General features: G+C 40.6%; 1 protein-coding gene across 3 annotated transcripts; it reads left to right on the top strand.

The window, feature by feature from the left end:
- The first annotated feature begins 3,787 nt into the window (after positions 1–3,787).
- pxylp1 (2-phosphoxylose phosphatase 1) lies at positions 3,788–24,419 on the top strand. 3 transcript variants are annotated; one of them, XM_036149757.1, is made up of 6 exons: positions 3,788–3,923; positions 7,638–7,779; positions 12,959–13,147; positions 14,239–14,365; positions 22,348–22,487; positions 22,653–24,419. In XM_036149757.1, the coding sequence occupies exons 2-6, from the start codon at positions 7,698–7,700 to the stop codon at positions 23,684–23,686; spliced, it is 1,572 nt and encodes a 523-aa protein (XP_036005650.1). In that variant the 5' UTR covers positions 3,788–3,923; positions 7,638–7,697; the 3' UTR covers positions 23,687–24,419. The 3 variants fall into 3 exon arrangements, with proteins under 3 accessions (XP_036005650.1, XP_036005652.1, XP_036005651.1); XM_036149759.1 differs by lacking the exon at positions 7,638–7,779 and having other exon boundaries at positions 3,817–3,923; XM_036149758.1 differs by lacking the exons at positions 3,788–3,923; positions 7,638–7,779 and adding an exon at positions 9,832–10,011.
- The last annotated feature ends 39,445 nt before the right edge of the window (positions 24,420–63,864 follow it).

Genomic DNA, 63,864 nt, shown 5'->3' with positions numbered 1-63,864 from the left:
GGTGAGAGCAGCGGAGCTACAATGAACGGCTAACACTGAAGCTAACCGCAAAGCTAACCGGATACATAAACACTAGAAGTGCGCAACCAGCAGGCAGAAACTAACTAACTAACTAACTAACTAACTAACTAACTAACTAACTAACTAACTAACTAACTAACTAACTAACTAACTAACTAACTAACTAACTAACATGCACACTACCGCTATGTGAGTGCATCAGAATGATTGGTATGTGGGACAACCAATAGATAAGGTAATACCACTGAAACTTGAGGAAAATTTGGGTAGGACCAAAACATTGACCAATCACCTTTCGGGATTGGTTAGAATATTTACAGGCCTGCAGCTCCCACAGAAATATATTTTCTTAACATCCTTTATTCTGGATACATAATGTATTGACTACTTTCAGGATTGATGGACCATTTTACCCAGTATAACAAAACAGTTTTTCAACGGGATTACTAACGATAACTTTAAGTACACTAGTTTCTTTTATGAGTCCAAAGGTGTGTGTTAAAAATGGATGAAAGCTCGTCTGACATTCTTCTTGTGACTCTGGGTCTATGTAAGACTCCATGAATGACCTCTGATGACAACAAAGTCAGCAATGTAAAAAGGGTTTGAAGTCAACAGACATTTAATTGCATTTAGTTTAATTTAATTGGAGAGTTGGCTGGTAATCAAGGATAGACTGCTGCCTTGTAGCAGGTTGAGGGTTTGAGAGAAGATTTGGTACATGGCTTCTGTCCAACCCTCTTAAAAAAATTGGAAGCAATAAAAATAACCGGTATAAACATCTTGAAATTATTTCAAGCGTCAAATATGTACAAATGACAGGCGCCTGCACAGATAAACCCCCAATGGAGCTCGAGCACTTGCCCTGTTGTCCTTCATTCTTCAAATCATCCTTTAAAAATAATAATTAACATTTCTACCCCCCAAAAAGTTTTTGATATTTGACACGCCTTTTATTGAGTTCTTGAAAGAATTCTGCACAGGCTTGATCCATGCGCCAGCAGCCTCCCATCTTGCCCCTCCCTTCTTCTCCTCCTCCTCCTCCTCCTCTACATAGCCCTTATACAGTGCAGAGCACCAGGCATGATAGCGGACTTTTAACTTTTAAAGTGTTTGTGGAATCCCAAACATTGTTTGGTGCAAAATAACCACAATAGTATAGTTCCACTGTAAAGATTATGTGGCATCTGGCCTGATGTTTCCTTTATTAAACAAAGAGCACCCATCCATAGCCTACTAGTTTTGTACTCATGGCATCTGTGATTTCAAAGCCTTCTCCAGCTGTCTACTCACGTTTGTCAGGTTTAATGAAGAGAGAGGGGGGTGGGGGGAGATACAGAGACCTGTAGCAGTCAGAAAGGCAGAGAATTTAAAGACAGTTTTACTGTTTTAGAAATGAAACCTGTTCACTAGTTTTGTATATTAATGATTATTTTAATATGAAAGCCCAAAGGTAGAAGAAAGTATTGCCACATACATTTAGCAGGATAATGTCAAGCAGCTTTCAAAATAAAGTGTTGAAAATACAAACAAGCATACAATATTTTGTAATTACCGCATCCTGGTCAAATCTCTGGTTGGTGTAGGAAAGGTCCCCTTTGGTCAAGTAGTTCTTTTCATTTATACTTCTACAGCTGAGGAGTCATTTTGCTCGGTAACTAACATTACAAACTGCTCTATGATATAGAGCAGCTTACAACAAATTATGAATAAATGGGGAAAATGTTTCTGTATACTTGATTTTATTGGCATGATGATAGGACCATTGTCAACATTAACTGCTGATCCATCTCTTTGGTAAATAGTTGTATTTTATTCAGAGTAATGTGTGCTTTATTTATTTATTTCATTCATACAGAGCAGAGTTTTAATCAGTTTTTAGTTATAATGTTTTTGTTGATCAGTTAATATATTAATTTTGTTCAACTTAAGTCCTTTAGTTCCCATCCATCCCCTGCAACAACCAGCGTGCCCCAGGGCCTTTTTCCTAGGCCCCCTACTTTTCATTATTTACATTCTTTCTATCGGCAATATCTTCCGGAATTTCAACATTCATTTTCACTGTTATGCGGATGACACCCAGCTCTTTCTTTCATGTAAGCAAAGTTCTACACTCCCACCCTCTTCCCTTACCTCCTGCATAGCCAAAATAAAATACTTGTTCACTTCCAGCTTTCTTATTCCTCATAAGAACCAAATTTATGTTATCCAAAGCTGCCGGTTTCTCCTTTTCACTTGAAGGTTCATTAGTCTCACCCTTAGAACAAGCTTCAAATAATATGAAATGTATAAATATTTTGTTAGAAAATATATTATGTTAATGTATGTGCAGCATTAATACTAAAAGTATATAGTTATTCACTTCAATTTATACTTAAAATCCCATTTGAATTGTTCTGATAGAAAAAAAAAATACTCTACTGCGACCTAGAAGAACACATGTGTATCGCTGTAGAAGGTCCACCAGGGGGGGCAGTCAGGTTGAGTTTCTGCCTCAGCCAAGAGTCCACTACCTAAATCAAGAGAGGTCCTTGACTCTGTTGTCAAGTTAGAAAGAAAACGCTTAAACATTTCTGGTAAACACAAGATGTTCTAAAAATAAAAGCACACGTTGAACATTCATTTATAACTACTAAGATAAAACATCAAGACAGGATTTTTACGTGCACACTGATCACACTGATACTAATTTAACATTTAAACTACAATTACAAATATTTGTTAGGAGCAGTTTAATATCAAAAGTCAATGGCATTCTATCGTACAATTAAAGGGATCAGATGTTAAAAGACAAACTCACATCCGCGTGTTCTTATTGTTTTGAGAAGAACACTGTTATGGTTCATTCTATAGTAGATAGCCTACTTTAAAGTAAGCTTTGGCCATACGGTTTTCTGAAGATTAGAAGCAACGGACAGCGAATGAGTCAAAAGTCCCTCCTAATGGATTTCCGAACGGGACCCATTTCACTATTGATTATTTCTTCAAAACCAAAATTGCCGTCTCATAATTATACAGTAAAACGAACATAAAATGAATAAATTGAAGCCCATAAAATCGTCACCAAAGCGCTCGTATTTTATAACATTTTTTAGATTGAAAAATATTGTAAACTCCTTGTACAGAGCATTTGATTGTTTTACCTGCAAATTTGCCTCAGTACAGCTGAATGGACTTTTGAGTGGGATTTCTGAGTTTAGGAAGTTGAAATTCAAGATCAAGCGGATGTTTTTATCGCGGTATGCATTCACAATCACACGAGAATGTGTAGAACTAAACCTAGAGTGCTACCCATTATCAATCTGGTTTGCCAGGTTAATACGCTTAATCTCAGGTGAAGATGGTCTATAGAAACATAAAAAAGAAGAAAAAATTAATGTAAAAAAACACCAAAAGGTATATTGTTTCTGGGACTTTGAATTTAAACTTTAGAACCAGATCTGTCAGAAACAGATGGGGGAGTTAAGCACCATGAAAAAAACTGAAATCTTCATCTACTTTTCAAAACATTCTGTCAAGAAATACACTTGTTTTGATGGACCAAATTGTATTTTCATAAAATGTGTGTTTTTTTCTGTGAAAAAAATTAAATCACCAAAGTTTCCAAAGGCCCTTCAAGAAATTTCAGCCAGATCAGGTCTGATTTTTAAATCAAAATTCCACAAAACGCATCAAAACCACCACTTCATCACCGAGCCAGCGGTGGACGTGGCATGGTGAAAGCGCGCCGCTCTTTTACTTTGAAAGGGCGCCACAGGAAGTGTGGTTTTGCAACAGCTCCAGTCTGCAGCGCTCCGCCGCTCTCTGCTCTGCAGGTGAGAGAGAACCCGGAGCGCTGGATTTGAGCCGCCGCCGTGTTGTCTGTGCGACTGACTGCGAGGATCCCTAACTGCGATGTGCAGGTAAAGAAACGCGGCCCTGACAGTAGCTCGTGTTTGAAAATAATTGTTTTCGGGCTTTAATATTTCCTGTTTTTGTTGGCGGGGGGGACCTATTCTGCATGCAGCAGCGTAGCAGGTTGCTGGTTCCGTTCCTCCACAACACAAAGGCTTTTGTCGGCGTACTCTCTGCCTATAATGTGCACGAGGAAGCAACAGGTAGCGATGAGCGAAGTTATCAGAAATGTTCATGTGCGATAAAATTACGCAAGTCATTAAATTAAATATTCGGGGTATAGAAGAGAGTAATACTAATAATAAACACGAAAGCTTCAGTGAAAATTGGTTAGATGTTTTTCCCTTTAATGTAGGCTCAACATGAGAGGAAGTGTGTGATGTCCCGATAATCCCGTTCATTATGGTTAACGTAGCTAACTATGGTGAACGACAGCTAGCTAACCAGCTAGCTGACTAGTTAAACCAGCTGGCTCTCCTCCGGGGAGCTGCCCACGTCACGACTCAGTTAACACGCTGTCGATGTGCAGCTTTTCTCTTAGTGAAAAAAAAGCTCCGCGTAGTCTGAAGGGCTGCTTCAATTTTCCCAGTAGTGTTGGTAAATATGTCTACATTTTATACCAGATAAGATTCAGCGCTTTCTCTGCGATAGCCAGTGATTACAGTATTTGCATAAAAAATGGCTCCGACTTCTCTGCAGAATATATGGGTAGCTTTTTTTTCTTCTTCTTCTCTGCTCATGCGCAGACTTTTCACAGCGTTCCGTAAATTTCTGCTGGGTTAACTTCACATATTAATTAGGTGTCAAAAACAGACTCTTGTTTTCACTTATCAAATTCATATTCCTCCTGGCGTTTTCATGGGTTTGTGCCATTCATCCTCAACCTGAAGTGTACAGAGAACCAATCAAGAGGTCAGACTTATCTGCAGCAGTTTTGTATGGTGGTATATTAATATCAAAAACCGCACAAACGTAAATGAAATCACAGCAAGTATTTACCAGTATCTCTGCTCTCTGGGGCATCATCTTTTTGGCAGTAGGTGGCCAGATCCAGCCAGCAACATATCACTACACGTGATTGGTTACGGTCCCTGTCACATAATGAAGAGCTGCATTGCCAACCACCAGGAAGTACAGTACGTATGTCTTACAATGCACAGTATTCTGTGCATGTTGGGTGCAACACAGTTTATCAATTCCTTAGCTCGACATTCAGGTAAAAATATTTTAGCAGATTGCCACCGCTACCTGCTGGAAGTATGGAGTGGTAAACTTGTCAGCAGAGAAATTCTCGGCGCAGATCTCATTTACGCACATGTGATTCTTGGCATTTTTAGGCCACCATGGTTTTTGCTGCTGGCATAACTTCACTACTCGGACCTAGCCTGGTCAGCCATGTGCATTCAATGCACATGTTGTGCAGTTATGCACTGTTTAAAGTTATTTAATGTTTAATAAATAACTCTGTTTATTAATTATTGTCTGGTGATGATGAATTAACCCGTAGTTATCTGATTTATTCTAACCTGTCTCTGCTGACACTAGTTGCGTTTCTATTGACCAGCAAACTGCGCAAATTGTAACTACAAAAATACATTTTGTTTAACGGAAACACAGTAATTTCGAAAAGACTTTTATTTATTGATAAAACGTTTTTGTGCTAGGATGAGGTGGTTTTTCAGCTGTATCAAAATTAGTATATTTCGTCAAACTGCAATGGAAACAGTTCTATTAGGCCCACCTTTGAAATCGGCTCTACCCCCTGCTTTCCATACTGACATGCCGTGTTTACGACGTGAGTAAGTCTGCCTGGCTAGGCTAACTCGGGGGTGGGCATATTTTTTACACAACTTAGTGTTAGTGTTTAAAGCCCTAGTGTGTAAGATTTTCACATTGGTACACCATCAAGTGGTGTGCTAAATGAATTACAACCAACCTTACTACTACAGAAGCCATGGGTATCATAAATTTGACAATGTAAACATTTCCTCCATGTATTTGTAACTGCTAATAGCTACAGTCATCATGTGAAATGGTTTCTGGCACTGTTACCTAGTCCGTTTATTTTTCTAAAGTCGCTTGTAAATTCTGTTCATCAGTTTTTTTGGCACTTATTTGGGCTCTAAAAAAGCGACTATAAACACAAGTAAAGAGACCCAGTCTTGCTGCTGCACTACAGACAGTGAACAGCTGATATCCCTACGCCGCTCCTTGTACACACATAGAGGGAGAGGGAGACAAACAACCGAGCCATCACTGCACTGTTTCTAACATAACACCAAAAATAAACGTCACTGTTATGTTGAAATAACTGACATGCGGGCCAGCAGAAAGCCTTCAACCTCCGCATCTGTTTTAAATCCCAGCTTCCTCATGAATCATCTCCACCTGGTGGTGATAGCTACACCGATATAGACTAATTTCTCCCAGACATTACTACTTTTTCCTTTCTTGGTTACTTTCTCTTCCCTCTCGCTGGACAAAGAGTATGGATGGTCCTCCATTTCAACAGAAAACTGCAAATTGAATGAGCTACGGTCGTCTTTGCTTGTTTTCTCCTCCTCCTCCACTGACAGCTCATCTGCGGCTCCAAACTGACCCGCAAGCGCAACAGAATTGTGATGATGACTTATCAAAGCACGTTTTGGTCAAGCAAGCATGAAATAAACATGTTTTATGGTTTAAAGTGTTTAACATATGGCATTTATTGTGGTAATACACGAATAAAAAGAGTGAAACTCTGTATTCTGGCATTTTCTGGAGCTCTGGCTGCGTAAAAGTCGGTCTGCATTCAGAGCGTGAATGCTTCAGGATGCATTTGCGTAGCAAAGCGTAGAGTCACGCAGCTCAAAACAGAGCCTTGACTGACAGAACCCCGTCTGTCAAGCTAATAACAGATAGCATTAGCTTATGTTGTCCAGAAGGTTTACAGTGTTGATTAGCTTTATTGACCTTTATATGTTGCTCTTAAACTTCGGTGTCATACTGTTAGCATGTAGTCCCGTTTTACTTGTCGGTCTGCCTGGCAAAGTGTATTTGAACAACGCTTTTGTATTTATCTTGTCTATAAAGACGGTCACATGTTTTCTTCTGTGTGTTCTCCACGCGTTAGTAGACCTTAACATTTCCAGTAACAGCTGTGCGCTGCTGCCAGAAGAAGTGTGCCAGTATTGGCAGATGTTAATGGATCAGTGGGGGAAACGTTGCATAAAGGCAGCTCAGATGTCAGCCAATGAGCCGTAAATTTCAGTATCATTTTGACAACCAAATCCGCTATTAACTGCATATAGAAAGCTGAAGTATCCTTTATCATTCGCTAATTTAGCGTTCTTGCCAGCACAAGAATGCTGAATTAGCGAATGATAAAGGATACTTCAACTTTCTATATGCAGTTAATAGCGGATTTGGTTAGGCTTTCTCTCATTTTGCACACGCTGAAAGCTTTTAAGTTTTGTCTCGCACGGGCGCTGATAGAATCACCGAGACAACGCAAGGTCTCTTTTCCTGCAGCAACAGGATTGGAGGAAAAGCCAAAACGGCGCTGCGTGAATATCCGATATCCAACCTTTAAAAATAATTTGGCTGTGGTCAAAAGTCGGCACTTTTGCGCTTCTTGTCGTTCTTGCCATGGCTGAGGCAAAAACGTCCGTATAAAGCCCTACATTTAGACTTTGGAGCAGCTCAGACAGTCTTGTTAATGTGTTTTACTTATGTGTGTCTAGGTTACAGGGATGACTTGTGGTCTGGATGGCTGATGGACAGAAACGGCGACCGGTTACAAGATGCTGGCTCGAAACCGCTTCCTCCTCCTGGTGGTGGTGGGCGGGTCGGTGCTGGCCGTCCTCAGTTTCAGCCTGCAGTTCTGTAAGTCCACCCGTGTACATTTATGTAGCTATCCGTCCTCTCTGTAGAGCAGTGGGCCGATATTTAATTGGGGTTTGGAAAAACCATTCATGTATTTCCTCTCATTGCTTTCTATTTTAGAGATTCCTTTCATGCAGAAACAAAGCAGAATTCCCTGTAGAATTCCTATAAATATCCAGCAGCAGCAGTGGGCCCCTCTGGATGCTTTGTTTGTTTCCCTCCCACCATCTCCTCTATGTGCACCTTGTGGTGCACAGAATTGTGTGCATAAATGTAGAGCTCACTGAATGCTGGGAACTCTCCCAGCACTAAGGAGAACTTCATGATCTGGTAGGCGCCGGAGGAAATTTGCAAGTCTGAGAAGAGTGGGTGGTGACGCAGATTGTTGTGGAGAAAATATTATTATTTGAATTCATAACGTGTTGAAAGTTAACAATTTTTCTACTCAACCCCTACACGCTTCCTAATAGAGCGACTTTTTAAAGTAATAGTACAGTTCCTCCAGGGCAGACATGCTATTAAGCCCCTGCTTCTTCTGTTTATTTGAAGTACTGAAATAGAATCTAGTGACCCAGAGCTGCTGTTTATACTTTAGCATCTGACTTTGTGTTCTTCCTCTTTCTTTATATCCAGGAAAGATCAATTAGCAAAGTTTTCTGTGAACTACTTTGCTTTTGCTCCTCGTTTGCTGTGCCGTGTAAGGTAAAAGTACATACTATGTTGTACTTCTTTACTTTCTACTTTGCAAGATGCCCAAGTAGGATTTGTCCACTACATCCTATCCAGTGTTACACCAGAAATGGTTCTTCACCAATTTAAAAAAAATAAATAAATAAAAATAAAGACACCCTAAACAAAAGCACAGCGAGGAACAGAAATGTCTGTCTGAGCCTTCCTCTGCTTTACGTCTATAAAGGACTGCAGTGCCATGCAACGGTTTAGCCACACAAATCAAGTTGGTCTTAGTCACTTTATCCCACGCAAACAGACTTTTTAATATAGAACCAGTCTAATTTATAATTGTTGACAAGTTGGTGTTATTGAGTGATGCCAGCCAACATTTACAACCCCTGATTTGTATTTAGAAACGGTGATGTTTTAAGCTGGCTTTATAAACGGCAGCTACTCATATGGAAAGACCTCCCAGCAGGGTGCCCAGTGGCATTTCTGAATTGAACTTAAAGCAGCCCACTGCAGTGCATTGGCCATATGCGAAACATGCCTGTTATTTATTTCCTATCAGTACTTTAGAAGAAGAAAAGTTGTCATGATTTATTTATATTGTGATGGAGTAGAGCTGTTATCCAGGAATAGCCCAGAAGGGAACCATAAGGGATTTTCTTTTCTTCATGTTTAATAGATGACAATGGGAGCCGACAATATTAAGACCACATCATAGCAAGATGTTGTAAAGAAAGCAGGACAGCTATTAACAATGGTCTTCTATGGAGCGCTAACTGCTACTGCTGTGTGTGGAATTGTAGTGACAGGAGTGATGTGAATGTATATGTGTGTGTGTGTGTGTGTGTGTGTGTGTGTGTGTGTGTGTGTGTGTATGTATATAAGTATCTGTATTTGCACTCACAACTTCTGTAGTTTTAGTTTTGGCTTTTTTAGGTCTGTCCTTGCATAACTGACAGCCTAGCCTTTCCATCTAAGGGCTTTCCTACCTTCAAATTACAGCTGTAGAAAGCATATGCTAAGTCACAACTGTTCTCTGTTGGTGTTTTTTGCAAAACCCTTAGTTTTCAAAAGTAATTTCCAAGCTTTTCACCATGTTTCATGTGAAAGTACTCTCATGTTAATGTCTTCCCTCAACACCCAAATTGAGTTTTTCTTTAGGATAAAACCTTCTAATTAAGGCCTTTTTAATTCTAATTTGATGAAAGGAGACTTTCTAAAGATTCTTTTACCCAGCCAAACTTCGCGCACGCCCATGAATGTGTGTGCGTTCCAGTTGGCCCTGTCCAACTTTCCTGGGCAGTCATTCAAACTGAGGATGAGGTCACAAAAGCCCCATTGAGTAGGGGACTGTGGCAGAGCTAGTGTGCAGAAGTTTGGTCAGTCTGTGGAGGCCCGTGTTTGGATGGGCGGTTGGGAGGTGCCTGCGTAAGGAGAACAGGTTATGCTAGAATAAGAGCTCCAGTGTATTTGTCTGCACTGCAGCAGTCTTCAGGATGGTCTCGAGTGTTTCTGGCCATTTTCTTTTCTTCTACTTCTTTGTCATCTCTGGTGAGTTTATGCAATTGTGCTTTTTATGCATGCTTTTTTTATATTCTGTGATTTATTTGCTGAAATCGACAGCTGTATGGTAACATTCCTCAAGCCGTAGCTCAGAAGCAAAGCCCGGCTTTGTAGGAGACACACACTCTCTAGATCCAGAACTCAAGATATAAATTCTCCATTCATTCAGTGTGAAACCAGGTTACAAAATTGATAATTTGGATTTTAGACTTGTGAAACCTTTGTTATTGTTTTAATTCAGGTTTGGTTGTGATGAGGCAAATGTCCTCTATGGTACAGTAGAAGTATCTGAGTTCAGGCATCTCTTTTTCTACAAGATCTATTTAAAATAAACAGACCTGTCCAACTTTGTAATTGTTTTGAGAGAAAACGCTCAGTTTGACTGTGTTTTGCTAAATATGTCTTTATTAAACCATTAATTTAATTTATTGTATCTATACACAAGCCTTTCTGGGGTAAATGGTCATTATTCAAAATAGTAATTAAGACAAGTGTGGGACCTACTATGGAGGAGTGTCTGGGACGCAGTGAAATGGGCTATTAGTTATTTTGAAGTAAAAACAATGATTGAAGTTGACATTTTCAACTTTTTAAATGTTAAAGTACCAGTACTGCAGCCTTTGACACCATCTGTCACACCACCCTCCTCAGTCGGCTTTCTTCCATTGGCACCACTAACACTCCGTTGGACTGGTTTATTTCCTACTTTTCTGGCTGCACTCAGTTCATTTAACTGAAGATCCCCAAATCCACCCCTTCCCCCATCACCTCAGGTGTGCCCCAGGGCTCAGTCCTGGGGCCCCTCCTCTTCATCATCTACCTCCTTCCCCTTGGCGATATCGTCCGCAAATTTAACATCCACTTCCACTGCTATGCCGATGGCACCCAGCTCTACCTCACCACGCAACCATCGTCTTCTCTTCCTCCCACATCCCTCACAGATTGCATCTCTGAAGTAAAAGCCTGGTTCATCAAAAAACTTCCTACAATTAAACAGTAGTAAAACTGTGGTTCTCCTCATTGGCACTTAATCAACTCTTTCCAAAACCAACAGTTTTCCACTTATTATTAACAGCTCCTTCATTTCCCCCTCCCCCCAGGTTAAGAGTCTGGGTGTCATCCTCGATGGGATCTTTTCAATCCCATCAATCAATAACATTACCCGGTTTGCCTACTTCCACTTAAGAAACATCAACCGCCTCCGTCCCTCCCTTACCACACACACTGCTGCCATACTTGTCCACAGCCTTGTCACCTCCCGACTGGATTACTGCAACTCTGTCCTCTTTGGCCTTCCTCAAAAATCACTCCATAAACTACAACTAGTCCAGAACTCAGCTGCTCGCATTATAACAAGAACTCCCTCTATCCACCACATCACCCCAGTCTTCCGACAGCTCCACTGGCTCCCCGTGCAGTTCCGCATTCAATATAAAAATCTCATGATGACATTTAAGGCCCTTCACCACCTTGCCCACCCCCTCCCATGCTCTTAGATCCTCATCTGCTTTACACCCGTCTGTCCCTACCGCCCGTCTCACCACCATGGGGAGCAGAGCATTCAGCCGCTCTGCCCCCCGCCTCTGGAACTCTCTACCACCCCTACTGAGAAACACAGACTCACTTCCCCATTTCAAATCACAACTCAAAACTCATCTATTTAAGACTGCCTATTCTCTTTAAATATCTATTTCCCTGTCCCAGCCTATGTATTTTTTAAAATGCTTTTTGTTTTGACTTTGTTTCTGACATTGTTTTTTTAATCCTTTTGTACGGTGACCTTGAATGTCCAGAAAGGTGCCTTTTAAATAAAATGTATTATTATTATTATTATTATTATTATTATTATTATTACTGACTGCCTTTGAGATTCTTTAACCTCGGCCCCCTGCCTGCTGAACATGCATAATTTTCAAAGCAGATGGCGATGAACAACTGCCCTTTGATGGACACTTTGATTAAGGATGACGGGTTGATGAAGGACTGATCTGTGGCAACCGGTTGTACCAGAGGAGACGCTGCCATTTATTACAAAGATAGTGTCTGTTTAAAAAAAAAAAAAAAAACATTGTAAACGACGGTAACTCAGACATTTTTGAAACTAGTTGAACCTCATACTCGACCTTTGGCATTATCAAGGAATACACACTGAGACTGCAGTTAGATAGCCATGCTAACTGCGCTAATTGCACTAAACTCTAATACAAGAAGCTTGAATGGGAATTGGCTAAAATTGGCATCAACAGGTCAAATCTTGACAGAGAATGACCATCAGCCACAAAACCTGATTGGTGCATCTCTAACAAAAGCATGACCCTTGGTATACTGTTACTTTTTCCGTTTGGCTCATTTCCACATCAGAACAAGTCAGTTTTTAATGCAAAAATCACGAGGTCTGATAAAACGGCACCTGTCTAGGGTTCCTGATACATGGCATACCTGGTTAGATATGAGAGCATCCATAAATTAATGCTGGCACAGAATCGCTGAGCTCTATTCGCTGGTGAGAGGACAGAAGAATTTTCTTTATGCCAGTGTACACCAAGTGCTTGTGCTTTCAGAGTCTGATTCGTGTCTAAATAATGTAATAACTAGAACTACGCAAGCTGTTTGGATCACCATCAAACCAATGATGTTCCTTTTTGCAGCCAAGGCGAACAATTACAATCTACTTTGAAACTTCAATATCTAAAGTGTGTGTGTGTGTGTGTGTGTGTGTGTGAGTGATGTAAGCCGGATTTGGACGTCCTGCTCTCCCAGAGGGACACAGGGACTTTGCTTCTGTTGCTTTTTTTTTTTCTTGGCACCACAGCGGCTCTGTCTTTAGTACACCATGGTAACACTGAGTTGTTTTTTTTATGCCACTCATCCATGCTGGCATAATTTAGCGTTTTACTTCCTCTTTAACATTGTTACATCCTTTTGTCCTTCACAGTGAACCTGCTGCCCACCAGTCCCATGCTGGACGAGCAGCCTGTCCAGGCTGCAGATGGGGGGTTTAGGGCTATTCAGGGGAAGAGCAGAAAGCGAGTATTTCCTGTGCATCACACCCAAGAGCCCGATCCTGTGTCCGAGGCCTACAGCTACTGCAATACCCCCAACCACACCGAACAAGCCTGGGAAGGTAAAATGTAAAATAAAAAGTACATTTATAGTAAATGTACTATAAAATGTCAGGGGACATAAACTCACTTTCATGTGCAGTCTTTAAACCAGTTCTTTTTTAAAAAGCCATAATCAGAACCAGATCCGATAGATGCTGTATATAATTCAGCTACAGTATAATGCCACCACTATTGTGTCAGGACTCAAGAGATGTGTTAAATTTGGTAATTTCCTTTTAATTGCGTCATCTATATTTATAAATGGAGAATTTTTTTCCCCCTACATTATGATGACTAAAAGTGAAACTGGATTTCCGGCGTCAAGTTGCCAAAGTGCTAAAAAGAAAAAGCTCCTGACATTAAGTTTTCAATAAGACGTTGCTGTTGTTCAGACCATCTCCTTTTCAAGTTTTCTTTTCCGTAAACATACACACACACTCGGAAACAAATGTTTGAATGTATCCCAGGGTGCTGCTTAAATATTTATCAGAAGCAAGACATACAAGCCAACTACGTTTGCTTTTGTGAGACGGGATATTGACACAATCTGGATGGCTGACATCAGCACAGTCTTCCTTTTCAGCAGTATGCAGTGGGTTAAAATAAATGATACAGAGCAGGTCAGTTTTTTTCGTGGTATGAATATTTCTATTGGTGATATTGATATAAAAGTAATACTAGATGTTGGCAGCGACTCAAGTAATCCACACATACAAAGAAATCAACGTACATCAGTTCAGATATGCCGTTATATTAAAAGTAATGAAATTAAATAGGGAATAAGTGGTAAACACAGATTTTAAAAATAAATACTTAGTAGGAACGGCTTTATTTGCAAGGAGAACTTCAAGTGCCATAACTTCATTTCCATACTTATTTGTTCTGATTTCTTCTTGTGTGTGGATGGCTGTCGGTGATCAGCAGGCCCGGAGGTGCAGATTGCCTGAGACTTCTGTCAGTATGTTACAGGGCAGCTGTGGCTACAATGTGGCTCACCACCGACAGGGTGTGAATGTGGAAAATGATAATAACCAAGTAAAAATACCTGTAGAACCTTTGTTGTAAGATAAATGACAACAAAAATAAGCTCATTGTAGTTGTGACCTGACAGGTCACAGTCCGGCAGACTACAGGCTGCTGTCTGTTCACGTGATGATTCGCCACGGGGACCGCTACCCTCTCTACTCCATCCCAAAGACCAAACGCCCCAGCATCGACTGTACCCTGTCTGCCAGCAGGTACGCAATACCAGTAAATACAATCCCAGTATGTATGTGATGTCTGGGAGGTAATGATTCTACAGTACAACTTTTCAGAACACTTTCACATATTGACATATTACAACCAAAAGCAATGTAATGGTCCAAAGTCTGATAGTCTGATAGACAAACTTTTCAAATGATTTTACAAATAAAAATCAAAACTGTTGGTTACCTTTGTGTTCTACTTTGTAGAAAAACCTTTCACTTAGTCTTTTAGGGAATGCCTCTACCAGTTTTGAACAGACTGGTAGGGGCATTGGCAAACATGTTTCTTTTTTGCAAAGTAGCTCAAATTAAGTTCAGTTTGGAAGGGAAGTTATAGCAGACAGCAAATTTCTCGTCTTGTCACAGATTCTCAGATGGATTTAAGTACTTTCTCATTTCCACATTTGCTGTGCCCCTTACACGATCTGTTGATGATGGATTAAAGTACTTCTTGATTCTGAGATCATACAAGTTGCTAAATGTTAGAAAGTTCACATATCATTATGACCTGAGGAAAAAAATTAAAAAATTCGATGAAAAAGTGGATTTTTAAGGCTTTTTAGCTCAAGGCTCATAAAAACATTTTGCATGACCAATGATGCAATTCGTGGATAGGCGTTGATCTGTTGACATGGTAACAAGATACTTCCTGGTTGCAAACTCGCTTTCTCAAAGACAAATAGACAGATTAAACATGGCTAAAAAGTGTGTGGCTTATGGTTGGTCAAATACCAACAAGGATAATGTCTCTTTACACACATTTCCGAACCCAAAAATTCCCGATGTGCGAAATTCAGTTCCCCTGTGAAAATCTGTTCCCCTCTGTGTCGGGAGCTGCCGCCAGAGAGGCGGGGTTTCACGGCACTTCTGATCGGTTTCTCTGTAAAACAACTCATATAATCATGTCAAGATTGTAACATTCAGTTTAATCGGCAGCTGTTTACAAAATTGTAAAATAAAAATAAACGCTGTCTTCAGGCAGCTGAAATGTCCATATTCTCTCCTCTCCTCCTCACTTATCGCACAGTGAAGCGGAGAAATCTCGCCGTCATCACAGCAGCCTGCTGAGAAGCGACATGCTCTCTACACTACCTCTCTGCACGGCGCTGCTGTGCTGAGAGGTAGAGAACGATGCCAGACAATTGAGTTTCAACGAGTTGTTTCCGTGTTTGCATCCGAACTGTCAGCCATGACCGCGATTATGAGCACCAATTATACATTAGCAAACCATTCCGTTTATTCTCCTAAAATGTTTTTCTCAGACTTACCCGAGTCGTAACAGACGCTTGCGCTGTCTTTCGTGTCAAAATCATCACTTTGTGAATCGCCATCTGAACTTCTCGTGATGTACTCCATTGAACTCTCTGTAGCGTAGCCTGGGCAACGCCCACAAACTACATCATCGACCCAAGTTGTGGATTTTCAACCTAGCGGTCGCCGAGGGACTATTTTAAGTCCTTAAAAAAACTTTTAACGGCGCAATCACGATCTTAATGCTACATTTTTTTTCAAAATATGGTCACTAATGCATGTATTTCCGAGCTGGTCGATCTCAGAATGAAGAAGTACTTTAAACTCTGCGAGATATTCAGTGTTCTATTAACTAACCCTGGATTAAACTCCTCCTCATCTTTATCCCTGCTATGTTACTCATGGGTAAACTCTGCTCAATAACCGGCTGACTTCTGATAGCAAATGGTTGCACATGATCTTGTTACAGAGTTATTTGGCGGCATTTAATTAAATGGGTGCTGAATACAACTGTGTGCCGAACTTTCAGATTTTTAGTTATAAAACAATTGCCGATTTTCTTACACTTCACTGCGCACTACTTGGTGTTGATCAACTCTATAAAATCTAAATAAAATACTTTGATGTTTGAAATCTTAGCATGACACTGTTAAAAATTTTAAAGGCTATGAAGTAATTTTCGAGGCATTGTATCACATATTACACTATTTTATACTTTCTACATTATGGCAGGCATGTTTAGATTGCTGTCATTTCTTTTTAACCAAAGAATATCCGTGTTATGCCAGTAATGCATAAAATTCACAAGCAGGCCCTTGTGAATTTTAGTTTAGTTTGCTGAGAAGGATCCCAACAAAGCGATAGATCTCATTTCTGTAAGTGTAAGATCAGCTCTCAGATACAGATTGTTTTAGATTTTATTTAGGTGGGAATATTTACAGACACAAATATTCTCTGAAAGCTGCTGATGAGGAAGAATAAGAACATTGTGCCTTTAAAAGCTCCTGGTGATTTTAGGTGAAACCAGGACCCGAATGAGCTACATACTGAATTTCACACTTTTGACAGTTGCTTGGCTTCGTTGCGTTATTGCGTGTGTCAGCAGTAACGGGTGGCGACGGTTTGCCACATCTGTGCTGTGGTGCAGATGGTCAAACAAACAAATGTTCACAAACACGTCGGCATCATCGTGTGGCGTCGGAGGCAGACTTTCTGCCTCCCAGAGAGGGAGAGCGACTGGAGCAGCAAAAGAGCTCAAATAAAATACTGTTATCTTCTTCCACTCATTGAACTCTGCTCTGATTTATATCTGTAGCTCTTTGTGTCTGCATACCACACTCTGCGCGCAACAGGGTCAGATAAGACTTCATGATGAGCAGTTATTAATAGCTTGCCTTGCTTCGTATTTGAGTTTTAGATATCTGTAATCGGCTGGCTTTTGAGCGAATACTTTCCCTTGAAATAACACAAACTCTGCATGAGGCCACCCAAATTAAAGTCAGAAAAATAAAATAGGCGAGAGAAACCAAATCCAGAAAATAGGACCATATGGTCATCAGATTGTGTGGGACAAATCCTCTTTGTGCCATGTACCTCAGATTTAACCGACTTAATTTTGCACAAAGCTACCACTGCAGCACATCTGGACAAAGCACAAGGACACTTTAAATCTGTGGAGACTGCTACATTGCAATCTGCATTCACTTGATCTAAATGTCTAATAACTTCCACTGTGTAGTGAAGAGTGTCATAAAACAATTAAAAAGTGGTTTTGTGCGTGCGTCAATCAAATCAGATAAATAGGCATCAGTCTTTGATTCTGCGGCTGAGAATATTGTTGAAATCAGATAGGGAGTGAACACATTTTATCTGTGTATCCGTTGTCTCATAGCACAGACTGGGTGTCTGACAGAAGCAGTTCCAGCCAGAGGAAATCAAAAACAAGAGAGAGAGCATCGTGATCTCACTTCAATGTTTTACAAAGACATCTTTGAATCGAAAATACCACATTAGCTCTTAAGTCCAATCATGAGGCATGCAGAGCACTGGCCTCTAACGGTTAGGCTTGCTTTAGTGTTTGACAAGCGAAAAGGAGCTAACGCTACAGAGTACTGTTGTAGCTACTGGTAAAACCACGAGGGTTTCCTGATATGAGGAACTCTACTGGCTGCTCTAACTGCTACACGTGGGTTTCAGGTTTGGATCTGTTGGGACTAGTGACCTCCAGTGTCCAAACAGCAACTTCAGTTTAGGTGACACTGATTGTTTTTGCACATTTTATATTTAATGTTCTAGTGTGTTGAGGGTCAAATGCCACATTAGTCATGAGTTTGCTTGTAATCGTTTCAATAATTGCACAGAAACCTTCTATTCATAACTGTTTCAGTTGTAAGAGTCATCTCACTTGGAGAAAACCTCCAACAAAAATCCTTCTTTAAAACATCATGGTTAATTTGTATTTGTCTAAAAGACATAAAACCACCCGTTTCAAACTCATCACAGACGAGTTACATGTTTTGTGACTACAGCTGTCAAAATATACTGAGACCTACGCCTCGCAGACAGGCTCTATTTTCAACGAGTGGCTGCTTTGCACTAGAAAATGTTCCCCTCCCAACGTGAGTCACAAGGTTACGCAAAAGGTTTGGCGTTACAAGCACTAACTGAGTTGTTGTTTCTAACCCCTGCTGGAAGTTGAGCTAACTCCGTGGAGAAAAGGGAGAGTAATGAGAGAGGCTTACAGCACTGTCCACATGTGGTTCAGGCTGATGTAAGAAGGAATGTAAGCGCCTTCATATTAACCATGCATGACTTACCCAATAATAATATAGGAAGTTAGGAGCAGCCGGCCCCCGCCTAAGCCTAGATTCCTCCAATGCCATATACAATTAGACAAGCATTATTACATTTCAGAGACTCTTCTGTTGATTTTATGAGGGAATATTTGTGTCTTTTCTTTTTTTAATCTGTCTCTCTGTTTATCTCTTAACCATCTTTCTGTCTCCCTCCCTCTGGTGCTTGAGTTTTGGGCAGGTTATAATCAATACCAGGACCAATTAAAGTCGCTGCCTATCAGTACATGGGTAGGGTTTATTGAGAAGACTTCTGCCAAAATTTCGAATACAACACCGTCATATGTATGAAGAGTTTGGTCACCATGAAGAAGTCCAGTGATTACAACAAATCCATCCATCCACGCCCTTTATAATTTTGTCCACAGTGAAAGCTACATTCTTTAGGAATTTATATTGCTGCTTCCATATCTTTGGAGTCAAAGAAGAGTAATAAATATGCCCTATCCAGTCCCCTTTCAGCTTTGAATGTTCAAGATTAGAAAGGTGGGTTTCCTGCAACAAGGCGACATGGACATTGTCATTTTTATAAGCATGGAGAGTACGTCTCTCAATAAGAGGATTAATTTGTGTCACTCATTTAGCAAGCTCACAGTGACCGTATACAGAATGTGGACCCAGGGTAAGTCAAAGGACCTAAACCCAAAAGTAAAATTAATAACCAACAAACCAATAAAAACCAGGTGTAGTCACAGACTGTCTCCAGTCCACTAGGAAAAAAAAATCTCTAATCCCAGCCAACTCCCCCCAAATTAGAGTTTAACCTGTCTCCGGTCCGTTTCAGAGTCATTCCACAAGAAGTGTTTTCAATAGCGACGCTGTTTTTAGTGGCAGAGAGGTCTGTCGTCTTCACTGCTTTTTGTTCTAGAATCCCACCAGCTTTTCCTCCATGGCTAGGTCTTTAGGAAATTAAAGGTGCTCACTCCGTCCTAATTTTTTGTGTTACCAAGAAACAGCCACATTTGTGAAGACAGTTTTCTGTTTAAAACAACTCATTGACTGTCGTCATCAATAGAGGAAGTTGTTCCATTTTGAACGTGTGGCTCCAAAAGATGTATTTCTGTACTTCTATACTTTTTAAAACGTATCCGCTTTAAAATATGATGGAAGGGTAATTTTTTTATAGGACATAATGATTTGTGAGTTGTTGTTCCTCTTATGGTCATCTGAAGACCAGAGCCTAGGGCTGTGGAAGTCTGGACCCCTTCAAACTACTCCTGTGAGCTTTTAGCCCTAAGCTTCACCACAAGCCCAGATGTAGAGAGGTGGAGCTGCGAAAGGGTGAAATTAGTGAACCCGGCTTGTTCTTACGCAGAGCTGTGTGTGTGTGTGTGTGTGTGTGTGTGTGTGTGTGTGTCCCAGAACTGGTGATGTAGGTAGTGCCTTCTGTTTTCTTTGACCAGACTGTGATTACAGGGATCCAAACTGGCATATGCTCTTAGAGAGACTCACACAGGGAGCGCAGATGAGTGTATGTGTGCGCGTGTGTGTGTTTTGTGTGTTTGAATGCTCTGGCACCAGCTTGCCGACCCACTGTCTCCGTCTGCGGTTAACTGAGCTCTTTCCAGCTGCAGGGAGCTTCTCTCTCGTTCCCTCTCTTCTTATCCAACAGTATTTTATTTATATATATATATATATATATATATATATATATATATATATATATATATATATATATATATATATATATATATATATATATATATATATATATATATATCCTATTTCATTAGTCGCTTTTCTTTTTCAGCACAACCTTTCTCTGTTAATCCCACCGTTCAGATTACTGCTATTTTTCCATCGCCTCCTTCCTTCCTCTTCACTAATCTATCCCCGTCCTAACCAGTGATAATAATCCCTGCTTAATGTAATTGGGCTCTCTAATCTTTATCTGGCCACAATGAACCTAATAGAGGCTCTTTGTCCACACTGCTGTCTCCATCCGGTCTCCCAGCGCAGCCAATTAAATCTAAATTGTTCGATTCTCCTCGAACCAGTCTGGTCTGCTGCTGACTGAGCAGAATGCTGCACTGGCGGGTTTGCTTTCTGTTCGGCACATTGCCTGGGCTCGGCGGCGTGTGTATTATAGCGCAAATGAATAAGAGTGTGATGATGCAAACGCCGCAGAGTGGTTACATGACGAGCGGTGTGACCTGGTGGCAGAAAAAGGCTTTGATCGTCGTTTTGGATGTAGCAGGTGGCTGCAGAGGCCAGATTAGGCTTTACTGTGCGAGCTCAGATGATGGAAGGGTTTTATTTGCTCTTTTTTATGGCTTATTCCTGCATCTCTCTGTGATCACTATGGAAACGGTGCATGAGCGTGCACCCATCCTTAATCTGGTCGAGCTGAGCTGCAGCTCCCACAGATTCTTTTATATTAAACTGTAATCTTCAATCCCGTTTAATCTACTGGATCGTCGGCTGCTCTTCTCGCAGGCCTCATTCCTGGATGATGGTGTGTGTATGTTGGGATTTGTGTGTGTTTATCATGTGCCCAAACCTGACACATTTGTTGATTTTAAAAAAAAAAAATATATATATATCTCCATCTTTAGTTTTGTTCGTCCACACAGCCAACTGTTTTGTCACCGTTTCCATTCTTGTGTTGAAGAGACCTCTGCTGGCAGGAATAGGAAGTGGCCGTGGTTTCCACCCACTGAACATTTCAACAGTTTTTATTTGGGAGGTTTGAATGGGAAAAAGTAACACACGTTATCAGATTTTATTATCATTGATAACCTCAGTAAATGCGGCACAGTTTTTAAATGAAGACATTTGAGGGGAAAAAGCTATCCAAAACCAACCGGGCCCATCTGTGGAAAAGGGAATGGCCCCCTAAAGCAAGTGAATGCTTTTGGTACCCTGGATAGCAACAGTTTATGAGTGATGGCTGGCCACGAGTCTTTAACATCACTGTAAAGGAATTCTGGTCCACTGTACCTAGTACAATTTTATTTAAATTCATGTTTTTGAGCTTGTTTAAGGTAATGCCACAGCATCTTAATTGGATCTGAGTCTGGAGGGTGACCAGGCATCAACCAAAAATTGATCTTTTTACATTTTTTGAGCCATTTAGAGGTGGGCTTGTTGATGTGCCTTTGTTCATTATCCTGCTGCATAATTCAAATGTAATTGAGTTGTTCTTCACAAACTAAACGTCCGACGTTCTCCTTTTAGATTTCCTGAATATATGATTTCATTAGTTGCGACAAGTCTTCCAGGTCCAGAAACTGCCAAGCAGACTCAGACGATCACACTATTACTACCTCGTTAAAAAGGAAATCACATCTCACAATATTTTCCCAAGAGTTTTTGGATCTGTTAAGATGTTTTTGACAAATGTAAGACGGTCTTATGTGTTCCTTTAGGCCAGCTGGGGTTTCATCTTGGAACTCTCCCATGAATGCCATCTCCCCCCCCCCGTGTCTTTCTTATTGTTGACTCTTGAACACTGACCTTAGCTGAGACAAGTGAGGCTGCTCCTGGAGATCTTCACCACTGTTCCATGTTTTCTCCACCTGGAGATAACAGCATCCCAGTGTGGCTTGCTAAGTTCCTAAAGCCTTTGAAATAGCTTTGGAGCTCTTTCCAGGCTGATAGATGTCGCTGACCACCTCAGTTATTTGCAGCAAAGCCGTCTTTGAACCTAATTATATAGTCTGACAAAGAGTAATGCAGAGTGAAATAATTTGACCTTGTATGTCTGTCTCAACACAGTCATGATTTTAATACAACTCTACTGCTGTAAAATACCCAGGAGAGCCCCTATATTGAGTGCAATAACTGTCACCATAGATGTTATTGATAGTTAATAATCACAGTGACGGTAGTGATCCTGTTTGATCCCATTTTTCTCTTTTCTCTTCTCAGGCAGCCTTCCCATCCTCTGCTAAGCCCCTTTATTAATCACATGGGCCAAGGGACCAGTGGCCACTGGGAGGCACCGCTGGGCTCCATTTCCCGTCTCCCCAACCACAGTGTCTGTGAGATGGGGGAACTCACACAGACAGGTGTTGAAACCGGACACTTTTAAATCTCAACCAAACGTATTGGCTTCTTTTACGCTGCTTATCAGATAAAAGTCTTTGGTTCTGCTGTAGAAATCTTATTTTTCCTGGTATACATTTAATGGACCCAATCAGTAGATCAAGTCTTTCTGTCCTTTGTCTTAACAGGCGTCGTGCAGCACCTTCGCAACGGACAGCTCCTCCATCACGCCTACAAGCGCCAAAGCCTGCTCCCCTCCGATTGGTCGCCTCGGCAGGTTTGGGTGGAGACGACGGGGAAAAGCCGAACCCTCCAAAGCGGGATGGCCTTTCTCTACGGCTTCCTCCCAGATTTCGACTGGACCAAGTTGACGGTGCGTCATCAGTGGAGCACGTTGTTCTGCGGCTCGGCGTGCGAGTGCCCCGCCAGGAACAGGTACCTGGAGGAAGAGCAGAGGAGGCAGTACCGCCTCAGGGTGGCCAATTCCAACCTGGAGAGGACTTATGTCGACATGGCACGCACTTTAGGCGTTCTCACTCGTCAGCTCCGAGCAGCAAACCCCGTAGACTCGCTGCTTTGCCACCTGTGCCATGGCCTTTCCTTCCCGTGCGTTCCCAGTGGAGACGGTGGTGCCAGCAGCTGCCTGACGATGGCGCAGTTTGCGGTAATTCGTCAACAACAGAAGGAAGACGAGGTGGATCGGAAAAGATTCGGGGTTTACCGTAAATACGCCATCCTGGCCATGTACCCGTACCTCAACAGAACTGCCAACAAGATGGAAAGGGTCGCTAAGGCCTACAAGGGGGACCAGCAGCCTCTCCGGGGAGGGGAGGAGGTCTTCACCCTCTCATCAGGTCACGACGTCACCATGTCCCCTTTGCTTAGCGCCCTGGGACTAGACGAGGCCAAGTTTCCTCGCTTTGCCGCAAGGATAGTCTTTGAAATGTGGAAAAGCACGCCTGCAACACGAGGCCGGGCAAAAAACCGAGGCGGGAAAGGCGAGAGGTCGAAGTCCAATCTGAGAGACGAGGACGTGTTCATCAGAGTGCTGTACAACGGCGAGGACGTGACATTTCACACTGCTTTCTGTCATTCCAAAGACCGTCACATCAGCCAGCCGCTCTGCCCTCTGAAAAACTTCCTCACCTTTGTCAGGAAGGACATGTTCAGCGTCGTCAACGCTACTTCCTACAAGGAGGCATGCTTCAAGCACCCAGGCTGACAGCCGGAGAGCAAGGTCGCAGACTACGGACGGCCAGTCGGCGGGTCGTTGGGATTCCCTAGGTTCTTAAGTTCAGCAGAAGGTGCTTTTTCATGCTGCTCATCATGACTGGCGTGTTTTGGATAAAGGTCCTCCACATTCCCACAGGCAAGAGAGTGATGAATACGCACACTCGTCTACTTGAGATAGTTTGGAGACGTACGTTTCTGATTATGTTCTGACCTTTGTCTAATCAGCTCTGGTGTAGATTTTGTTTATCGAGACCTGATAGATAAATACCTCAAGGAAAATTGAACGGCACTTTATTCTTTTATTCTGTAACTAAAGGGAATTGTACATTTTCTTCGTGGCCAAATAAAGGCTTGTGAGAAGGAGATGATGAAAATACAGATTGTGTGTTGGAACAATAGTTACTTGGAAATATTTTGTATGATTAATCTTTTAATAGAAAATTCACATACATTAGACAAAGGCTTGAGTCACTTTCTGTTTTCCTGTGAGTTTGTTACTTATAGCTGTAGGTTTGTTAAAAATCAATTTATAACTCAACTTTGATGTTGGTCTTATTATATTCTTTCTAAAAAAATTGATGGCATTCCTTTTTCAGTGTATTTTTTATTTTTATAACCTGATTAAATTCCAGATCAAAGTCTTATTTTCTCTTGTTTGTGAATCTAATCTTGGTTAATTTTGATCAGAGATTTACACCCATTAAAAAGTTGTTTTAATGTGGCGTCTTGTTTTTGAGCTGTTTATTTTAGAGCACGTTTTCTTAACGAGTGGAAGTTTAAGGGATTTTACTTTTGTAGGAGCTGGTAAGCAATATATGAAAAAATAAAACATGTAAAAGGGAAAAAAACAACAAGAATTTCCAGCATATGTCACTAGTCAGGTTAGGAAAAAGGTCCTGAAAATGTGTTTGTGAAACTGAAGCCTTTCTATACATGACATAATTCAATGCGTATTAGAAAAAGGTTTAATATGTTCAATTGCTGCCTGATTAAAATTTACTTTATGAATGTAAATGTTTAAGTGAAAGCAAATAAATCTAGGTACAAAATGTGTATTTTACAGAAAGGTAAAAGTGTATTTCAGTCAACAACTAAGCAGTATTCTAAGTCTTTTGGGTTAGTGAGTGCCTGTAAATGTACGAACAGGAAGGCTACTGAACGCTGTCTAGCTTTGAATCCTGTTGGTGACCAGTGTGGTCAGCAAATGTGGTTGTGTTGACTCTGTTAGCACTCCAAAGCTAAGCCCACGTGTTTAAGACGGTTTGAAGTTGTGACTTCAGAAAGACTGCATGAGCATCTCTGGAGAGACCTGAAAATAGCTGCCCACCAACATTCACCATCCAACCTGACGGAACTGGAGAGGATCCCCAACTCCAGGGGTGAAAAACTTGTTGCATCATACCCAAGAAGACTCATGGCTGTACTAGCTCAAAAGAGTGATTCTACTCAATACTGAGCAAAGGGTCTGAATACTTATGACCATGTGATATTTCAGTTTTTCTTTTTTTTTAATAAATTTGCAAAAATGTCTACAGTTCATCGGTCACCGACTGGAGGCTGGCCATTCAGAGTTCTGTATCCAAGCATATTAATGTAAAGTAGATGAGTGGAAGGAAAGAGGTAGGAAAGGGAGGCAAGCAACAGAGATGACAGCTGTATGAGGGTTAGGTAAAGCCCATTCAAGAATTTGGAGTGGATTCATAAGATATGGACTGCAGCTGGAGTCAGAGCTTCAAGAGCCTCTAAACACAGATGTATTGGCTGAAACGCTTGCATTCACTGTTTTTAGGCAACTCCTGGACCAGATACATCAAAGGAATTCTACCCGGGCTGCAGAAAAAAGGGACTGCACTATTGCTTAGTGCGCCTAAGGCCTTTTTTTAGTTGAGAGTAAATTCTGTATTTCATTTAGAAATCAAGGTCCCAGAGTCTGGAGCAAGGTTGGCGAGAGTCTTGAGTCCTGTGTGAATTTTCCACAGCCAGCGATGATTTGGCCAGTCGTGTCGTCTGCTGGTGGTGGTCCACAGACATTTTTGTCAAGTCCAGAGTCGGTGCAGCTGTAGAAATTCTTGAGTGGCCCATGTTTTCATACGCTGACGAGCTTTATGGAGATGCAGCTTTCATTTCCCAGCAGGGTTTGACAGTGTGTCCAGATGCCAAAGGTACCAAAGCCTGCTTTAGTGACCCTGGTATCGCTCCTTGATCAGCCAGCAGACCTACCTGACCTCCATCCAGAACCTGTAGGGCATTGTTAAAAGCAAGGTGAAAGAAACCAGACTTAACACTGCAGATGAGGAGAATCAACCTCAGCTTCCTTAAGACATCAGCCCCGATCCACAGGCTGATGCGTTCCATGCCATGTTGCTGTAATGCAACGAGACAATATCTTGGTCAGGGCTCCTGATAAGATATTGTCTAGAAAATGGACATACTGTCTAGAAGATTTAACGTTTCTGGTTCGATTAATTTTTTTTATCTCATATCCAAATTTAATTAGAAATAAAATAAAAATAAAAAAAACATTAGAAATAAAAAATATATATATTTATAAAAATAGAAAAATAACCTAAAATAAATGCTTGTAAATATGTCAGTGTGTGACACGAATGTATATATTTGATCAGTTTGAGTTATTGAGTTGTATTTATGAAGTAAATAAGATTTAGTTTACCGGGTGCGTGAATCTCGTCAGGAAGAGTTGGGAACTGTTAATTACAGTTTAAGGCCACTAGATGGCGCCCCAGCTCCACAGTGCTTTGGCTAGTCTGGTCCCTCTAATTAAATCAGTTACCCACTTTGTCAACATTGCTGCAGGGGCACAGCACTCTGTACATTTATATAAATGTAAAAAGCCCGAGTGCCTTTTCCCCACCAACAGACGAGTCATGTGTCATCATCATTAGGGGCATAATACAATGCTGACAAGATATCCATTGTACAGCTCATTTTCAAAAGTGCTTCAGCCTGCTCAGCCTCCTTTTTTTCTGTTTCAGTGTCCTCCAAATCAGGAGGGTATTGACTGAAATAATGCAATAACAAGAGCAGCTCAATAAATTACATTTGCAGTGTATGGATGTTATATTTGTCCCGGCAGCGCAGGAGCACGGTGGGACTTGCTGGTGAATGAAAGGATCTTCAGCTGCAGCAGATTTCCCCAAATGGGATCTGCAGGGTGACAACGTTTCCTTTTGCTTTGCCTCATCTGGGGACAGACGCCTGCCACTTTCAGAACTCGTGAAACTCGCTTTTTGCGACTACCAAATCTGACGGCGGCGCGAGAGTGGCCTTTAAAATAAACACCACGACAACTTTTTTTTTTTTTTTTTTTCCCTTTAGCTGCTTGTCGCACACTAAGACTTCCAAAAATCCAAAGTTAGAGCAACCCACATAAGTCTATGCAAATGTATTCCCCAATCTTGCTCTGTGACATCCAAATGTACTCCCAAATACATTTACAATTCTATGCCATGATGTCGAGGTAGTTGATGCTTAGAGCGAAACCTCCCTGGCCGGCCTGGTTCCTTCATTCCTCCCCCGCTCGTCCTGTCGCCTCTCACCGACGCCTCTCCTTGCAGTCACTGACGCCCTTTTAACGCTAACAGCTCTGATGTCATCCTGGCCGCAGCGAGACGGAGCTGTAATTTCCTCCTGCTCCAACTTGCTTTAACTTTGATGTCGTTTCGCCGCCTCAAGCTTTGGCGTATTTAGCGGAGCCTCTTGCTTTGGATGCGTACGTGCGAGAGCAGGAGAATGGCCAGTTCGAGGGGGATGTGAGGGGCAGAGTATCAAGCTTGTGTTGATGTTCTTCGAATCCTGAAAGCAATGTCCGCTTGACCCACGTTGGCTTTAAAATCTCAGGTAAACACTCCACCCATCTAAGATGTTTGGCATCGGTAGAGAAAGGGCAACCACAGAAAGCAGTGCGGTTGATGTTTGGACAAATTATGGCGAGAGGGATGACTGACGACCGACGCAGCAGGAGGGAGCGGTTGCGGTCAGTGCCAAGAAGACAGGAAAATGGAACCTGTGGTTAGAGTTGGACAACCTAGAATCAGCCGTAGAATCTCCTTACTCCCAAAACCACAACTCATGGCCACCAGTCATAAGTTGTTTGGCAACACTCAATATCTTGAGATATCTTGGGAGCTGGAGCAGCGCAATATTGACACTGAGGTTACTTTACCTTTCCTGAGTTCAGCAAGGGCCAGATGATAAGAGCTTGTCTGAAACTGGCACTATGAGAGAGTATGTTGCAATTGGAAGCTGGGTTACCTCAGCACAACGGCTGAGGTAACAAATCAGATTTCCATAAAATGACTTAATTAAATCAAATTTAATTAGAAACCCACTCCCCAACATCTCACCTGAGATGTCAGCATACAAAGATCTGCTGGAGTCCAAGAAATGTCTAAGATGGCTGTGAATGGAAGACCTCCCTTTGATATTTTTTAAATCTGCAGAAACAGAACTCTGTAACTCCCGCTACTTAAAGAGAATTGACTTAGGTGTCACTCAGATGTCATCGAGGAGTAGGAGAGACTCTTCCACTGTGGCTGTGGTGAAAAAATAAGATAAAAAAACAAACTATATATATATATATATATATATATATATATTCTGAGAGAATCAACTGAAGAACACATTTCCATTTGTTTTCCAAAGTCGGTATTTCTTAATTCATAAAATTATTGACTGGAATGTCTCCTGAAGTCAGAATTCTGGCTTAGAAACGCTGAAGTCCCTGAGCTACCCTGAGTTTAAATTCAATGTGTCTGCTGTGACTATAAAACAATGCAAACGCAGCATAGATAAAATGTCTATTAAAAGTTACACATAGTGCCATACAATTTCTACTTGTTACCATTTTTTCTTTAGTATTTGAAAACTTAAAATGCAGAGAAATATGGTGCTAGCAGCTTGTATTGCTAATAGTGATTCAAGCCGCCCCAGTTTTCCTATACTGTAAACTGGAATATGTGTCTTCCAAGGCAAGTAGTACATAGCATTAAACGTGCTTAGGATGTTCCTACTTAATTGCCGATAATATACTTTTTTTTTTTAAACTTTTTGTGTTCAAACAAAGATAATATGCTCACAAGCAGGTATTTTACTGCACTATTTGTGCCGCTGTCTAAACCAGTAACAAACCATTGGAAGTGCTAATAAGCAGTTAGAAAGGACAACTTTCACTACATTCTTTGTGTGTGCAGCCAAATTTCACATCAGACTCAGGTGACTTTGGGGACTTCAGTTTTTCCAGTCAGAATCTTTTAATTCAGGTGGGATTGTTGAAGTTTTCCTGAGTGTGAACTCTGAACATCTGACCTCCAAGTATAACAATGCTCTATATTAAAGATTTCTTGTCAGGCCAGCCTACAGTAATCAGTTGCTAGACACTGAAGAAGCTTCCACATACAGCATTTTAAAATGTTTTCATGCATAATTATGGATGCCTTAAAAAGAAACATGACGGAGTGCCAGGTAACACTAACACTTTGAGTGATTGGCTAACCCTTTGTTAGCTGATGCTAAAGTCAGCATCTTCTTCACACCTTCATTTTCAGTAATAAACGAAAGTGCTCCATCACTATTTTTTATGAGTCTAAACCGTATTTGGTCATTTTGTAATTTGGAATCTAAAAGGCTTCGGCTGGCCAAAAAAGGACCGGTCTGTTCTACACATAAAAGAGATGCTTGAAAATACTGATTGACATTCTTGAGACCTTCATTTTACTTTTATTAATAGAACACAACCAAAATGTTCAATGCTTTTGTGGCATTAGGACCAAGATAGAATGAGATAAACGCAAATCCCCATGTGGCGCAATTAAACCTGGAGTGAAATATTCTACATTCATTACAGATGATTTAAAACATGATAAATCATTTTTATTTATGAATAATAAATTCCTCCGTAAAATATAGCTAAAATCTTGCCTCCTGAACCCAATATTATGGATCTTCTCGTCTTGTGACACATTATTGCACCTCTACTATTCTTATTTTGTATTTTCAGGTCGTATATTGATGGATATTGTGTTAACAATGAAGACATATTTTTATGTATGTATGTGTGTGTGTGTTTGTGTATGTATGATGTATGTGTAAAAAGTAAGCTGAGGCCAACACATGGGCAAATTACTGCAGCAAGGTTTCAGCACTGTCAGCGTATTCTACGGCAGAAAAAGCTGTATTTTCTAAAATACAAAGAGGAGAAACAATATTCTTCAGGCATAGGGAGTGAGTGTGCGTCTCAAGAAAGCCGTTTGTGAGGAAAAATACAAGAAGATTGCCGTTGTTAAGCTTTAGGGTGAGTTAATTGGGGTTTGCTGCCTGTGTGTGTGTGTGTGTGTGTGTCCTGTCTAGACTGCTCCGCTGCCATGTTTTCTCAGATGTGAGGTAGCGTTAAACCCTTTGGGTAAGCAAAGCGCCCAGCTGTTGTGCACATACATCTTTTAGAAACTGCGCGTACCTTCTACGGCATATTTTAAATACGCCTGTTTGATGATCCTTGCATGTGCACTTAGTTGTCTATGATTTACTGAGATGGGCGAAGGTTCTTGTTAGCTGATATTATTAGGATTTATGAGTCTCTTTCTGCTGTTAAGCAACTTGCAAAAGGCTCTGCCCCACACTGGCGCACACGGCTGGACTAATTGAGTTTAGTCATTACTGCCTCATTCCTCCACCAAGGGCTCCTCTGGTTGGTCGTCAATCACATGCGTACTCCTTTAAGCTGGGCTTTTTACTTTTCTTTTCTCTGCACACACTAAACCTTTTCTCTTAAGGTGAGCCTGACTTCCGCTGTGGCACATTTTCTTTAAAGGGGGCATGGATCACCATGTAACACTGATGTACAGCCTGATGCATCCTACCTGTCTCCACTAATGTTTTTATTACCCTCACTCATCTCAGCTGCTCACTTAGCCTGTCTGCCTCTTCTATCTTTAGCAGTTAATACCTGTGTGTCCAGGAGGAAATGGGAGTTTGTGTGTACACAGTCATGTGAAAAAATTAGGCCTGTATGTTCTTCCAAAATATTTGGACGTGTTAATGTGTAAATATTAAGTAGAAATTAATTGCCCCCCCCCCCCCCCCCCACACACACACACACATTATTCCCCTCTTTATGAAATGGGTTAATTTTTTTGAAGACGATAAGGCAATATTGAAGGATAGGAAGAGGAGTACACCTTGTAATTTCAAAGCTACACGATGAAATTTCAGGTTTTTTACATGTCCTTTCTGGCTGTGTAGCATTGATAATGTTAGTCTTTTGTTTATGTTCACATATCATGCCAGGCCACTAGGGGGCTCTGGAGGATAGCCTATGGCTTCCTGGTTCGTTGTTGGTGTTTACATGGCGGCGTTGCCTGTACGTATGTTGGAGTAAAAAGAAAATAAAAGTTTTCCTGGACTCATCTATCTTTGGATTAACAGATAATTGCTGTCTTAATGCTAAAGAGAGCCCAACAGATTTACTTTCACAAGTGGAGCCTTACTGCATTAGCTATAGTGCTCTGCTTGATGTATATGCAGAAAACTTTATTAGGTATTGTTTTGGGAATTAGTTCAATGGATACTGAAACTGAAAGGTGAAAGAGAAGGAAAGGAAGAGAAAAGATGAGGCAAAACGTTAAAAGGGAGAAAAAGTGACAAAAATATAGTCGAGGAAAAAAAGAGTACAACATATATATATATCTTCGGAGTCTGCTTCTACACCTGCAGAGAAATATATAAAAAGATCACAGGTACAAACAACCAAAGCCTTAATAACATAAAGGAAAATACACAGTATTATTTAATACAAGATGTATAAAGTGACAGCCAAAGCTAATTATAGGATTTATCTGTATAGAAGTGAATCTGTAAGCACCTGAATCCAAGCACCTGTAGGTGATTGTGAGACTGCACTTGTGTATTTAAGGGTTATCCATAAGAGAAATGCTCAATAGTGGTTGTGAGGAGCCAAAAACCCACCCCCCAGAACACAGAGGCAGACACCGGGGAGACCAGAACCCCAGACGCCTGAAAGGACCCCCAGAGCAAAGGAGCCCAAGATGGACCAACACAGGGATAAATGCCGCCCCTATCCCAGGAAAGAGCAGAGGGGAGCCCTAGGAAACGGGCAACAACCACAGCACCAAAACCCTGCAACGAAAAGCTTGAGGGTCCCGCTGGGAGCCGACTACGCCAGAGCGAATCCAGTCATGGGCCCAGAAACCCTACCTGACAAAAAGACAAACACAAAACCAGGTTCAATTCACATTCACACCTTCCCACCCTAGTGCCCACACATATATACTCTCACAACCACACACGAGAAAAGACACGGTACACACACTTGCACTCACCACACACATCCTGTACTCCCAGGTCCAGGTGCCGGCACCCCAGAGGGGTGTCCAGCCTCCAGGCCCATGAGGTGATCCCCGTCATCAGAATGGGGGGTGGGGGGGCTATTCTCCTCTTAAATTGGGTAAAATAACAGATGGACGAATCACATCAGGTACACATGATGAGGACATGATTACTCGGCATTTTAAGGGAGGTTGAAACCTGTAGTTGGTGTGCCTGTGACTGGTGAAGGGAGACTGAACATCATGCTGAGATCCAAAGAGTTGCCTGAGGCCTTTAGGAAGAAAATTGTTGCTGCTTAAGTGTATGTTAAGAGATTTAAAGAGGTCTCAAAATATTCTGAAATTCACCATTCAACTGTATGGGAAAATAATAAAGTAGAGAAGATTCAGAACGATGAAACCCGATAACAAGATGCTAAAAGATGTCTCCAAACACCCTAAGATGGGTAGAATACACTCATTTTCTGTTGCTGTGTTCCATTATCTAGAATATTGTTCTTTGAATAGATGAGTCTAAAACTGAATATTTTGGACAGCAGAGCAGTTTGGCATAAACCAAGTACAACGTTCCAGGGAAACAGCTTCACACCAACTGTAAAGCATGGTGCTGGCGGTGGCAAAGTTTGGAGATGCTTTGCTGCAGCAGGACCTGGTTCAATTGAGTCTCCTCATTTTTGTCACATCACTGTTGTACATTTTGTCACGTTGCAAAAGGTGAAAAAATTTACAAATTGGATTGCATTCAACCTCCCCTTGAATACAATCTGCGTGGAATGTCATTCTCAAGAAAACCAAAAAAAAAAATGAGTACACGAGACAAACAGAACCAAGGATTCCGCAGCATGAAGTGCACAGAGACACGTTCAAATGTAAAGCAAACCAACACCAGAAGAGTAATAGATGGAGTGGCAAGGGAGGAGTAAAAGCTTTTGGTAAATAGGTCAGGCCTGTCTGTGATCCCGTGCTGAGGCAGTGTGCACCACCACTCTGTGAGAGACAGAGACTACATGGCATTCGGCAGAGAAGCGAGAGAAAAAAGGAATAAAGAGACGTGTGAAAATGACAAAAAATAAGGAATATAGGAATATAGATATGAGTATGTAGAAGTGACGGCCAGTTCACTCTGAGTTGCACACACACCTACCTATCTCCTTAGGCACGTCTAGAGGCTATACAAACTATGGATTTATTTGCCATATGATACTGAACACCTCCCTGAAAAGCCCAAAGAACAATTTTTTCTTTCAAACAATCAATACATGCAGTTGTCAGACATTTTGTGAAGTTCTGACCGGCCAATCCTGATTTTAACCCATTCCGCTTTCTCTTTATGATCTATAAATAACACATTTTTTCACTTTCTGGATAAATTGAAGATGGAAACTGTCCAACTGAATCAACTGACTGAAGTCAAATAAAAACTGTGAAGTTACACAGCTGACTCGCTCTACATCACTGAAAATCAACAAATCCAGGAAAATCCTCCATATGGCTCAGAAGTGTCAATAAATAAAACCCAACTATCAAGAGTTACAGTTGATGTTGGTTAGTCTCCTGCTAGACAGATTATAGCTCTTTTCTAACTTTTATAAGGGATTCTGGGTAATCTTCAGAATGACAGCTTTCATGCATTAAAGCAGAAAACAATGAAGTTGCATTTTTGAGCTATTTTGTTGAGATGGGGGAGCCAAAAAAAATTCCTTCCCCAAAGGGTGGCACAACAGAAAACATTTGAGAACCACTGACGTTGTGTGTTTTATGTTGTTTAAGGTTTTTGACTTTAGTGCAGGCAACAGATATGGACACAGACCATTTGACACATTTATTGAACACCAAAAACAGGAGTCCTCTGAGTTCTGGGTGATATTCAGGAGAAACATTGGGGGACAGAGGTAAGATGGTATTTTCTTGACTTTATACAGATGGTTGTGAGATGAAAGGAGTGAGATCAGTCCCTATTGATGTGACAGTGGAAAAGGTCCAGGGGAAGGTGGGCACTGGATCATGACATCTTGAATAAGACATGGATAAGCTTCCCAGAAAAGGAGTACAAAAACTCTGATTAAACTCAGAACTTACCAACTGTATTAACGCAGAGAAGGTAGGCCTGATTATGATGCAAACAATCTGGAGTCTTTCTCATTTACTACATTTACATGGACAAAAGTAATCGGAATAAAGAGCAGATCGGAAACAAAAAGCGTCCTGTAAAGTAGCCAACTGGAATATGATGATCGGGTCTAAATGAAATTGTAATCTGAATGAGAGGGGTGGTTTATGCCCATTGATAATCCGTGCGTATAAACGCTTATCAGGATCAAGTTATTCCGAATGTGGCAAACAGACCCAAGTATGCCGACGTAAGCGTGAAGTATTTCCGTGTGGTGAACGGTGGAAATACATCGGGAAACAAAACTCCCAGGGTTCCCGATACGATCTTTCTGTTCGGAAAAAATAAAAGAGCTCAAAATTCTTGCTTACTCAGTAACGTTTCAACCATAATTAAAACATTATGCAAGTCCAGCCTGGGTGGTTGGAAGACAAACAAAGTTGTATAATACTGCTTTGTTTACTATTTTTGTTTTTTTTGCAAAAATGGAAGATAGAGAATTTGATTGGTTCTATTCTGAATAAAGCCAGGTGCATATACACACGCATTATGATCAGATTAATTTATTGTGTCCATATAAACTGTACAATCCGATTATTTAATCCGATCATTACATTTTGTGCCTGTAAACATAGCTAGTGTGTCTGTTCCTCTGGAGCTGGGGAGCTACACCTGCCAGTCACACCCTGGGAGAAAAAGGCTAGTTGACACACACACACACACACACACACACACACACACACACACACACCAACCTGCACACAGCTCAGTGGATCTGATGGCCCCCCACACCTCCCTAACAGATCCCCCCAGCTGCCATCCAGAGGTGGAAGGAAGGAAGAAAAACAAAATCCAGGGATAGAAGGGAAAGGCGCTAAATAGTGAGGATCCCAGTAACGATCTTCAAGGTCGCAACCCTCCCAGTCAACAAGATACTGAAAACCATGGCTACTGTGCTGAGTCCACAATGCTCCAGACCATGAAGAGAGGATGACCATTAGTGAGCCGGGGTACGGAGGGGAGGGCACAAAATGACTATTTTGATCTAAGGCAGACAGTGGTAGGGTTGATGATAGATTTGATCCAATAGGGTCCTGGAAGTCTGGGGGCGAGTTTCTTAGTAAAAGATTTGAACGGAGAGTCCCTGGAAGAAAGCCAAACCTCTTTCCTGGGAGAGTAGGTGGGTGCTGAGATGTGGTTTGTTTTGGCCATTTTTCTTGTTTTGAGCTTAGGTTCTTTAAAGCGTGCCATGGATTTGAGTCAAAGATTGTACGGCAATGGAAAAGGTGAGTTTCGACGGAAAGTATGATGGAATCTGGAGAAGATGAAGGAAGAAGGGATGGCTGGTAACCAATGGATACTTCAAACGGAGATGAACCTGAGGCTGCTGAGACATGGGAGTTATGTGCATATTCAATCTAGATGAGGCGTTGGCTTCTCTTCGCACAGAGGACCCAGAAATGAAGCAACAACCCAGTAGTGTAAGGAGTGTTAAAGCAGAATCAATAAAGCAGCTCAGGAAATGGCTCGCCACACAGAGCTCTGTGGGAAGAGAGAACAAGGTAGCGCCTGGGATGGCTTGGTGACAAAAGAAACTTCAATGTTCATTTCCACTAACCTGTAATGCTTTACAGAGGGCAGAGCAGCAGTTACAGTGATGTCAGCGTAGGAGGACACTTGGGAGCCCACACACTCACTCCCATCATATGCCAAGGCAAGGCAAGTTGATTAGCACATCTCAGTAACAAGACAATTCAAGGTGTTGTCATTTGGGGCGCAAGAATTAGGCTGGGTGATAAATTGAACTCTCCTCTTCTGCCTGTGAGACTTGATGCCAGAGGCGACACAGACACTAATAATCCTTTCAAACAGATCCATTTATCCAGCATCGAAAAGGGTGAGAGAGCAGTTCTTTCTGCGAGAGATTGGCGACCTGTCCCATTTACAGCTGGGCATAGGCACCAGCACCCCTCGCTACCATACAAGGGATAGACTTGTTAGAAAATGTATGTATGTATGTATATATATATATATATATATATATATATATATATATATATATATATATATATATATATATATATATATATATATATATATATATATATACATACAGAGAAAAAAGGTATCAAAAATATTTGTCTTTTACACAAAGTTTCTATATGTGATGATTATCATGTTTCTTTTGCAGAATGATCTTAAACTTTTCATATTTGGACATTGCTTTAATTTCCCTTTCAGATCCTTCCATAACGTCACACTTACTGTAACAACAGATGGTTAGACTCTGTTGTTTCCTGGTGGTGGTGCTAACAATAAAATAAAAAGTCTGCATGTGGCATGGATCCAACAAATCTCATCCTTCCAGGACCAATATAACTGCTGTTAAGTAAAGTAATATCAGATTTATGCCTTAAAGATTTTAATAAAGACAGTACATATAAAGTCAATCAGAAATGAGAGAAAGGTGGATTGTTAAAAAATGTAAGCCAACCCTTAGAAAGGTCCAGAGAATTGATACATAGATGAAGATTCAGCTTTCAGCATTGTAGATACTGCCTCATACTGCTAAAACAACAGCAGAGTGGTCTAAATTTCCTGGAAGGCCCTGGTATAAAAGCAATCAAAGAGAGAATATGATGCATGATTTCAAGATCGCTGGAAACCAGCTGGGAAAAATAAAGTTTAAATCTGCTAAAGCTGTTACGTCTGAAGAAATGAGTAAACTGTGCTAAACAGAAACTTATTATAAATACCCACTGTGCAGCTGGAATTGTAGAAATGTTATGTGTACGCATGTCTGTGTGTGTGTGTGTGTGTGTGTGTGTGGGGGGGGGCATCATGTTCTAAAAAATTTTAACCACAGACAAAGATAAAGTGATTCCCTGGAAAAAGTGTTTTTTAAATTATTTAATTTATTAGGTAAAAAAAGCCATTTCAATAATTCTGACACTATGTGACAAAGCCCCAGAAATCGGACTCTTTATTGACATTATGTGTTACCATACTGAAATTTTTGATGAGGCAGACTCCGGCTCAGAATGCTCATAATTACACATAACATGCAGACACAATAAAAGATAATCTTTAGAAGTTTTAAAAAAAAATTATTGGATTGCACAAGCCAACAAAACTCCCTAAGGGGCTTAAGCGTGCAAATAATCCTTAGCAGCTAATGGACTCATTTTTTAGTCAAAAACAGGAAAATTTATCATATCACACAAGTTTTAAAATGACTACACTGGCCCCCTGCTTAAATAAGGGAAAAAAAGCATTGTTATTGGTCTAGAAGGCATTGAATGGTCTTGGGTCTAAACATGTTTCAGAGTTGCTGGTCAGGCATGAAACATTAAGACCCCTCAGGTCATCAGAGACGTGTTTATTTAGTGTTCCCAGGATCAGGACTATATAAGGAGAGGCAGCCTTCAGTTTCTATGTTGTTTTGTCCACCCTTGCCTATTGTTCCTTTTCCTTTTTTCACACACCTTTAGTTTACACCCCTTGTGTATGAAAAGTGCTCTGTAATGACATTGTCATGGATTTCTTTGTTTATGAATTAATTTATTCATTCATTTATTGATTCATGCCTTTCAAATTACCACTCTGTGTAGGAGCTCCTGAAGGAGAATGAAAAAGTTGTTTCTTCTCCTTTGGCGACTGTGGCCTTGTGTCAGACCCTCATTCCACTTAGTGTGCCTGAGCCGGCTGTTGCTCGGGCCACACCAGTCATCTTTTATGGAGTGCTACTGGCTGATGAAAGGACACGGAGGGTTTGTTTGCTGAACTGGAACTGGATCAAAGAAAAGAGGGAGAAGAAAGGCGGAACAAGCCCGGCTGTCACTTAAGCGAGAACTGCGCCATGGCTGCTTGGCTGGAACAGATGAAAGGGTTAATGTCATTTGACAACAGTCAACAGTGAATAATGACTCCGGTAGGCTCTCGCTGCTTTCCACCTCCTCATTCTGTTTGACACTTTTTTGTTATTGAAGCATGGCCTGTTTGTTGTACAGCCTTTGCCACATCCTACTTTGTTTCTGTTGTATGCACCGGCAGCCGCCTCCTTGTGGTTCGTATGTGCCTAGGTAAACAAGATTTGGGTCTGGCACTTAATCCATCACTGGTGTTGTGCTGAAATATTTCTCCCTCAGGGCCTCGCAGAGTTGCTGTATCAGGTGGAAGAGCGCCACTTCCTTTCTTTGTGGCCAGGTTGCTGGGCTGTAGGGAGGCAATCTCCCTATTGGCCCCTGGTGGATTGAGCATACAAGCCTTAGGCGACGCTGCATGTTTCACCACATCCTTGGATGGCGCCGCTATGGTCCCTGTGTATTTCTGTGTACATGTGCATTGCAATGCATCATGTAACTTACAAAGAAACAATAGCCTGGAATCTACCTACTAGCTCTTTACATCAGTCCAAACAACTTTGAACTGCATCTGGCATGACAGAATTTGGATGTAATATTCTTTACAAGTTATAAAACATGAGCAGAAGTCTCTGCATTAGACTCATAGGGGAACAGTCCTACCTTGGCAGTGTTTATCTAGCGGGAAAAATGTGATTTTTGTAACATTTTAATGTATTTTGTCAAACTCCAAATTGATTTTCTCTTTCTGATTGTCTCTGAAAAACGTAGACTATTAGTTTTGTACTGATTATGCTTAAAGAAATAATCTGCCATCCATGAGTTTATGTCCAATGAATTGGATGAAGCCTGCGCCTTCTTGAAAATCTATGAGCTAATTAACAACGGCCCTAAACATTTCTTTCACGATTCATTTTGTGCTAAGTTGTAGTCTCCGCCGGGAACCCTATACTATTACTGAGAAACGAGGAACAACCTGAAGAGGCCACTGTAAGGTTAAACCGGTTTTGATTTAAATCAAATACAGTAAGACGCAACCATCACCATGCTTAACAGTTGTTGCAAATCATCTTTACTTGACTCTTCCAAGACACACTTATCATCATCAACAGTTTTCTCATCTCTCAAACTTTACACCAGACATTATGTTGGTTCTCCATGTTTGCATCTGTAACTTTCGTTTGAGCTTGAACGTGTCCATTGTAGAGTAGCACCCTCTCAGTCCATCTTCACTGTGGACGGACAGCCCGTGTTCCAGCAGTTTGAAGTTCTGGCTTAAGCCTTGATGGTCTTCTTGTGAAAATGGCTCCGTACTCCTGACCAATTTCTCAAAAGGGTGGCGATTTGATTTAGATTGTCGAAACCCTGGAAAAGAAATGGGCATCTCAAGAAAATGATTCCAAACACCATCAAAGACAGTTCTGGAATGGATAAAGCAGACAAACATTAAGTTTCTGAAATAGGCTTTCCAATGCTTCAACCTTAACCCTATTGAAAATATATAGACTATGTTTAAAGGCCATGTCATTAAGCTAACAAATTTAACTGATTTCTACCAATTCGTCAAAGAAGGGGGATTAAATATCCAACCGGAATGAAGCCAGAAGCTCGCTGATTGCAACAAAAAGTGTGTGGCTAAGTTTCAACCCCCTATGGGTATTTACCCCAGTATAAGTGTGTGTTTATATTTAAGCCTAGATGAATAATTTTGACCATGTGTTAGTCACAGAAAGTCCACGATTTTCTCAAAATTGTGCACCTAAGATTTGTTTTTGCTTCTTTTATAATCATTCTACTGAATAAAGAATGGTTCAAACCCATATTTAAAAGCACAAAATCACTTCCACTTAGGCTATGATTGGTCAGTGTAAACGTTCCATTGGTAAGCTACTGTATGTTTGCCACTTGTTTTTCCTCACGGGTTTTATGATATACTTTAGATGATTGTGACTCCAGCTGTTTTTGAAGGACTTGCATATCTGTCTTAAAAATAGCAGACAACTGTTTACAGATCACTTTGATTTAGCTGCCAAAATAGGATAGCTGGCTCATTAGCTGCCTAATGCAAAGACTTTTGCTGAAAAGAGCCAGCATATCATGCTCCATCTGTACTGTGTGCCAGTCTATATTCAGCCCATGTTGTTCTTCAGTTGCAGAAGAAGCAAAGAACTTTGCCATGTTAGAATAAAATCCTCAAAACAGGAATAATAATAGGGCTAACTTCTTGCAGACCCAAAAGCACAGAGTGATGTATTTGGTTGCATTACATAAGAAAACACAGAGCCTGTATATACATAATCACAAATTAAAATTGTATAAACAAAAGTAGTTGGACATTTTTCAGCCACATTGCTCATGCTTGTTAAAGGGGAAACCATATTTAGCCCATTTACATGTCCTGAATACTGGATGTATCATGTATCCCTGTAAATTAAATTAGCGACTTTGCTGAGTTTTCACTGACCCCTTTAGAGATTTAAAAAAAAATGTGACAAGTAACAAATCTAATGACCTCTTCTGATGTTATTGACTTTTTAGAGAAAGCATTTAGTGTTCTTACTCTTTACACGAAGCAAGTCGCAGCCAGTGGCCCCTCCACCTTCTCAAAGTGCTCACATGCAGCACGAGTCCTGGTGCAGCTTCATGCAAATATCCTCCCCCCCATGTCCAGACGGCAAATGACTTGCACAACTGTTCATAACAATTACATGCAAATGGTAAATTGTGGTAAAAAAATTATGATGTCATTTACTGACTATTAGGACAGGCAGCAGCTACTTTTTCTTAGTAAAGAGTTGGCAGCAGTGGTACTCAGCCACATGCCGCCTCGCCAGTTAATTTCCCCCTGGCTTATAACGCCAAAGTTGTTGTCAATACATACATACAAAGTTGTTGTCAATACATGTATCTTTATAAAAAGACCAGGTGCATATTACAAACATTAAATAATCAATATGAAAATGAAAAGAAAGTTGAGCAAAAAATATGTGAATGTATGTGTGCCACCTAAATCTTATTCAATTAAAAACGTGTCATCCAAAATGTCTGTTAAGGTCTAACCTAGATTTACTTTGATCATTACATTTTAGCGGTTTCCTTAAACCAAATTCTGGATTCAGAGGCCATCCATCCATCCATCCATCCATCCATCCATCCATCCATCCATCCATCCATCCATCCATCCATCCATCCATCCATCCATTTTCTTTCACGTCTCCGAGATTGTGTTGAGGGGGCTCTCTACACCGTAGAGCAGGGATTGGTCTGAGGTTTTTTCTTCCTGCCCTCACCCCCCTCTGTCCCTCAAGTTCTGGGGGTATGACCTTATCTATTAATTGTCCCACATGCCAATCATTCTGACGTGCTCACGCAACGCCAGTGTGCGTTCACGTTCCTTGTTAGTTTCCACTTGCTGGCTGGTTAGCTTAGCGGTTAGCTTCGGTGTTAGCCATTCAATGTAGCCCCGCTACTCTCGCTGTAAACTTTGAACATAGTTTTAGAGACATTTAGGTCTAAGAAGTTGTCATTGCACCAGGTGACAAAGGTCCATGCCCTTTGTCATTGCCCTGACAGGATACAGTTTCATGAGAGACAAAGTGTGTTTGCTGGTTGGGGCTTCTTCAGCTGTCTGTAATACATAGAGGATAACTGTCCTTTATGGCAATAAATCTCAGATGAAGAAGCTAATAGAGGTTATTGCCATTAGTTGTTTATTAGTTGATAAATAAGACTGAATAGAAAATGGTAGGCAATTTACTGGATAGCATAACTGTTAGCCAGGCAAAGCTAACAGCACACAATATCCACATCACTGCTGTTTCCTGCTAATGGTGCTTGTGTTCAATAAAGCTCTTCCTCCCATTGTAGATAATGTTAATTTTTAGGGTAACAGGGTGGATTGTTCGCACCTGTCAGTAAGCTTGCTGCATCTATTTCTGTGTAGCATGGATCTGTGGTGCTATGGCAAGCCGTTTTAACATAAATTCGGTTTTACCGCCCTTACATTCGAGATATCTCAAATTGTTTTATGACTAGACGTTTTAGCAATTTAAGATATCTCTAATTGTATTTTGACTAGTCAAAATACCTATTCGAGATATCTCTAATTACATTCTGACTAGTCGAAATGACATCAGATTTTCCATTGAGTTGTATGGAGACGTCAATTCAAGATATCTCGAATGAATTACTGACTATCTGAAATACCCATTTCAGATATCTACAATTAAATTACGACTAGTCAAAATTACAATTCAAGATATCTTAAATTGAGTTTTGACTAGTCATAATTCTAATTAAAGATATCTCAAATGCCACCATAATTCAAGATATCTTAAATGTATTTTTGGATAGGCGAAATGCAGTTTTGACTAGTAAAAAATTAATTTAAGATATCTTGAATTGTAATTTTGACTAGTCAAAATTCCTTTTAAGATATCTTGAATTGTAATTTTGACTAGTCAAAATTCCTTTTAAGATATCTCTAAATGAATTAGAGATATCTTGAATTATTCAGCTTTTCCATTTAAGATATCTTAAATTGACATTCTGACTAGTCAAAATGACGTTACTGATATCTTGAATTACGAAACGGCTTGCCATATGTCATCACACAGGAACCGGAGGCGTCCGCTTTTGTTTTCAGAGAAGCTAAAGGAGGGTGCTGTAATGCTTTGTGCCGTCTCGCATGTGAAAATCAAGAGCTAGCTGGCTTTACCATAATTCCCAAGAGGCAGATGCTTTACCACAGTATAAAAACTGCATCTGGTTATTAACAGAACTGGTCCGGGCTGAGGAATATTCCTTATTTCCAGCATGGACATGAGTCGACAGTAGCGCTTTCAGCTAGCCGTTTTTCAGTGCATTGTGTGCGTCGGCAGCAAGTAAATCCGAAATTCTTTGCAAATTTCTTAAGCATTCTTCAAGTATACTATTTTCGCCCTCTCTGCATATCCCATACTTAAAAAGCTCTTTCTATATTGTGGCATTTTCTTACAATTTTGTCGAAAACAGCCAGCGCCATTGAATGTTCAGGCAGCTTTGGGCAGCTTACAGCCAATAAGGGGCTTACACGCAATGTCTTATTTCAGATATCTTAAATTGTAATTCTGACTAGTCATAATTACGTTCGAGAGATCTTAAATTACATCTACGGATGTGTGACGCTTTCAATGACGAATCCGGTGACGTAATTTGAGATATCTTGAAAGGAATTTTGACTAGTCAAAATGTAATTGAAGATATCTTGAATTATTATTCTTCCTAGTCAGAATGTAAATAAAGATATCTTAAATTACCATTCCGGATAGTCAAAATGTAGTTTTGTCTAGTCAAAATGCATTTTAAGATATCTGGAATGTAATTACGGATAGTCAGACGAAACCGAATTTATGTTAAAACGGCTTGCCATAGTGGTGCATCTCTGAGCTAAACCAAGATTCAACACTGACAGAGGAAGGGCCCTGCCTTGGCATTTGGAGATGTGACAGATCATCCTTTTGTTTAAGCAAAAGACCCTCTCAGCAAAATCTTTTGTTATATTTATGTACAAACAAACAGGAAATCAAACAAAAAACATGATTTTTATTACATTGATTAAAAAAATTCACATTGCTGTGTGAAACCAAAGCAGGTTCTTACATCTCAGCATTTCATTTTCCATGTAAAGGGAACAAGCATTTTCCCTTCCAGTTTATAATTTGGTTGGATATTGAATATAAAGGCAAGTTTTTTTAAATATAACTGTCCAAACTCATAAAAAATATAGAAATGCATTATTTTATTTTATTTTTTCTTTAAATCCTATAATGGGTCTGATCTGTAATATTCAAGGAGAAGTCCGGTCAAAATCACAATTCAAACCACTGAAAGTACTTTAAATACAAAACTACTACATACTGTGCAAAAAATTATACGTTTTTTTAATTATGAATAATTTTCATTTAATCATGTTTATGTGGAGGAATCCATCTTGGTCAAGAATAGTACTGTCACCTCCCATTTTTTGACGTCACTCGGCGGACCCGCAGTTGAGCAAGTTTCAACGCTCTGTTTGTCACGGCGCACTATTTTCCAATATGGCGACTACTGGTGCTCTGTACGAAGCAGAGAGTGATGAAGTACTTAGTGACATTGATGAGAGTTCCGTGGAGCTATCATCATCTGATAGCGATATGGATTTTTTTAGAAGAGTTTCTTGACAGAAACCGGACTTTTGACGGAATCCAGCGTACCCATTTCCAGTGCAAACTCAGTCGGGTCCTTAAGACTTAAGTTATAAATTTGCCCTCTACTAAATAGGGCAGGTGGTCATTATTGTATAAATATTAAAATATAAAAGCGTTCCAGCACATGCTGGGGCGGAGGGATACCACATCACATGTGGTATCCCTCCGCCCCTCTGCTCGGTGACCATCCCCGCAAATTCTAAATAAAAAATTCTAAAATTAAAAATAACTTACCGAAAATCCTAGCTCTCATGTCATGTTCAAAACATTCTTCTTCAAAATGGTTGCTGCATATGACGTGTTTTCTCTCTGGCCAGAAGTTAGATGGCAAATCCGTTCTCTTCAAGTTGGCAATCCAGCAACGAGCCCGGTGGCTCATGATTTGGGAAGTTGAAATAAGCAATGTTTTTTCTACTTTTACCAGTTGTGTTGGAACATCCGCCATGCACGTGGGCATTGTTGCTTCAGCAATAGCTGCAGGAATGTCAGCGGTGAAGTCCTCTGGAAATCCGAAAAAATTATTGATGATCGCAGCTGTGTAGAACGGCTCCTATTGACTTTGCATGGAAAGCGGAGAGAAATGCTGTCGCCGCTTCCGCTTTTCCACGCCCCAGGATGTGATGTCAAACGCCCCTTACTGCCCAAATATGGGCAGTAATGTCAGCCCCCATACACAGTGATTCAGACGACAATTTATGTTTTTATTTTCTTATTGATTAAAGATAAGTTCATTAAATAACCACAAACGTATTAGTTTTAGTTATAGCTAATGATACCCTGATTTTTCCTTGTTGACCGGACTTCCCCTTTCAAGACCAAGTGAGAGGATAGACTAGACTTGAAGTTAAAATTGCAATATTGTTCAATGAGAAGGTATATGTATCTTGAACCCGGTGTTTCGAACTCCTCAAGGAAAGTAGGGAAAGTAACAACTGGCTATCTTTAGAGTTATTAGAAATTGATAAATGACTTCATTAACTGATTTGCATAATTGTCCGTGTAAAGTTCATATTGCATTGCATGCTGTAGGCTAGTGGATAACATTGTGAAGCAGACAAAAGGTGAGTAAAAAATATATTTTAAATTACAAATGTACTTCTGTGAATAGCTGTTTTTACAGCAACAAGGAAACTAAAAGTAAGTAAAAATTTCTTGTAATGAGTGTATTTGTCCTTGATTTGATCAGGCAAGTTTAAATGATCTGGCAATGGAATAAGATGTTTGTACTTAAAATAGGAAAAACTGCAACAAAGTGCAGTATAGCTAATAATCTTATTTTAGGGGTCAAAGTACTGATTCCATTGGCAGATAATCTTATTTACCTGCTCAAGTCAAGTACAAATAGACTCATTTCAAGAAAGTTTTACTTACTTTTAGTTAATCTTATTGCAGTGGCATAAGTCAAATGTTAAATAAATGTTTTTTAAATACCCCACTTTATAATGTTGACGGGGCAGCATTATAAAGTGGGGCGTAATATCACACTTTCTATTGTTTTTATGCATGTTGAGTGCAGGAGAAATCTCCTGCTTTCTCCAAGACTCCTCTACACATTTTTCTTCAGCCAGAATCTGATACATTATTATGCATTTTAATTGGCTGTGGTCCAGCTGTTCACACCAGTCATGTGAAAACCACCACTGGCCTCTTCTATATTTTGCGTTTAAAGGCGGCCTAAGATGATTAGAGGCAGCTTGGTGAAGTGGCTTGATGTGGAAACCTGACAATATCCAACCAAGGAAGCAGAAAGGCACAATGCGTCAGCTCCAGGAAGGTAAGTAAAAACAATTTTTCTTTCACGAAAGTTCTCAAAGAGATACGGGTTGGCTTGATTCTAACAAGAAGCCATCCAGCAGCAGCATACAGAAGCTGATCAGGAAATGAAAGCCATGTGTGTGAAGCATCAGTCAGTCGCTCTATATGGCAATAACTCTATATGGCAAGAGGCTGACACAATTCACACTCACAACACATGCACAAACCAGGATCACTACATACAAGGGTGATAAAAAGGGAAATATTTAACTGAGTATAATACACTAAGGCATTGTGTCAAAGATGTGGCAAAAGTAGAATTATTTATAGTTCTGGGTTAAAGCTTGGATAGGTACAGCTGAAATGTTCTCTTCATGTGTTCTGGATGTGATTTTAGAGAGAAGAAAGTTATGTTTCTCTGTAGGCGCCACTCTCAATAAGCTCTGCCTTTGCTTTGAGTTCAATTAGCATGTATGTTTGCTGGTAGATTATTGCTTTCCGTTCAAACTTTGTTCTCTATTAGGCTTTTACTTATTGAAATCACTATAAATGTTGGGATTTATAAATTATGTATAGATGTATAATGTCCTTTGAATTTCCTTCAAACGCTAGACTGGAGGAAGTAAATTAAATGTTGTTTGATCAAAGTTTAATCAGAATTTTACGTTGGAAATCCGTGTTTATCTTTCTCTAACCTTCATTTTCTTTATAGGTCAAACTTCGTCTCCAGGAATTCTGCTGTGATGCTGATGCATCTATCCTTCTCACTCCACCCACAGTATTAGAAGTGAACTTTTGTTTCGACGCATCGTTAGTGAGAAAGCCATCTGTGGGAAAGTTGTTCCACACCTAGGTGGGTGTTTCTTCTGATGTGTTTTTCTGCAGCCACTTTGGTGTGAAAAACAACACAAAAGGTCTCTCATGTTAGAATCTTTGTACATTGTGTTTTGGATGCATAATGGTTTGTACGTGCTTTAAAGTAAGTCAGGTGAGACATCTTCGCACAAACCTTGTTAATATTACACATAGAGGGACTCATTTATTTATTTGTTTCCATAATAGCCCATATTAACTATAGTTCATACAACTGTAATGACTGATGCTGGAGAACCTGATAATCAGCCAAACACAGAGTACGTTTTAAAAACAGTTTATTGAGAAGATGAGTAGTGGTTGACTAGTTATGCAGGCAAAACCAGACTGGATGGATGAGTAGTGGCAGAAGAGGCAGACGAGCAGAGCAGTGGCAGGACAAACCAGGGGTTGCAGGCAGTGGCTGATCAGAACAGGCGATGTGTACTGAGGATCCATCAGAATTAGTAGAGCAAGCAGCTGGTACACACAGGGAGACAGGCAGACTTTATGCAGCACACAGACACAGGCAACATCAAGCAGAATGGGTTAAACACAACAGGACAGAAGAATGCAGCTGGCTGAGCACATAGAAACTAGTAGAGGCACTGTGCAGTATGCAAGAAGCAAGACGAGACGTTCTGGCAGAGAGTGAGGCAGGTATACGTAGCCATGTGAACAGGTGAGCAGAGTTGACTCCATTTAGTGCAGCAGGTGGATCTGATCAAGAGCAGAGTGGTGGCTGAGGTGTGGACAGAGCTGATAGGGTGGTGGCTGAGAGGTGACAGGGCTGATTCAAGAAAAGTCTGGAAAAGTCCAAACCAAAGACAACAAAAACCTAAATTATGACAACTTCATATTAAACAGGAAAGGAAAAAAATGCCTCACCAGAAGCCTCTGTTGACGACGTGAGCTTCACTATCACCGCCATTACAACTTATTTTATGTCAGAGGTTAGATCTGTCTTTGGTACACTTCCACTTGGGTGGTACGATCTTACAATTGGCTTCATGTCAATTGCCTTAACTTGCAATGGACCCACTCTAGTTTGCTTATCAGGAGTGCATTGCGGTGGAGGATGCAGTCCAATACATTACATTTATACCTACCTTGAGGAACTGGGATGCCCTCTTCTTTGATGTTTCAAGTGCATTTAATATGTTCCAACCCCGCATCCAGAGAGGCAAGTTGGACATGACGTAAGTAGATCGCTCCCTGATTGCCAGGATAACGGACTATCTGACAGAGTGGCTTCAGTATGTCAGGCTGGGGAGCTGGTCGGCTTCCTCCTGATCTGCAGGAGGAATATGAGAGACTTAGGAGTTCTTTCAGATACTAGTGCAACAATGATGTCTTTATCGGAATATAGCCAAAACCTGAGAGACGGTTTTTGATTCTGGGAGGAAAAGGTCCCAACATCAGCAAGTCTCAGTCCAGGTGATGACGTCGAGGTGGTGGACATCTCTAAATACCTGCGGGTTCTCCTGGGGGAGAACACTGAGACAACAATAATATGATGTGTTCTTAGAGTTGCCAGCACACTTTTTATGCAGAAGTGTGCTGGACCCTCTAAGGTCTGTGGTAGAGAAAGGTATCCTAAACAAACTGAATGCTCAAAAGCCTCCTGGAGCATCAGAGGAGTGGTTACAGCAGTTGGCTCCTCTGTGCGCTGCAGAAGTGAACGATTCAGGTGATCCTTCATCCCACCTGCAGAAAGACTGATTGACTCCTCATGATGAATTCAGCCATACATGCAGTCACACACAGAAATACTGCCTCATTCCTAATATGCATTTACTCTTAAAGAGCATGCACACACATGCACATACACATAGGAAGATTAATAATACTGTAATCTTAAGCTCTTTTTATCTTTTTTGATATTTAATTTCCCTTTGTGCTGACTGTTACACAGCATTGCCGATGACTAAGTGGTTTGTTGTTGTTTTGTTTTTGTGTTGAGATACTTGAAAAATGGAATTTCCCCTTGGGGATGTGTAAAGTTCTGTTCCGTTTTATTGACTAAAAGTAATAGAACTAGTTTTGGTTTAGCCACAGAAAAATCTAAAGATAAAAATGAACATGTAAAAGTGAGAATCATCAGCATTCATTTACTGACACATCTCTGTGTGGCTTGAAACAAATTCTGATGCTCTTTTCTCTTGTTGAAGCCAATGACAAGGACTATGGGTATGTGATCAATAAGTTTCAATTTTGCCCTTGAGCCAGGCTTTACAGCAGAAATCAATAGCACTGTTTTGAATTAATATTACAAATCCATTGTGCTTGTTTTTCCTGCCCCTGCTAAAAGAGGTTGGGAAGGTTGTTGAAACAATGAGAACAAATCAATAGCTTCAGGAAAGAAAGCACGCCCTGTGGAGCCCCCACCATAGGTCAGGCCAAAACTACAAAAAGCGCTGTATTATGATTAATATGAATGAATAGTTCTTCCGCTGTTTGCTCCACAGAGATGTACGCTCTTGGAACGGTAGAGGACACAGACTGATATTTCCATCAATCTTTCAGGAGGTAATGAAGTCACCATCTCCTGGTGGATGTGTCCTGACTCTGTCGTCTCCTGATGGTGACTCATCTGCCTGTCAGACCGGCCACAAGCCGCACGCTCACACACACACGGGCAGGCTTTTCTCTGCACACACTCAAACCCTCCCTAAACCCTTTGGGTCGACCTCCCCTCCTCCTCTGTTCCCCTGACTGTTTACAGCTCCATCATAACAACTTGCTGTTATTTGACATAAGACCATTAACAAAGACCTACACACCGCAGTAATATCGTGGATGAATTAAGAGCACAGGAGGGCGATGGTGAATGTAAAAGTCCAAACACTTGCAGGAGTTACCCAGGCACATATGGTGCCTTTCATAATGGAAACATGACATTATTTGGCCTCTGTGTAAACATAACTGAGTTAAAAGAGTCATGGTAATCTGATTTACCTAGATTAAAAACTCAAATTGGCACACTGCACAGAGGGGGGAAAAAAATCAAGCAATTATTCCAAACTGTTATTTAATGACAACGCTGACTGATTTATTTCGAGGTACCAGAAGTAAATAGACATGGGGCAAATGTAAACTAATCGTTAAACATATTAGGAAAGTCCACTTTAACACAAAGACTTGCATCAGTTTAAAATTGAATAAAATTGCATTTTTTCACTGTACTTTAGTCATACTCTCTATATTTAATATCTTCATATTTATACAATATAACAATATGAGAAAAGCAAATATAGTATATTTATTTATATTTAGGGCTGGGACATGATTTCAGTTTTTGTTGATTTTGATACATTTATTACAGAAAAAAAACAATATAACAAGTGATGCTGATGCACACACCGCAGCCAAGTAGGCTGAGTTGACGCTCTAAATCAATCACAAAAAGGATACACAGTATTTATTGAGTACAGCAGGATTAGAGTATCACCTTAGCAGAAAAAATAAAAACAAATAAAAAACATGTTACATTGAAGATAGACACCTGCGTTAACATTAGCTGCAACACTCCTGGTACGGGTTCAGTGGCAAGATAAGCAAAGCTCCATTTAAGGGCATAAATCCCTTGTTATATGGCATTGATTGTGAAGAATTAACAATATTTCCTCATAACCATGTCCCATCTAACCATTTTTATAACCTTTACTTTCAATTTAACTGAGTTCTGCAACCCCAAACGAAGGTTTCATCATAGTAGATCTTTATCAGATAATGCTGTATCAAACTTTAACGAGCCTGTCCCTCTTTTAGTTTCTTCAGTATCACAGAAATGCCCCGCAGATGGCAACAATGTTGTTTCTTCCCCTTCATGAATTGACGCTTTTATTTACATAGTCACTTCCTCGTTGCTTTTTGCATTACACAATGTAGCCCCTTGAAAAAGAAGGTAATTAGTCACAGGAAGATGGCACCCTGGTTTAATTTAGAGCTGCATTCTTTCAAGCACAACATCAGGAAATTTGAGAGAAAATGGTGCTCTACACACCATGAGGAATCCTACCTAATCTGGAAAAACAGTCTACTGTTTTAAAAAGACCCTTCACAGAGTTAGAGATTTATATCTAATCTTCTTTTCCTATCTAAAATTCTTGAGAAAGTAGTTGTAATCAAGTATTTGAAGGGTTTCAGTCAGGCTTCAGAGCTCATCATAGCACTGAAACAGCTCTGGTGAAGGTCACTAATGATATTCTCATGACCTCAGATAATTAATTTGTGTCTATACTTGTCCTGTTAGATCTCAGTGCTGCATTCAATACAATTGATCACAATATTCTCCTAGAAAGACTTGAACATATTGTAGGGATTAAGGGGAAAGACGTTGGACTGGTTTTAATCTTATCTGTCTCACAGATTCTAGTTTGTTCATGTTAACAATAAATCTCCTTCAAACTCTAGGGTCACTTGTGGAGTACCACAGGATTCAGTACTTGGGCCAATTCTCTTTACTATATATATGCTTCCGATTGGTAAAATTATCAGACTGTATGGAAATAAATTCCACTGTTATGTTGATGACACGCTGTCCTGGGCTGCACTCTGGACTCAGTGGAGGAAGTGGCTGAGAGGAGGGTGTTGTCCAAGTTCACATCCATCATGGACAACACCTTCCACCCCCTGCACCAGACTGTAGAGGAGCTGAGCAGCTCCTTCAGTGCAAGACTTAGACATCCTGTCTGTAAAAAGGAGCGCTACCGCAGGTCATTTATTCCTGCTGCTATCAGATTTTACAATGCTGCACTGTAACTGCAACTGTGACCATAACTGTAATAATTAATGTGCAATAACCAAGGTGCAATAATCTATTTAATACACTGTCCTACAACCCGTGCAATAATCCTGATAATGCTGATAATAATCCTGACCTCTGCTGCTATCACCACCTGAACATAAGTCAGCACACATGTATGTATGTATGTATGTATGTACAAATGTATACAATGTATATGCACGTACATACGCGTAGGTGCGTATGTAAGTAGGCGCATAGATATAGGTATATATTTAAGTATATAGATATGTTTATATATATATATATATATATAGACCACTAAGAATGTAAATGAGACATCATATGCCCATTCCTATTTCCTTTTTTTGTATTTTTTTGGTATTCTTTCTGATCCATTGTATATATGAAGATTCACTGTATATAACTGAATGCACCTTCCCTACTCTGCACCTTCTTGTATGAGCCGATGTGACGAGTGAATTTCTCCATTGTGAGATCAATAAAGACTATCTTATCTTATCTTATCTTATTTATCCATAAATCCTTTTGAAACCAATCAATTACTTTGACTACAGGCATGTCTTGATGACACCAAAAACTGGATGACTTTACATTTCTTGCTTTTAAACAGACGTTGTCCTCTTTGTACCAGAGTCTTTAAAAAATAAACATATTAATTGATCACTTAATCTGTATGGCATTAAATTGGCCTCTGCTAATAAATTAATTTAAATAAAGTAATTTAAAACCCATATTAAACAGGTTTCCAGAGTTTCCTTTTTTCACCTTCGGAATATTGCCAAAATTAGAAATAGTTTATCTAGGACTGACGCTGAAAAACATATCCAAGCAGTTGCTACTTCAAGGCTGGACTATTGTAATTCTTTACCATCAGGAAGTCCACAAAATGCAGTTTGAAGCCATCAGCTAATCCAAAACACTGCAGCAAGAGTTCTGATGAAAATCAACAAGAACGATCATGTCTCTCCAATTTTAGCTTCCCTTCATTGGCTTCACATGTATTTCAATACACCAGCCTGCATGGCAACATAAGAAACAGTGTGCAACTAACACACAATCACAGAACTGGGTTGTTTTGCTTTGAGTACCATGTGGAGGAGATCATGGCATAGATTAAAGCTTGGGTTGAGATTAAGAATTGTTAAAGGAAATTATAGAGAATAAAAAGAAAACATTTAATTAGTGAACTGTTGGTTGGAAGATATGCCCCTTTTTGATAAACAAGATCATACTGACAATGATGAAATGTATTGCTCTAGCACTTTACTAAGTAAGCCAATACTTCACAGTTCTGGGCAGACTCAGCGATGTACAGAGACACAGATGGGCTCTCTGGGAAGCTTGAGAAGCAGAGGACAGCTGAAGTCTAAGTTTGACAGATGCCCTGGCTCTCAGGGGAACAGAATTAAATAGTTGACATTTTTTGGAGGGAGGACGTTGACACCCTTTTACTGTCTCAGACACCCGCTCTTTCCTTTGCACACATGCTCTCCTTTGCAGAGCAAGCTGTCTGACAGAACATAAACACATATTAGCTGTGCCATCTCTCATCAAAGCTTAACGCCACAGCGCTGGGTGTTAACAGGCTGCAAGCCATGCTAATGCTCTGTGACCAGAGCAGTTTAAAGTGGGCCTTTTAATGCACATATGGTTATATTCATGTGGACGCGTGCCAAATGCATAAAAACCTCTGAAATAAATGCCTCGTCTCAATGAAATGAAATATAAAGTCGGCTTTATTTATGGAGGATTAATGTACATGAAAAAAATATTCACACCCCTCAAACTTTCTCATTCTCATTTTATCACTGTATAAGGGTTAGGTTATAAGCTCTGCTCCATCCAATGTTTAAAAATGAAGAGTAACTCATTTGTGTTAAAGCTATCACTTAAAATTGTAATGAAATACACAGAAGTTTGTGGCTGTAATGTTGAAAAGGTTTACGGAGAGCCAATACTTTAACCAGGCATAAGAGATTTAATACGTTTTTCTCCACTTTAAACACACACAAAGAGAGTGAGAGACCTTCTGCACCCAATTTATCCTCGGCACAGATGGTTAAGTACCTCGGTAACAATGTGACACAGGATCATGGGTTTATAGACTTGTATCTGTTCAGCAGGGATCAAAAGGCTTATTAGTGTGAAGAGGGCAGCAGTAAGGTGAGAGATGGTGTGAGGATGCTCTTATGCTCTTGCACCTGAGGTACGTCAGCCCAGTCATGATGGAATCTGTTAGTCATAGCTGCCACTTCAATTTTCTCTCGCACCAGAAACGGATATTATTTCTTTTCCTTCTCTGGCTTCATACCTGTGCATACAGTTTCAGATTTTAGGCTGACATGCAGCTCTCACTCAGCCTCTTTCTCCCCTTCCTCTCCATCTCTGTTGACCTTGCTGAGCGTCTCCTCCTCTCATTCAGCCTCTGCTGTAATCTCACAGCTTCTTTCTCTATCGATTTGCCTTCTCTTTCAATTTCGCTCTCCCTTTGTCCCACCACGGATGCAACTGCTATATTCGGCAGTTTCAGTTGCTGTATTTACAGTTAAGACATCTTGTCCTGTATCATTCCTTCACCTTATTTCTTGCCATTCCCACATCTCTTCTCATTTCCTCCCATCCTTGCGATTGATGATGCAGTCTTGATTAATGGAAGATGTGGGTACAACTGACCAGGCGGCTTTTATTCCAAGAAGTTTATGAATTTAAGCCAAACTGAGACACGGAAACCATGGATCTTCTATAAGATTTTTTTGCCCCACAATAGTTTTCCTGTCCTGTTGTCTGCACACAAAAACAACTTCAGAGCCATTTCTTCTAAATACTGGGTTCATGCTGCTGGGACAAAGGTTGGTCAGGTTAAACGGAACATTTGGTCAAAAACCGTGACCCATTTTGTTTGGTTGAAAATGAGACTTTCTGGAGCCTTATCAGTCTTCATATGCCCCTGAACTATGTAGGAAATATGCCAGACTTAACCGAACCCAAGGATATATCATCATGTGTCTCATGAGTCTCACTGTTTTCCTCCCTGCTCAATCTGCTCAGACAAATCTCCCTCCAGACAACTAAAAGGAGCTGTACAACCCTGGCCTGGCAAATCAGACTGACGTACACTGTGTGTATTCTGTACAATACAACACAGCACGGCTCATCTGTCTGTTTGGGAGGTGGCAGTCTACGATTTGTCTCTCTTAGCACCAGAATAATGCTGTAGTGGTGTTCTGTAATAGTCAAGATGGCGGCAGCAAAGGAGTCATGTTTTAACGATGCCCTCTTTATGTTCTGAATGAGCTCGATATAGCTTTAAAACTGGAGTGTCCAAGCTTTTCGACTTGTGTGCCGAAATTGTCAAGTCAAAAGCACTCAAGGGCCAAAAAATAAAAAATAAAAAACATAACCAAAAATTTGTTGAGATTATTTTTCAATCTGCTCTGCGAAATAGGGTCATTTTAAATAAACAATTTAGACTATCTGTATTTAGCTTATTTTAATTAATGAATGCCAATTCTATTTCAATGCACCAAAGTCGGCATTTGAGCAAAAGTCCTTGCATAGATGTGGTTCTATTATCATTCAGTTAAACATTCATTTGTAAGATTTTAATTGCTCTGTAATAGTTTTGCCCTAATTAAAAATAAAATGTTTTCTGCGCAGTGATTAATCATTAAAACTTCCAGAAAGTCAATCTAAACCGTGTGGAAAGGTAGGGAGGGTACCGAATTTGGTACTGAACTTTTATTGGCACCGACTGAATCCCGTCGGTATTACCGGGTACCAGTACACGTAAAGTCAAACGGTACCACGTATCGGTACCTAAATGCATCACTGTGACACTGAGGGAGTGGAAGAGTAGACGATTTTCCATGTCAAACATGAACACAGCATTGTACGCACAAGAGTGTAATGATATCAGTAACCGCTGGTCCAGTAAAGAAATCAAAAAGTATGGCTCCGTTTTTCAAAATGCGCCACAGATTCCACTCGCTGCAAGATTTGTGAGGCAAAGTCCAAGGCCAGCGGTGGGAATGCTTGTAATCTGAGGAAGCTCCTGGTCACTGCTGCCAATTTAGCAAAAATTCACTATTTTTAATGACTTTTCAGACCCATCCAGCAACCTTTTTTTAAAAAAAGTGACTAGCAAAAAATCTATCAAATGTCTTCTGTTATTGATGAGCTCTTGTGAAAGCACGAATCGTTCTGCATTCATTGTCTTGGGGGAGCGGCGAGTGCTGCCGTGAGCCTCTTCATGCTTCTCCAAGCGCTGACTCAGAGACAGACAGCTGCTGCAGCCTGGTCGTGAAAGCCTCTGTCCCCTTATTCCAAATGTATCCCGCCCTGATTTACAAAGTGGGATAAAATATAATGTTTTTAATATAGTTTTTTTCTTCCCTGAAACTGTTGCACTAAAACAATTCCCTGAATTTTATTCACACACAGCTTCAATCCCATATTCACCTTGTTCACTCTGTGCCTCTGATAACTGTTGTTTTGGTAAAAAGGAGTTTTCTGTGCTGTGGATTCAGGAAATGTATTAAAATTCATAAATTATTTAGTAAGGTTCATTTCTAGATCCAAACAAGTTTATATATTGAGAAATAAAAATGTTAAATAGAAAAAGTATGATATTTTATTAATAAATCGCCATTTATTACTACATAAACACACAAAAGTATGTTTAAGTACTGTTTAGTACTGGTATTGATTCCCAGATACCGGTTCAAATGTGAAAGGTACCAGTCCCTATGGAAAGCTGTATCTAACAAATATCCATCCATCCATCCATCCAACACAGAGACAGACAGGACAAACAACCATTCACACCTAAGGACAATTTAGAGAAGCCAATTAACCTAACAGTCATGTTTTTGGACTGTGGGAGGAAGCTGGAGTACCCGGAGAGAACCCACGCATGCACAAGGAGAACATGCAAACTCCATGCAGAAAGACCCAGGGGTGTACTTGAACCCAGGACCTTCTTGCTGCAAGGCAACAGCACTACCCACTGCACCACTGTGCAGCCCTAGATGAGAACACATGAAGCTGTAATAAATCACACCTAACTCAGAAAGAGTTCCCCAAAATCCAGAGGTTTATTAATTAAAGCCTGCACGGCAACCCTAAAGGGAAATGTACCTACCGTACACACGAATGCAGCAGCAGCTGTGGCATGCATGCTTCTTTCACACTTCAAATCTATTAATAGTCCACAGGGGATTGCAACAGTTTAAATTAGTATCTGGGAACATGAATGCTGTAAATATATGTATTCTGAGTTTAAATCGGTGAAAAATGCCCGTAAAGAGAGTGTTACTCCAATAAAACCCACAGATGTCTGAAAGCGGAAGTCTGCACAAATTTATTTGAATGAACACACTTTTAAAAACAACATGAGTGGCTGGGTTTAAATGTTGTGTGTGCAGACAGGAACATACAGTGCTCGTGTTTTATAACTGAAACATTAACTGCAGAAGTGTTGAAACTGGAAAATGACTGAAATAAATTCCTGGAAATGTATACTACCCTCTCACTACACAACTCCACCTGTTGCTTAGGGTTCATCGAGGAAGTACTACCTCCCTACCAGGGCCATTTTGTGGGATACATTTTTACCCTTGTAATCTGATTTGATCCAATTTCTGCAGTGGTAACCCACCTTATTTCCAGCATTGTGGAGTGAATGCGTTGTTCATGGATATCTGTGTGTCCGTCTGAGTTGGCAATGGACAGGTGACCTGTCCTTGGTGTGCCTTGCCTCTTTTTAGGTTATACTTCTTTGTATCCTTAATAAAAGAGGTTAGTCTTTTTAACCAATTTTTGAGTATTGTATAGTATTGTGGTTCCGTAGCCCAACCCTGTTGTGGTAAATTAACTCACACAGGCATCAGTTCATATGTGACCCAGGAGCAGATTAACTCTAATGTGGTTGTTTCTAACTCAGCTGCTTTTGGTGCGTGCTCTGTAAAAAGCAGAAAACAAAGCAATAAAACTGTCATCTCTGAGTGAACACTGACATAGGAAATGTTGTCATTCATGGTTGATTTTTAGATCCAAATATTTGTGACATTGTTCAAGGGCAATTCACACTAGCAGCATGAGATGTGCCTAATAAAACACAAGCCTATTTTTTTCCCCATTAAACAACACACACCAGCAGCAGCATCTGGTCGGTACCCAACACGCATCATTCCAATCCGTTCTATTCAGAAGCGTCAACGTCAATGGATAGAAAACACAAATGACACCTGGGTCCTGTAGCGGCTCTTTTTGATCACTTCTGAAGTTAAAGTTAGACTAAAAATATTAAATATTATGCATAAAATGCACCATTTTCTTTACTTAAAAAAACATTAAATTAATCAGAAATACAGTCTAGACATTGTCAATGCGGTATTCTGTCAATAGTGGAGCGGCCAGCACCGTTACGTGACGGTATAAAGAAGAACACTGAGCAAATGTTGTTCAAGTTGTTTAAAATAGTGAACATTTTGGGGCACAACACATTTCTTTTAGAGTGACAAGTAATTTTTGTTCCCTATTGTGACCTCTACCATCTGCTGAAGTTTACTGACAAATGCTGTTGTCTTAAATCCGCAGAAGTAAGCTATCTGTTTGGTTTCACCACAGTCCATCGTGACACCTCCAATGTGTGTTAAAGGCATCGTTTAACATCATGTGTGTTGCCTTTCAGTTGTTGTACATCAGATAATGGTATCCCACTAGATTCCACAAACACCACAAGATGGATAGAATAGACTAGAATAGAATGATCCTTCATGTGTCACTCAGTGGGTAAATATTCTGTGTACAGCAGTAAAAGGGATAAGCAAAAAGCAGCACACAGAAGCACACACTTAATAATAATAACTAAAAAAAAACTTGAATGCAGATCGTTACAAATGGGAAATAAGGATTAATAATAAATTCAAGTTGGAAGTTGCACATTGATTAGAAAAAAAGATTATCTGCACAAATTGTGCTTTTTATATTGCATAAAATAGGTTAGAATCCAAAAATGGGCACAAGGATACAGTGAAGGTCATATTGTTTGTTTCTTAAAGGGACCAAGTTTGATTCTTCGCCCTGTTAGGAACACTCATCAGGGGTTACAAGTAAAAACAAAGGGAGAGTAGACTTGATGACCAATGCTCACTTGGAGGAGACATGCTGATCTCAGGAAAATGGCTCATAGAAAGTTGGAGTCTGTAATTATAAGTTTGGCCTTCCAACTGTGAGAAAGTTGCAGGTCTAGTTGGTCCAGTCATCACTGATGCAGAAATAAAAGAAGAGGAGGAGGCATAGAAAAGCTTGATCTCAGCATACATAAGAAATAGATGACTAACCAACTAGGAGGGCCCAGACAGCCGTGACCAAATCAATGGGCTTTGTTTAAGTGTCTTCGATTTAGACTCACACCTCTCTTTAAGTCTGTCTGTCTGTCTGTCTGTCTGTCTGTCTGTCTGTCTGTCTGTCTGTCTGTCTGTCTGTCTGTCTGTCCCTTTTGCTACACCTGTTGGTAGCACATACTTCTTTCTCTCCTCTACTTCCTGTCAGTTCCCCGCTTCTCTTTTTTACCTCCCTTCCCTCCTTGATTGCTTTCAGCCTGTGCTCTTCTCATCTTGCTAACCTTTTTCTTCCCCCTCATTCCCACACTGTCAGCCTTCCTCATACATCTCCACCTCCCTTCACTTCTCTAGTGCAACCCCCCCCCCCCCCCCCCCATTCTGAGCTAGTATTGATTGAGTCCTCACAGCCTCATTAGGATTCTCCCACTCACCTTGCTGGATGCAGCCCTGGGGCGGTTATCCGCCAGGGGCTCTTGAGAGAGGCGCATGGGGGTTACATGTCAGCTCTTCCCATATTTCACTTTTAGCAGACTTACTCGTCTTATCTGCTCATTCCAGGCTGCTGAATCTGCGCTTCCAGGGTGTTTCCACCCTCATCCCCCTTGCCCCCTTTCCCTATGTTGGGGGTTTACTGTCATGAATATGTGTCACCACCAAACAGGAGGTGATGACTCAATTTGGAACTCAGTATTTGGGATGATTTACATTCAGCTGGCTTCAACAAAGTTCTAGTTCTGATACTTTTTCCTCGTTTCTGCAAGATCCTCACCTTTTGACCCCAGTTTTTAGATACAAAATTTGTCAGTAGAACTGAAATTTTAGAAGAGAACTTCCCAAAATATTATGGGGGAGGGGCAGGGGGCACAGGTGCTTTGATGCCCCTTCCCCACATGGGGCCATCTGTCTTCACGTGATGTAAATATCCACCAAATGTCACAATAGAATGGCTAAATTACATGACAACTGTTCAACTTTCACCACAAGTCATAGAATAAATTTTCTGTGTTCAGCATCTGTTCGACATGAAGGTTTTTCAAAATAAAGTTAAAGGCCATCCGGCTTACTTGCACTTTCAATTTGCTGTTAAACCCACTAACAAACTGACACCAACAGACAGGTACGTTTAGTTTAATAAGGTGGTGATGGGGGTTGCATTTTGATATCCATTTAAGTTCTCTTTAAGGCCATATATACTGAATGTAGCAGCAGATTATCAGTCTTCACAGTTACTATTTGTTAAAGCTCTTAAGCTTGACAAATGTCTACTATTTCCAAAAAGATATTCAGGCACTTTCAGAGCACTTAACATCTGGAAGGACACCAACACTCACCATGTTTTGAAGCTAGATCCAAATAGAAATGTCTGTTGCAGCTGTTTGGGCAAAATCCCTCATTTTTCTTCTTTGTGCGTTGGCTGTAAGCTTTTACATGCTTTTGGCTAAAAGTTTCCAGAAAGTGATTTGTCTTGACTTTACGTAAATATGTCAGTAGAAGGCAAGGAGACGTAAAGCAGAAGCATAGAAGGGGGCAGTCAGTCATGAAGGAGTCAGCTTTTGAAAAAGTAGGAGATCCCCATGGCCAGGGGGCTACACACACACTAGTAACCCCGGAATACCAGAACGCACATACCTCCAGCACACTATCACAAGTGTGTGAAACACGACTATACCAGGAAATCCAAGTGCAGACAGAGGTTGTGGAAAGACAACAATGAGTTTGCATATTCCCTTAGCCACATTCATTCCTCACTTTCAGGGGCTGACTTAAGATGTTCAGCAGACCATGTATCAGAGATGTGCCTGATATGGACCACTGTATTTTTTTCACAGGGCAGCTGCTGTGTTCCTTCATGTCCAAACCACAAGATGATTTAGGGTCATGCTGAAACATTGGGCCGATTACATTTCTGAGAAAGTGTACAAAAACACATTTTCCCCTACATTTATGAAGTATATTATACATAGTTTGTCTTTCAGTGTTGATTTTAGAGTTCTTCATGGGAAAGTAAACAAATTCTTCCCTGCTAAGTCCATCAAGAGCTAACCCATACGGAAACGATTAAGGTGTACAATTATAGAACCTCCCTCCCCCAATATTTACAAAGTTTTACGTGTTACTACATAAAGACACCTGTTCCTCATCAGATCCTAAAATCTGATCCACTTTACCTGGATTAAACAATGTATGATGCTGGACATTAAGGCCCTTATTTTAACGACTATGCCAAAACGTAGCGTCTCTGCGTAAAAAGACTGAACTACTGACTTTGAGGTGCCCAGACCCTGCACCTTTAAAACAATCCCAAATTCACCTCCATATTATTATGAGCTGCTATGAGGTGTTTGTACAAAAATGCAAGGTGAGTTTAATCAAGTTTTTTTTAATTTTTTTATTAGTTTATTTGTCAGGGACAATGCAGCGCACATTATTACATTCATAATTGTAATAGGCAGAGCCATAACAAAATGTGTAGATGTGTTGCATGAAAGGTTTCTAGCCTATAGGCTAATTTGCAACCCCAGTCCCCAGTCAGGCCTTTATAAAATACATTTTCCTAAAACGTAGCTCACATTGCACAATCATATATAAAATACATTATAAAAGACAACCATTAACATTTTACACAATCCTAACAACATTACACAAAACAACACCTCACATCCAACATAATCATAATGACTCAATGTTCACATATTTGATTTTCTTTCAGCCAATGTTTCACCTTTCTATTAAATGTTTTCAGGTCAGTTTCTATTTTTATTTGTTTGGTATAGTTTCTCATACCATTAGTTTGGTATGTGAAATGTGCAAAATGTTTTGGCTCTTTGTAAAAATTTAAACCAACATCTTGTTTGTGGATTTATATTGGCAAGTGTTTAAAAAACAGATACACTTGCTAGAACGTCAAATCTTGTACGTAGACTATTCTGGTGTCTTTAATGTTTTCTACATTGAATTAGCTTAAAAAAGGTAAGATATTCGGCTGCTGTAAGATACTCAGACCAGAATGCTCCATACCAGCAAACAGTACATTATTGACATTTTGTAACTGTGTGTTGTATTTTTTTTTTACTAGATTAGAAATATGAAAACATATTTATATACCATGCTGACACGTATGTCTGCAAATAAAGTGCTGTTGAGTGTAAACCGCCCTCTCTGCTGGCCTCATCACTCTGTTGATGTGGGTAATGTAGTTCAGTTTTCCAGCAGACACCCTGTTTATTTAGCCTGACATTCCTCGGGTGCTCTCCGAATCAGAGAGCCGGCTGACCTGCCTAGTTTCAGCCTGACTCACGGTCAGCCTGTCAGTATCAATGCTTCTGTGTGTGCCTTTTTGAAGCTGCTGCGTTTTTTTTTTTAGCATTTGGGGGTGTAGGAATACTGTCTGGGCTACTAAATGTCTGCGTCTTATTTACCATCAGGGGATCTTCGTCCGTTTCTACAACCTCGTTGGCATGCCAGGAGCAGCCTACAGGAAGCAATTACGCTTGATGTCGGGGCTGGACTTGTAAGACGCCCTCGACAAGATTAGCTCCACACTGAGGAGGTGAGAGGTGGGGGGGGGTGGGGGGTGGGGGGGCTCCTCTGGTTGGTCCGTCCTGCCTCACCTCAGATGAAGTTTATTTACCCTTCTCCTCTAATTAAACCACTGCTTTTTACTGCGTGTGGTAGCCCATTTTAGATCGTTGGGTCTATGGGGGCCTGTAATAAGTCGTCGGAGCTTCTGTCAATACCACTCCCATGGACATCTTCATTGACTCCTGTTTAGGGTTTGCCCTAACAGCTATTGAGTGCTGACTTGCATTTCGTTTAGCATGGGTTGAACTCCTTGTCGTTCACGATTAGCTGCCTTCACGAAGAGTACCGAGGTGCAGATATGCACATTCAAAAACGTCCTCAAGGAGCGGTTAGCAACAATTTTAAGAATTGTTTTCTTTTCCAAGCAATTCTTGTGCACTATTAGATTTCCCCCTCTCTTTGTGTGTGTGTTGTGTAGGGGCGTTCTAACTCTTTATTCCCTCTGGGAAAGCTCAGTACACCCGTTGGGGGCTCAGAGCTAGAGGATTGGCTTTCTCATCATTAAATGCTCTAATTTCCTCCTCCTGTCTACGTTTTGTGTGAAAATGCTTGTGTGGTTTCAGCGTGAATGTGATTCTGTCCTGTCCTAAGGTGTGATTTTGTGCCAGCGCGGTGCTGCATATGTGATTCTTTCTCTGCGTGAGCGGTTGCTCCTGGCTTATCTCACTCGTTACCCTGTCATAACAGGCACTCTCCGCTGCCGTATTTCACCGTACATGCACACGACCGAGCTACACTCCTAAACTTAGCTTTACACACCCAGCTTTTCCTCACCTCATTAAGCTCAAGAAAAGGAGACTAGACAGAAGTACGGGAACAAGAGAGCAAACTGAATGGACAAAGCGAGGCATCCGTGTAGCTTAAAAAGGGCAGTTTTTATTTTATTTTACATGCTCTTCTAGGTCAATGTTGAAGTGTTGGCAGTCAGCTAAGTTTTCTCTTCTTTTTTTAGTTTGAGAAATAAAAACTCCTTAGTGCCAGGCTTTATCTGTCACCCGCCTTAGACAGGAGAGCCCAGATGGGAGCCATAGATGAATGTGTGTCCTTTAAAGTTCCCACTCTGCTTTCCACATGTAGATTCATGTATGGATGAATGCAGAAGACACACCATATCACCCCGTCATATCTCTGGAGACAAACATGGGAAAACCTTCAAAAAACCCTGCTGTGACTTCACATGGAGTCCCTTCTGCCTTGGTGACTCAGCCTGCCTCAACCTGTGATCCAGTCATGCGTGGCCCCGGGACACACAGCCACAGTTGGATGAGAAGTTTTGGCAGCTGTCCTTCTTTGGACATCGA

This window comes from Fundulus heteroclitus, chromosome 18 (genome assembly GCF_011125445.2).
Source record: "Fundulus heteroclitus isolate FHET01 chromosome 18, MU-UCD_Fhet_4.1, whole genome shotgun sequence".
Lineage (NCBI taxonomy): Eukaryota > Metazoa > Chordata > Actinopteri > Cyprinodontiformes > Fundulidae > Fundulus > Fundulus heteroclitus.
Note: the sequence above shows the minus strand (reverse complement) of the source record. Positions and strands in the feature narration are given on the sequence as shown.

What these genes read in the sequence shown, in the direction of transcription:
- pxylp1 (XM_036149757.1), top strand. Translation starts at nt 7,698, where the DNA reads ATGCTGGCTCGAAACCGCTTCCTCCTCCTGGTGGTGGTGGGCGGGTCG. An exon ending in CACCGAACAAGCCTGGGAAG is followed by an intron (nt 13,148 to 14,238) that starts GTAAAATGTAAA and finishes GTGACCTGACAG; the next exon opens with GTCACAGTCCGGCAGACTAC. An exon ending in GGGGGAACTCACACAGACAG is followed by an intron (nt 22,488 to 22,652) that starts GTGTTGAAACCG and finishes TTGTCTTAACAG; the next exon opens with GCGTCGTGCAGCACCTTCGC.